The sequence below is a fragment of the Triticum urartu genome, chromosome 5A (assembly GCF_056163025.1).
Source record: "Triticum urartu cultivar PI428250 chromosome 5A, HENAU_Tu73, whole genome shotgun sequence".
Lineage (NCBI taxonomy): Eukaryota > Viridiplantae > Streptophyta > Magnoliopsida > Poales > Poaceae > Triticum > Triticum urartu.
In genome coordinates this window covers 295431315-295493029 of record NC_141877.1, presented here as the reverse complement: position 1 = coordinate 295493029, position 61715 = coordinate 295431315, and the positions used below count along the sequence as shown (strand labels likewise).

Below are 61715 nucleotides of genomic sequence, written 5' to 3'. Positions count from 1 at the left end.
CAGGTTGCACAGATGTGGAGAAGGTGCGCTTTGCCGCACACCAACTGGATGGACCCGCAGCCTCATGGTGGAAGAACTACACTGCCACTTTCCCCATGGCTAATGTCACTTGGGATCAGTTTCACCAAGCATTTCGCACTACACATGTCTCAGCAGGAGCTATGAGTATGAAGAAGCGGGAGTTTCGCAACTTACGCCAGGGAAATCGTATTGTGGGGCAGTACGTAGATGAGTTCAGCAAGTTAGCCCGCTATGCCCCAGATGATGTGGCCATAGATGCCGCGAAGCAGGAGAAGTTTATGGAAGGGCTGAACAATGAGTTGAGTATGCAGTTGATGGTGGCAACATTCACTAATTACCAGGAGTTGGTAGACAGGGCTCTTATGATTGAAGGCAAGCAGCAGCAGATGGAGAGCCGCAAAAGGAAGTATGGACAAGGGAAGTACAATTCTGGAGCTCGGCAGAAGCCTCGCTTTACCCCCAAACTCGGGAGGACATACCATCATAATCATGGAGGCCATACTCACAATGGAGGAAGTTCGCATAACCATAGTGGTCCTAAGAATGGAAATGGGAATGGAGGAAACAACAACCAGAACCGTTCCAACCCAACAACACCCGCCAAGAAAGACCTAAGTCATGTCACTTGTTACAAGTGCGGGAAGACTGGCCACTATGCCAATGATTGCTCTGAGCTGAAGAATGGTAACGGAAATTTAAGTTCTGGGAAGAAGCCCAACCCTTTCACCAGAGGACAGGTGAACCACGTTGACGTGGAGGAAGTTGAAGAGCAGCCGGACACAATGATTAGTAAGTTTTTGATTAAGTCATTTACTACTATTATTCTTTTTGACACTGGTGCATCGCATTCATACATATCAAGGTGATTTGTGGATAAGTTTAAATTGCCCACCGTAGCCCTTAAGACACCTATGTTAGTAAGCTCACCAGGAGCGGAGTATATGGCAAGAAGAGGATGTTTTCGGATGTCATTGACCCATATTTACCCTCGCCTCGGGAAATACCACCAGTAGGCATGTTTTCCCCTCAGACCTAATCATTTTGGAGTCACAAGGATTGGATATAATACTGGGTATGGGTTGGCTATCGATGTATGGAGGAAATATCGATTGTGCTAGCAAGTCAATTATCCTCACCACCTAGAAGGTAAAAGGATCAAGTACGTGTCTAGGCATGCGCCAAGGAGGACCCAAGTAAATTCCCTCTCGGGAGTTGTTCAAAAGGAAGTGCATGTAGTGAAGGATTACCCGGATGTATTTCTAGAGGAATTACTGGGCATGCCACCAGATCGAGACATAGAATTTTTGATAGAGTTGTTGCCAGGCACCGGACTAATATCGAAGAGACCATATCGGATGCCCGCGAATGATCTAGAGGAAATTAAGAAGCAGATTAAGGAGTTATTTGAGAAAGGGTATATTCGACCAAGTTCATCACCATGGGGAGCCCCAGTGCTCTTAGTTGATAAGAAGGATGGATCTTTGAGAATGGTTGTTGATTATCGTGCACTGAATGAGGTGATGATCAAGAACAAGTACCCACTACCAATAATCAATGATTTGTTCGACCAGCTATAGGGAGCTAAAGTATTCTCCAAGATCGATCTTAGATCGGGATACCACCAGCTGAAGATCCGCAAATAGGATATACCGAAGACAGCTTTTACCACAAGGTATGGGCTATATGAGTACACGGTCATGTCATTTGGATTGACTAACGCCCATGCCTATTTTATGAGTATGATGAATAAGGTGTTCATGGAGTTCTTGGATAAATTTGTTGTGGTGTTCATTGATGATATATTGGTGTACTCGAAGAATGAAGAGGAACACAAGGAACACTTGCGTTTTAGTTCTCGAGAAGCTCAGGGAACATCAGCTATACGCCAAGTTCAGCAAATGTGAGTTTTGGTTGAAGAAAGTTGGATTTCTTGGACATGTTATATCAGGAGAAGGTATAGCAGTCGACCCTACCAAGGTTCAGTATGTCAATGAGTGGCTGGCACCCACCTTAGTTGGAGAGATCCGCAATTTTTTTTGGACTCGTAGGATATTATGGGAGATTCATTGAGAATTTCTCCAAGATTTCGAAGCCCATGATAGAGTTGTTAAAGAAGGACACCAAGTTCAAATGGACCGAGGAATGTGAGGCCAGTTTTCAGGAGTTGAAGAAACGTTTAGTTACAGCCCCAGCACTAATTCTTCCGGATATATGCAAGGATTTCCAAGTGTATTGCGACGCTTCTCGCCTGGGACTTGGAGGTGTACTTATGCAAGACGGAAGAGTTGTTTCATATGCCTCACGTCAGCTTCGACCTCATGAGTTAGATTATGCCACGCATGATTTGGAGTTAGCAGCCGTAGTGCATGCGCTCAAGACCTAGAGACATTTTCTGATTGGAAACCATTGTGATGTATACACATATCATAAGAGTCTGAAGTATATTTTCACACAGAAGGAGTTGAATCTCAGGCAGAGGAGATGGTTGGAGCTCATAAAGGATTATGATATGAAGTTGCATTATCATCCAGGAAACTCCAATGTTGTAGTCGACGCTTTGAGCCGCAAGAGTTATATCAATACCCTCGTAACCGGAGGATTACCGCAGGAGTTAGCTGACGATCTCAAGGAACTTCGTTTGGAGATAGTTCCGAGAGGTTTTGTTGCAGTAATGAAGGTTCACTCTACATTGTTGGGAAAGATACTAGAAGCCCAGAAGAATGATAAGGAGATTGCAGAGATAAAGGAAAGGATGAGTAAAGGAAAAGTTAAAGGTTTTCGTGAGGACGAACACGAAACCTTATGGTTTGAGGACCGTATTTATGTGCCCAATGATGCGGAAATCAGGAAGCTAATATTACAAGAAGCTCACAACTCGCCATACTCGATTCACCCCGGAAACACCAAGATGTATTTGGATTTGAAGGAATGTTTCTGGTGGACAGGTATGAAGAAGGATATTGCCGAGTATGTAGCAGTATGTGATGTATGTTAGAGAGTTAAGGTAGAACACCAGAAGCCAGCAGGGTTACTACAGCCTATGCCGATACGCGAATAGAAGTGGGACAAAATTGGCATGGACTTTATCACCGGATTACCAGGACCAGATCAGGATATGGCTCCATCTGGGTAGTAGTAGATCGCTTGACCAAAGTGGCTCACTTTATCCCTGTGAAAACCACATATACAAGCGCAAAGTTGGCCAAGATATGTATGACCAGGATCGTATGTCTGCATGGAGTTCCGAGGACCATCGTATCAGATAGAGGAACACATTTTACCTCGAAGTTTTGGAATCAGTTGCACCAGACTTTGGGTACGAGCCTAGAGTTCAGTACAGCCTTTCATCCACAGACACATGGACAGACCGAGAGAGTTAATCAGATTCCGGAGGACATGTTGAGAGCTTGTGCGCTAGACTATGGGTCTAGTTGGGATGATAATTTGCCTTACGCAGAGTTCTCATATAACAACAGTTACCAAGCTAGTTTGAAGATGGCCCCTTTTGAAGCTTTGTATGGAAGAAGGTGCAGGACTCCATTGATATGGGATGAAGTTGGAGACTGTCAGTTGTTTGGACCAGATTTAACCAGGGACTCTGAAGAAAAATTTAAGTTGATTCGTGATAGACTAAAGGTAGCTCAATCCAGGTAGAAGAGTTATGTCGATACTAAACGCAAGGAGGTAGCCTACGAAATAGGAGACAGAGCATATCTTCGTGTGTCAACACTGCAAGGAGTTAAATGATTTGGAGTCAAGGGAAAGTTAGCCCCAAAATTTGTAGGACCATACCGAGTCTTGGAACGTATCAGAGAAGTGGCCTACAAGTTGGAATTACCCGAAGGTTTGTGAGGAGTTCATGATGTGTTTCACGTTTCCCAGTTGAAGAAGTGCCATGCAGAGATGGCCGATATTCCTCTGAGAGATACAGTGCCCCTAGAGGCAATTCAGTTGGAGAGTGACCTAACCTACGAGGAGAAACCCGTCAAGATTCTCGAGTTTGCCAGCCGAGTTACACGCAGCAAGGTCATCAAGTTTTGCAAAGTTCAGTGGAGCCACAATACCGAGGAAGAAGCCACCTGGGAGCGAGAAGAAGACCTACGGAAAGACCACCCACACCTATTTTCTAGCCAACCCGAATCTTGAGGGCGAGATTCATCTTAAGGGGGTAGGTTTGTAACATCTCAATTTTCAATTTGGATGTTAATCATTAGGTCATCATGTGCATCCATGCTCTTTGCATTGTTTGATTTTATTTGAACATTTTGATCCTAAAAGACCTTAAACAACTCAAGGACCCTTTTAGAGAGTTGGAGGTTTTATAAAAATTCCATTTTGAATTTTCAAAATTGGCAAATTGGATCAAAGTGATTTTATTTGAAATTATTTTTCCAATTATTTCGAAATAAATAAATTATTGAGAGAAGATAATACAACTTCTTCAAAATAAATGAAATAATGGAAATTTAATTTTAAATAAAAATATTCATTTTGTTTGAATATTTTTATTGAGATTTATTTTATTTGGGAAAAATTGCATTTTTAGCCCAGAAAAATATTCATGTTGTCCTAAATATTAGTAGAGGACCGTGAAAAATATTATTGGGATTTTCAGGATTTTATTTTATTTTATTTTTGATTTTTTCCGTTCGGTGAAAATTATTTTTAAAAAAAATCGGGCTAGCTGGGCTTGCCGGCTCGCTCCCGCGCAGCCTTCCCCGTCGTGGCCGACCGGGACTCCACCGGAGTCCGGCACCGACACGGCCCCGGCCGGCCCCTCCTCCAAGCCGAGCCCCCCCCCCTTATAAGGAGTCGGACCCCCCCCCCCTCTCCTCACCCCGCCACCCACCGCCGCCCGCGCTGCCAAAGCCGCCGTTGCCGCGCTACCAAGCCGCCGCCGCTGCTTTACGCCGCCGCCCGTGCCGCCAAAGCCGATGTCGACGCGCTGCCATGCCGCCGCCGCTGGTTTGCGCTGCCGCCCGCGCCGCCCGCTCCACTACGCCACTCCGCTGTCGTCGCCGCCTGCCACCGCCTCTCGTCGCTACCGCCATCGCCGAAGCTAGACGCAGTCGTCCCAGTTTTTCCGTCCCAAACCGGTATAAAATCGAACCGCCGCCCGGTTTTTCTTTTGGTTTATTCGTCTAGATCGGTTTTATTTTTAGGGTTCGCTAATTAGCGAACGTTCACCCGGTTTTCTCTGTTAGCGAACGAATTCGTTCATTAGCCTCTGTTAGCGGACGTTCGTCCGATAAGATTTTTCTTTTTAGTTTTATTTTTGGCCAGGGACCTATCCATAATAACTTTTATCACAGATTAGTCCCTGATCTTCAAATCTTCACAACTTTTTGCTCGTTTGTCCAAATCCAGTGAAACCAATGCTAAAATTTTCGTCTCGATTCCCTCTTTCTAGATAATCAACTTGAACATGATTTTAAAAATTTTAAATTTGGTCTCAAGTAGATTTGTTTTCGAACTTCTTTTGATCGTAGTTTGAGTTTCGTAGCTCTGATTCGATTGTTTCTTTTTGCAAATAGAAGCTTTTCTCTTGAACCTCTTGTTCAGATCTTTTCATTTGAGTTTTATCTTTGCATCTTATGCTTCAGTGCTTATGTATGCTATTGTTTGTTCATGATAGAGTTTTCGGAGTGTGAGGCTTGCTACTACGAATCACCAGGGTTTTTAGATCGTGAGCAAGGCAAGTAACACTTTGATCATATTCCTTTACTACCCAGTTTTTATGCATTAGTCTCAACCCTCAAACATTGCATGAGTAGGATTGATAACATGTGGGTTTTTGGGAAGTAGTTGATGAGGTAGGAACCTATTGCCCTTTTATTTCAAACCATGGGTGTTACTACGTTATGCTTACACTTCTATGCTATGCTTGTAGACGTGGTTTGGTTTTGAGAGAATTCATGAAAGTTGTGAGAGTTATTTTTAACTAAGGTTTAACTTAAGGTGGCTACTTTAATACACATCTGGGTGGATTGGTTTGTGGGCACCTGGGGAATCCAGTGTTGTCGAAGGAGATCCCGAGGAACCAGTGTGATCATGCTATGGTTCGCCAACCAGGCTCAAAAGGATCATAATATTGTTCATGCAAGAAACTTCCGTGTGCAGCCACATGCCATTGTGGGCTCTGACATAGTTGAGTAAGTTGTGGGAATCCTTTCCATGATGGGCTAGCAGATGTAGGGGATTGTAGGTGTATCGACCTATCTATCGGTTAAGGAGGCCTCTTCGGAAAGGCTGTGTCTCGATCATCTGTTTCTCAAACATCATGTAGTGCGAGAAATCCAATGGAGGAGATCGAGTCTTGTGGGGAAAAGTGCGCAAACCTCTGCAGAGTGTATAAACTAATCATGGTTAGCCATGTCCCCGGTTATGGACATCTTAAGTATCTGGTACTTGAATTATTATGCTGATCTCATCACTCTACTTAATTAATTTTGTCGGGTTATTAACTTTTAATTTGGGATTGAGTTGGGGTTACCATCTCAATGTTTTCAACCAACTTTGTAGTTAAATAAAATTTATTCCTTTGTTGTAGGAAAAAACTAGCTTTATGCAAATGATAACCATAGAGCCTCCACCAGTCATATATGCATGTAGTGATAGTTGTTATTCTGCTCATTGCTCTATAGTGTTATCTTGCTAGCATATTCCATGTGCTGACCTACACACGCTGCAACGTATTATGTTGTAGAATTTTCAGACGAAGAGTAAGGTGCGCTAGGTCGTTGTCATGCACTCAGTTTTGCCGTGGATTTGGATGGACTCTACTACCTTCGAAGCTTCCGTTGTTATCTTATTTAGATGGCCTTCAGCCATATTATTGTAATAAGTTCTCTTTTGAGACATTCGATATAATAAGCATGTGATTGAACTCTGTTATAAAACCTCGAGTACTGTGTGTGTCAGCAATACCGATCCAAAGATGACACTTAAGCATAGAGACTTGACCGTCTGAGGTCGGATCGCTACATCTCCATGGTAAGCTTATGAGCTGGCTTCTTGGCTGGTTCGCACATGATCCATAAAATGAGAGGTCAGTGATGGTACAAGGAGTGTATGTCTATGGCTTGCGCGTAATGATACGTGTGACGAACGTAAGATAGCTGAACTACATGACATATCACAGTCTATTCATGCATATGCGAAGGAGTGGGATGATATACATGCGAAGGAGGTCAAACCTAGTAAACCGAAGATTCTGATGGCGTGGGAGGCACCCGAAGAGGGATGGATCAAACCATCGGCGGCGCTGGGGGTATTCCTGGGACTTCCCTGGAATACCCAAGATTCTTGTGTAAAAAAATACTACATGTATTATACGGTTATGATTTGGCCCATGACTCAATTGGAGCCCGAACTGCAATAGCGGCAGCCATGCATGAAGCGAGACACGGCCGCGCGGGCGTCTGGTTAGGCGCGCGACTCGTCTGCAGCCACTGCTCGTCTTCCTCCCCAATCCCAAATCGATCCCCTTTCCCCTCTTCAAGAACTGAAGCCTGAAGGCGGCGGCGGCACTGCTCCAGCGCCCAGGTCCGGCCGGCCCTCTCCTGCGCCGCCGTCTGTGTGAGATTTCTATTGAGCCAAGGCTTGGCATTTAGGGGCATGATGAAAGTGAAGACTCGCTAAATAAAGGAAATTTCCTTGAGCTTCTAAATTGGCTAGCAGGAAATTTTGAAGAGGTTGACATGGTTGTTCTCAAGAATGCTCCACAGAACTGCAAGATGACTCACCATGATATACAACAAGAGGTGATCAAATGTTGTGCACAAGAAACTACTAAGGCCCTGTTTGGTTTAGCTTTTATCGACGGATTTCGCTGTCGCGTTGCAGAATCTGAACCAAAGGGCGAACCCAGCAGAATCTGATTCCAGAAATCCGCTGGAAAAATCTAAACCAAAAGCGGAAGCAGCTCAGGACATGCTTTCCAAAATCTGATTCCGCTGCGGGCCAAAATCTGAAAAAGTTGTATCAGCTGGTTTGCCAAATGACCTACATCTTTTTCACATCAGATTTTCCACAGCTGTTGTTCCACGGCAAATTTTTCACAGCTGCTTTTAGAAATCCACAACCGAACCAAACAGGGCCTAAACTAGTCATTGAAGAACTTGATGGTGGTCATTTTGCAATACTTGCAGATGAGTCTAGTGATGTGTATCAGAATGAACAGTTGGTTGTTTGCTTGCGTTATGTTGATGAGAAAGGAAGGGCAGTTGTAAGATTTCTTGGTCTTGCTCATGTTGAAGATACCACCTCTTTGACACTAAAAGCTGCAATTCAGAAAATGCTTATGGACTACAATTTGACCTTTGCAATGGTTCGTGGGCAAGGATATGATGGAGCTAGTAATATGAGAGGTAATGTTAATGGCCTTAAAAACTGATTATGGATGAGTCCCCTTCTGCCTACTATGTTCATTGTTTTGCCCATCAATTACAGTTAACTCTTGTTGCTGTTGTTAAGGAGAGTGGTGATTGTACTTGGTTATTTCAGCAGCTTGCACACTTGTTAAATTCTCTTGGCATGTCTTGTAAAAAGATGAGAATGCTTCGGATAGCTCAGGCTGAAGAGCTCATTGATGCATTGGAATTGGAAGAAGTAGAAACAGGGACTGGGCTGAATCAGGAAATGGGTTTGGGAAGGCCATGTGATACACATTGGGGCTCTCACTTCAAAACTGTGAACCATGTCATCTCTATGTATGGTGCACTACGGCGAGTCCTTCGCAAGATTGGAGACAAATACCATGGTGCGGAGGCACAAGCAGCTCTATCCAGAGAGACAATATTTCGATCATTTGAGTTTGTTTTCATGGCACACTTGATGCAAGAAATATTTGGATACACAGATGAGTTGTGTAGAGCTTTGCAAAAGCAAGACGAAGATATTGTTCATGCTATTGAGCTTGTTAGCGACACAAAGTATTACTTGGAGGCTTTGAGGACCGATGTTGGATGGGATGATTTTCTCACAAAGGTCACATCTTTTTGTACAAAGCATAAGATCAAAGTTGTTGATATGGAGGGTCCTTACTTTCCCGTTGGCCGTCCTAGAAGGGGTTTATGTAATGGTGTGACCAATTACCACCGCTTCAAGGTTGATATGTTTGTGGGTGTCATTGATAGGAAAATCAATGAGCTGAATAGCAGGTTTGATGAGGTAAACACGGAGCTACTTTCTTGCATGGCAGCATTTTGTCCACTTCATCTATTTGCTGCTTATGACCAAGAGAAGTTGGTTAGGCTTGCTACAAAGTTTTATGCTTCCGATTTTACAAGTGATGAACTGGCAAGACTTTCATGGCAACTAAACATGTATGTTACTAATGTGCGTAGAGATGAAAGGTTTCAAAACCTAAAAAATCCGTGTCAGCTTTCAGTTATGCTTGTTGAGACAAACAAGCATGAACTATATCATATTGTTTACAAGCTTCTTAAGTTGGTATTGATTCTCCCAGTAGCTACTGCTAGCGTTGAAAGGGTATTCTCTTCAATGAGCTATGTGAAGAATAAGTTAAGGAACAAAATGGGTGGTGAATATTTGAACAATTGTTTGGTTATATTTGTTGAGAGAGAATTTTTCAATCAAGTGAAGGATGAAGATGTCATCAATCTTTTCCAGAAAGGCGACCGCAAAGTTATATTGTAAAAAGGATATCATCACTTTATCAATCAAAAGGTACTTATGTATTCATGTTGTTATGGTCTGATACATTGAAATATTGCCACTGCCATTATCCTAGTGTTGTTTTGTTCATATATTGCTTGTGGTCTGTTGTTTAGTTTATATACTATGTTTAGAACAAAAAAAAAGGGGTGAATACCCGGCCTTCATTTCCTGGAGCCGCCACTGATCAAACTAACTCCGACGGGTAGTGTCAAGGCATAGAGAAAAAGGAGGGGGCGACGTGCTTCATGATCATGGAGCCGCCTTCAGGGCTGCAGCATGCCACTTCTTCAGTACGTCTATAGACCCGGAGAAGTTGGAGATCCAGGCCTGCAAGAGGGCCATCCAGCTCGCTATGGAGATAAATACACAGAAGCTACTTCCGGAGAGTGATAGTTCGAGTGTGATGGACATGCTTAACAGCCCGATGAAGAACCTCTCAGCTGTAGGGCCGCTCGTGGAGGAGATTAAAGGAATGCTAAATACGGAGTAGCTTTCAGCAGTGATAGTTTCGGACGAAATTCGTGTTTACATTTTTTTTGATGGGGTGTTTACATTTATATAATAAATAAAGCAACAACATTTACCCTTAAAAAAAAGGCATGTCAGGATTATTACAGGGCGCGTGGTGGTGCGAGCAGGGCCCTACCCTTAAAACGCCATAATTGCGGCACACCATCACACCATCATGCATCTCCTCCTGCCGCCATAAAGGCACCCGGCTTGTATAGAGACAGCTATCCTAACACACTAGCAGCTAGCAGGACTGTAGAGCATCGATAGATGATAGATTTAGATCACTTTGAAGCAAGCAACGAACGACGAGGACGACGACATGGACTCCCCCTCTGCAATGATTCAGTGCCGCGATGCATCCCCCGAAAACATGGCCCGGCTCTCGCAGCCTACTATGCTAACAGTACGTATTATAATTTCCTCCTCTTTCTTTTTTCTTTGACCTACGACTAGGAGCGCTTAACTTTTTCTCCCTCAGCCGTGACATGGGACTAGCGTAGGACTCTAGGAGGGATCGCCCTGCCTCTGCCTGCATGGTGGTAGCAGCATAATTGTTGCATTCCCATTCCATTCCATTCCGTTCGGTCCATCACCTGCTGCCCCACTTCAGAACTAGTAGAATTACTACTCAAAGATCGTACCGAACCTCCTCGGAGAAAGTCGTTTGTGAACGACCGAATGCATTATGATAATATAAAATGAAAACTGAGGCACAGCAGCTGCCCATTTGGAGCCCAATGATGGCGGTCGAGCCGTGGTTTAAAAGCTCAATATCGAAGCATGATGGCTAATGATGGCGATCCACGGCATGGCACGTCCCATGGCGCATGGCGAGGAGAGGATCAGCAGCGACCATTGCCGCTGGCCGCGCGCCGGCCGGTCCCAGCCCCTGACACGGCGCGTGGGCTGGCTCTCCGGCGCGGCGCCCAGCGGGAATGGATCCGCCATCCGCGACAAAGCAACACCGGGCCTCTCAAAGCAAACGAATATTCAATATATACCAACAGTACCACGCGTACAACTAAGCCGAACTGAGTTCTGAGCAAGCATCGTAGTACCACTACGTCGAGAGAGCGGTACCAAGCAAGATCCATGGAGCCGCTGGGACGAAAGAGAAAAGGCGATGGGTGATGGCTCGAGGCTTTGGAGGGGTGCAGTACGTACTACTTGATCAGTGGATCGGTCGATGACAAAGGTCCAAATGTTGGTTGGTTCCTTCTTTTTTTACCGTGGTAGGGGAGTAGTAGTTGGAGGGAGAGGAATCAATTGATTGATGTGAGGGACCAGGCAGTGAGGGAGAAATAGCATGCAGGCGGAGGCAGAGGCAGGCAGGGGGCAGTGGTGGTGTTTATTACTGTGGTCATAGGATGGGAGTGTGCAATTCTGGTGTAAGCCAACCTGAATGCAGCTAGCTAGGGGACAGCCCAATCTTACCCCATCAATAATGTGAGTGCAGGGCGCAGGAAAAAGAAAGCATAGCCAAAAACTGCACCTAGCATCCTCTCCTCTCCTCTCCTCTCCTTCCTCGCTCGCTCACATGGACCACCGCAACCATCATCATCACCTTCTCCATTCACCTCTGTCTGTCACCATGGTCGGGACGAGGAGTAGACTAGTATATCTTTCTTCCCTCACACCACACCGACGAAGCAGGCCAGAAAGCTAAAGGCACTACTGAGTTGAGTTGACAACATTCCACTACTACTACTCCCTCCAGTAGTATATGTGCGTGGAGTTGTAGGGATAAGCTGCACTACTGCCAGTCATGCATCCACAGCACGGAACACGCAAAGCAAACCAAAGCAAAGCGAACACAATGGCGATATGCATGCAAGAAGGAAACCACCAGCAGCACCTTCTTAGTCTCGAATTATAAAAAGCACCATCATCTCTTATGACAACTATAGATAATTACTATACCTACCTTCGCCTTCAAGGAAGTTCACTTTTTTTTTGCTGAGAAAATAAGCTAAGTAAGAGAGAAAAAGGAGCGAGCTAGATGGGATGGGACTCGTTTCCCATGTATACTGACTGACTGACTGAGCCGGTGATGGACGGCGATGACGACGACGATCTCAGAGTTCCTTCCTTCCGGTTGGCTGGTTGGTTGGTTGGCTTTGAACAGAGCGGCGGCGGTGAGAAGAGAAGAGAAAGGAAAGCACCCGCCGGCCACTGCACTGCACTGGGTACAGCACAGCGGCGGCGGCCACGATCCGTCTCCTCTCACATCACCGAGCAGCTGTTGGGGTTCTCGTCGCTGAAGTAGTTGTAAGGGTCCGCGTGCGGGTGCGGCTGCATCGGCATCGGGTACGCCATGGGGTACGGCATGGGCGGCCGCCCGTACCCGTACCCCATCGGCATCGCCGGGTACCCCGCCGGAGCGCCACCACCGCCGTGGTGAGGGTGGGGGTGGGCGTGCGCGTTCAACATCGCCGCCTGCTGCTGCTGCTGCTGCTGCTGCATCATCATTTGTTGCTGCTGCTGCATCATGGCCATGTACTGCTGCTGCGCCATGGGGTTCCCGGCAGCCTGCATCATCTCGGCGGGGCCGGACGGCATGCCGCCGCCCGCGCCTCCCTGGAAGAACCCAGGTGGAGGCATGCCGCCGGCCGGCATGCCATGAGCGGCTCCGCCACCGCCCTGCGCGCCTCCCATGTGGGGGTGGTGGCCCATGGGCCCTCCCATCGGGCCCATACCACCAGGAAAGCCAGCAGCGCCCATCATGTTAGGCCTCATCATGGCCTGCTGCTGCGGCGGCATGCCGATGCCGCCCATCGGTCCACCGACACCGAGGCCGGGGCCACCGCCGCCGCCCTTCTTCCCAGGTTGGCCCGGCTGGCCCCCGCCGCCCGGGGCGCCTCCTCCTCCTCCTTTGGCGTTGTTCGCCTGGCCACCGCCTCCATTCTTGCCCCCGCCGTTGCCGTTACCGCCCCCGCCACCTTGGTTCTGCTTGCCACCTGCGTCTTTCTTGCCACCGCCACCGCCACCGCCACCGCCGTTGTTGGGGTTCCCCTTGATCTGCACGGGGATCTCGTTGCCACCCTTCTTGCCACCATTGTTGCCGCCCTTCTTGTCCCCCCCACCGGCGTTCGGTGGCATGGCCATCGGCTTCATCATCATCTTGGGGTCGTCGAAGTAGTCGTCGTCGAGGCCGTCATCGTCGAAATCATCCTCGTCGTCGAAGTCGTCGAACTCGTCGTCGAACTCGCTGCCGTCGTCCCCGAACTCATCCTCTGGTGGGAGGTTGAACTTGACGGACTTGGGGTCCTTCATCGGCGCGGCCGCTGCGAACGGCATCTTCCCGTCCATGAACTGCGGCAGCTTCATTCCCTTCATCTGCATCTGCTGTTGCAGCTGCTGAAGCTGCTGCGCCGTCGGCGGCGGCATCATCATCTTTGCGTCCTTGCTAGCACCTCCGGCGCCACCGCCGCCGCCACCACCTTTCTGGCCCTTGGCACCGCCGGCGTCCTTGGACTGGCCCTTGCCACCGGCGTCCTTGGCCTGGCCCTTGCCACCACCGTCAAGTTGGAGCTTCTGGAACTGGTTAGCCATGCCAGCCTTGGACCCCCAGAGTTCGGCTGGCTTGCCAGCCTTGGTCAGCTTCTTGATGATGGTGTCCGGATCCACCATGCCAGACACCGTCACCTTCCCCTGCTCCGGGTCTATGCTGGATTGGTACACCCCTGACGATGAATTCAACACATCTCCGTTACCGAAAATTAACCAAAAAATGCAGACATAACAAGCAAGAGCGAAACTGAAGCAATTAGATTACTATAAAGGCTTATCTTCTCACCTTCGATCTTGTGCAGGATCTTCTTGACCTTCTTCTGGCAGCCATCACAGTGGATGTTCACTTTGAGCACGCAGGTCTGGGAATTCCGGAGGAACAGAGAACACAGGGTCACCAAAATAGCAAAACAAGGAGGTTTGGAAACACAAGATAGCGGGGGACACGGGAGGAAACACAGGTGAAAAGAAAAGTGAAGTAAGGCAGAGCTGCGTGCGTGCCTAATCAATCAAAGAATGGCAGCAAAAACAAGAAGGAGCACGGAATGTCTTGAGTTGAGACGAAGCAAGAACGCACCTGTATCTTGAGGACCTCCTCCTTACTCATCCCGGACCGCCTCAAGTGCCCCGCAACTGCCCAGATCTGTCACACGGAGGCCTCAAATCAGACGAAGAACAAACAACAACAACGACAACCAGGAGGAAAACATTGCTCTCCTGAGAGAGAAGGTGCGGTATGATCAGAAGGGAGAGGGAGGAAAAAATGCCTTCTCGCTGGAGATAACTTGGTGTCCGGCAATATAATATCTCCCCACACACACTCACACGCAAAAGAGTAAGCGCAGCGGAGAGAGAGAGAGAGAGAGAGAGAGAGAGAGAGAGAGAAAAGGAACAGGGCTGTGGCTTATTAGAGTTTGTGTGTTTGCAGAAAACCAAGAGGGAGGGGGGCTTGGTCTATTAGGCCTCTGTGGTCCAGAGGAGGAAGAGGGGTTGGAGATGGCGAGAGGAGAGGAGAGGAGAGGCTTCCTCTCTCGCTAGCTAATGAGCACGGGCACCACCCTCCATCTGCTTACCCTTTTATTTCGACCTTTGGCCTTTGGCACTGGAGCGGAAGCCTTTCCCTTTGCCCTCCCCTCGGCCGATTCTGTGTGTGAAATCCTACTCCTACAAAAGACTAGCCAGGGAGAGAATTAAATACCCTTTGTCACTTGTCAGTAAGTACAGGGAGATGTTCAACATGTGAGGGTACCCGGATGTTATACTACTAGTGTACTGCTGCGCTTACCGATGCCCCTCCCCGCTTCTTTTTTTCTTTTCTCTTTTCTTTTTTGCAAAAGCGTACATGCAAGTCTTGTTCAACTCAACTGCCAATTTCATATCAGTCCCTCCCTCTCTCTGACTTCAGTTAGACTGTTTGTAGAGCCTACTAGGAGTATTTCTCTCGGGACGTGCGGATAACTGACCATCAGAGGAATATTCCGTTAAGTTTATGTACCGCTTGTATTTGTCTCTGCTTGCTTGGTCTAGGAATGCCAATGTGGGGTGACAAACTGGGTTTGAACCTCGACTACATATACAAACACGTTTCATACCCATGTTTAGTGACCTTTTAGTTGAATGCGTTATGACAGCTTGTTTATGCAAAATGCTTTTAAGACTGGTTAGGGCGAAATCCAGGTAAGACTATGTAAAGTTCGATCAACCAGAATGTTAGGATCCTCGGTTTGAGAGGACGAGTAAGCTCATTTTTATTCATGAGCAATGCTTTCCATAAGTTGAGTCAAGAGTCTGGGGTGGCACCTCCTTTGCGAAGAAGATACATTGCGTCAAAACCTTATGTTAGGATATACACGCAATCAAAACATGAGTTAGTTTATTTGTTAGCTTGGCTTAACATGTTTCGTATGCTAGGATTCTGCGTAAGAAGAACTACATGTATGATTTTGTATTGTTGCAAATGCATATCGTTAGGTTCTGAGTCACAAGAGCATGCCCTAACGCTCTCCATGCATACCGTTAGGTTTTGAGTGTTTCCCGCCAACCAAAAGATGAGTTAGCTCATTATTATCATATTTTTAACGTATAGAGACCGTGTGACGATAGCATGAGTACGACAAGAGTCACTAGATTTTCCGTTAGTTTACTTCCCGCATACTTATTAATAAATGCGAAGAATGAGTGTGTTGCGTTCGTATGGAATGTTGGACGTGTGTGCTCTATCGCACATCCGACAAATCTTCACGAAACCATCCTTATTGTATATGTCAATCGATAAAGTTAGTTAAAGACACCATTGTTCACTACGTAGTGATTCTCTTGATGCAAACATATTTCATATATATGTTTAGTGATTATTTAGTTGAATGTGTTATGTCGGCTTTCCGTAATGAGACACATTTGGGAAAATTCATGCAAGTCTATGCAACATTCGACCAACCAGAACCAGAAGATAGTTCGATCAAGTTTATCCGGTTCAACACACATTTCACGCATTATCCTAGGATCCTTGGTGTGAGAAGATGAGTTCACGAGTAATGCTTTCCCATAGGTCAAGTCAAGAGGCTGGGTTGATGCCATCTTTTCGAATAAAATATATTGTGTCAAAAATTTCAATATACACGCACCTAAAAATGAGATGGTCTGTTTTTAGCTTGATTTAACATCAGTATGTTAGAATCATATGTAATTAGTACCACATGTCCGATTGTATATTTTACGTGCATATTTCTAGGCTCTAGAGTTAGAAGAGCATGCCCTAATGGTATGCATGCATATCGTTATGTCTTGATTGTATCCCGCTAACCAAAAGATGTGCTAGCTTATTCTTATCCGGCTATAATGTATAGCTACCGAGTGAGGACAACATGAGTAGAATCACACACGAGATTTTTCATTATAGATTATTCCATGCATAGTCGTTATTCGTAAATGCTACGAGTGAGTGTATAGCGTGCGTAGAAAAAGTTAGACATGTGTTCTATGTCTGACAAATCACTACAGAATTATCCCTATTCTATATCGCAACCGAAAATTTTAGTTAAAGATGTCATTGTTCAATAGTGACCGTCCCTATGTGTTGTTGATGTACTTCCTGCTTAGAACAATATAATATACATCTGTTATGGCATGCATTGTCCACAGGACTCGACCATTTCACAGCAGATGCACATGAGCAACAGATTGCTATCAAACCCCATTCCAACCAACACCACTTTTGCACCTACACCTCATACCTCGTTGATCATCATATTCATTCATTTTACCGGGTTTTTCTGAAGCATAGAGTTGTTTTCTTCCACACATTTCCCTTCTGGATCTCTGCATCGACTTTTTCCGAGCTCGCTTGACCCCTTGTGTGACGCCCCCGATTTAATCGTACTAATCATACACGCAAACGTGTACGATCAAGATCAGGGACTCACGGGAAGATATCACAACACAACTCTACAAATAAAATAAGTCATACAAGCATCATATTACAAGCCAGGGGCCTCGAGGGCTCGAATACAAGAGCTCGATCATAGACGAGTCAGCGGAAGCAACAATATCTGAGTACCGACATAAGTTAAACAAGTTTGCCTTAAGAAGGCTAGCACAAACTGGGATACAGATCGAAAGAGGCGCAGGCCTCCTGCCTGGGATCCTCCTAACTAATCCTGGTCGTCGTCAGCGGGCATCACGTAGTAGTAGGCACCTCCGGTGTAGTAGGAGTCATCGTCGACGGTGACGTCTGGCTCCTGGACTCCAGCATCTGGTTGCGACAACCAGAATGAAAGGAAAAGGGGGAAAAGGGGGAGAAAGCAACCGTGAGTACTCATCCAAAGTACTCGCAAGCAAGGAGCTACACTACATATGCATGGGTATCAAATGGAGTAAGGGTATCATATGTGGACTGAACTGCAGAATGCCAGAATAAGAGGGGGATAACTAATCCTTTCGAAGACTACGCTTCTGGCAGCCTCCGTCTTGCAGCATGTAGAAGAGAGTAGACTGAAGACCTCCAAGTAGCATCGTATAGCATAATCCTAACCGATGATCCTCCCCTCGTCGCCCTGTGAGAGAGGGATCACCGGTTGTATCTGGCACTTGGAAGGGTGTGTTTTATTAAGTATCCGGTTCTAGTTGTCATAAGGTCAAGGTACAACTCCAAGTCGTCCTGTTACCGAAGATCACGGCTATTCGAATAGATTAACTTCCCTGCAGGGGTGCACCACATACCCCAACACGCTCGATCCCATTTGGCCGGACACACTTTCCTGGGTCATGCCCGGCCTCGGAAGATCAACACGTCGCAGCCCCACCTAGACCAACAGAGAGGTCAGCACGCCGGTCTAAACCTAAGCGCACAGGGGTCTGGGCCCATCGCCCTTAGCACACCTGCACGTTGCGAACGCGGCCGAAAGCAGACCTAGCCTAGTGGCCTTCCAGTCCAATCCGGCGCGCGCCACTCAGTCGCTGACGTCACGAAGGCTTCGGCTGATACCACGACGCCGGGATACCCATAACTACTCCCGCGTAGATGGTTAGTGCGTATAGACCAAATGGCCAGACTCAGATCAAATACCCAGATCTCGTTAAGCGTGTTAGGTATCCGCGAACGCCGACCAGGGCCAGGCCCACCTCTCTCCTAGGTGGTCGGAACCTGCCCTGCCGCTCCGCCTCAAAACTCCACTCGCGGGTGCTCCTCAAGCCGACCCGTCTTTAGTCACCACATGTATCATGTATAAAGTATAGTATATACCCGTGATCAACTCCCGAGTGATCACGGCCCGATAGTATAGCATGGCAGACGGACAAGGATGTAGGGCCACTGATGAAAATACTAGCATCCTATACTAAGCATTAGGATTGCAGGTAAAGGTAACAACAGTAGTAGCAAGGATAGGCTATGCATCAGGATAGGATTAACGGGAAGCAGTAACATGCTACACTACTCTAATGCAAGCAGTATAGAGAAGAGTAGGCGATATCTGGTGATCAAAAGGGGGGCTTGCCTGGTTGCTCTGGCAGGAGAGAGGGGTCGTCAACACCGTAGTCGTACGGGGTAGCAGCGGCGTCGGTCTCTGTGTCTAGAGGGAGAAGAGGGGGAAGAAACAATAAATATAATGCAAGCATATGCATAGTGATGCATGACAAGACAAGTTACGGCGTTAGAGGTGCCCTAACGCGGTAGTAGGTGATACCGGTGAAGGGGGATAACATCCGGGAAAGTATCCCCGGTGTTTTGCGTTTTCGGGCAGAGGACCCGAGGGGAAAAGTTGCGAGTTCGATAGGTTAGGGAGGTGTGGCGGACGAAAGGGTTGCGTACCCGGAATCGTCTCGTCGTTCTGAGCAACTTTCATGTACAAAGTTTTCCCATCTGAGCTACGGTTTATTTTATATTAATTTTTAAAGATTTAATCATTTTTAGAATTTATTTAATTATTTAACTCTAACATTATCTAGAATAGTATATGCTGATGTCATCATGACGTTAGCAGTCAATAGAGGTGTTGACTGGTCAAACTGACGTGTGGGTCCAGTGGGACCCACCTGTCATACACTGTTTTAATTAACTAACTATTAATTAGGTTAATTAGTGATTAGGTTAATCTAATTATAATTAATTAATTTAATTAATTCCTTAATTAATTTAATTATTATTGTTTATTTAATTATTTCAATTATTATTTATTTTATATATTTTTTAATTGTTTTTTTTATTCTTTTTTTTAACAAAAACGTTCTGTGGGGGACTGGGCCCCACACGTCATTGGCCCGGGGGCCTTGCGGGCGCTGGGTGCAGGCCGCGGGCGTCGGACGCGCCCGAGCGGGCGCACGCCCAGTGCAAGCGGACCCGGCAGGGGCCGGCGCAGGGGGCCGGTGGCGCCGGCGGCCTCAGCGGGCGCGCATGGCGCGAGGGGGAAACGGAGCAGGGCGCCGCGCGGGCGATGTAGCGCGAGCGAGCAGCGCCGCGGCAGAGCGAGGCGGGGCTCGGGCACGCGTGCGCGGGGGGGGGCACGCCGGGCGCGGCGAGGCCACGGCGGCACCAGCGGAGCCGCGGGGAGGACGGCAAGGGCCGGCGCGGTACGGGGAGAAGGGAGAGGGAAGAGGCCGAATCCGGTCGGAGCACGGCCAGAGGACGTGAGGGCCACGGTGAGGGCGGGGGCGGACACGAGACAGGGGAAGGAGAGGAGGGGCGCGGGCGCACGCGGTGAAAAGCGCGACGGGGCGCCGGTGACCCGGCGAGGAGAAAGGGAGAGGAGGGAGGCGCTCACAAGGGGGAGTAGGGCACGCGGCAAAGGGGGGGCGAGGAGGCCGTCGGGGACGTTACGGCGGAGCGGGTGCAGGCCGGTGGGGAGGACGGGGATGCGGTCGACGACGAAAAGGATGGCGAGGCGGCGATCCGGGCGAGCGGCTTGAGGAAGAGACGAGGAGGTGAAATCCGGCGGGGGAGGTCCGACGACAGGGTCGGGTGGCGTCGCGAGAGAGGGGGTGGTTTCGCCCCCGATCCAGATCGGATCGGGAGGGGGAGAGGAGAGACGTGGGGAATGGGGGGGGAGTGGGGCGACGGGGTGGGCTAGGGTTTCGGCGTGAGGGGGGTTAAGGGAGCGGGGTGGGCCGGCCAGTTGGGCTGGTGGCCAGTCGAGCGGCCTGGAGGCCAGCTGGGCCTCTTGGCCCAGCGGGGGGGGGGCCTTCTCTCTTTTTTTTTGTTAGTTTAGTTTTTTTTTATTTATTTATTTTCCTTTCCTGTCTTTATTTATTTTAAAATACTTAGGCAGTCTATAAAATTGTGTTTATTACACCATATTGACCTATGTAAAATATGGCATCTCCCGAACACTTTTGTTTTAAATTTTGAAAAACTTTTATTGTTTGCTTTGATTTTGAAATTTGAATTCGAATGGGATTGAATCAACGCGAGGTTTACCACAGTAAAAGTGGTGACGAGGCATCATTAGCAGAGGTTACTGTAGCTTGATTATCTGGGCGTTACACCTTGTGACGCCTGTGTGGTTAGTTTTTCGCCAGGAAACCACTGACGCAATCATTTACTTGCAAATATGTGTGGTGGCTAGCCCACACCACCTGACCAACAAGCAATGGTTGTATTGCCACGTCACTGCCACCACCACTTCTTAACTTTAGAGTATCGCCTTCACATCCCTCTTTACAGTATTCACATTATACTATAAGCCTCGGGTTGAAGAAACAAAGGGATTGACAAAAATTGTAGTATCTGAGGAGGGAAAAGCGGCATCGCCCTATAAGCCTAACATGTAATGGTTACCCTTTAGCGTTTCCATATTTAATAGGTATGAAATCATTACGACCTTTACCAAAACAGTGTCGTCCACAGATCAAAGTATTTCATGGAGTCACTTCGCCGTATTATTAAGTATTCTCCACCTCCTTGCTAGGGGTCTTGTTGTTTTTTATGGGTATGTAGTCAACATCTCAGAGGTTAATGTGTGAACTAATATCACATTTAGAAAATAAAGTCATTTGATTAACATGTTGAGGGGATGTTAACGAACCTATTAACCCTTCATAATAAAAGACTATGAACTAGACAGTTAGTCCTCTAAGGCATGTGTCCCGGGGCAATTGCAACTTAGTCAGTGTTAGCATGGTGCATACACGTGTATTTGACATCATCGACCACATGTTGTCTTTCCACGAGCACTTGATACTTCCCATGGAGTGGCTACCAAGGACCATGCAAGGGCATTGCTCGTCAAGCGGCCTCCTAGTCATGATTACATTGATTAGTGGCACCATCCCATGCATCCAAGCCAAGTGAGCACACTCCCTGTGAGTGTGTGTGAAAGCGGGAGTTAAGTTGCATAGTTATGGCTTTTGGTTACCCCCTCCCCCCGGCACTCAAAACCTGATGCTCTTTTTCTGCCGTCACCCACTCCGAACTCGAAATGACAAATGGATAGATCATGTGCCAAACGAGGGTACAATAATCCTTGCAACAAACCAAGCCCTGCCTCCTTTCTCGAGCGACAATTGGCGACCAACTCCCATCCTCAATCTCCGCCGGCAAGGGCGTCGGTCCCCTCTCCCCTCGCTTGCTGCTTCGGCGGCAAGAGGGGGGGTCTCGTTCCTTCGTTCTGGCCTAGTAGGTAGGGTTAGGGTTTGTCTGCTGTGGTGCGTCGTTGGGATGGTGGAAGCGGCGTCTGGGCGAATAAGTCTGCCTCAATTCTATTCCCACATCGGCGACAACCTTCACGGCGGCGCCTCAGAGTTGATGGCAATGTGTGCTTGTCGTCCTTCCACCGTTGCGGTCCTGACAATAATGGTGGTGGTGACATGGAATATATTTGCTTTACATTCAATTCTGGTGGGTCGCTGTGAGGCAGCCGTCGGAGGATCTGGTAGCAGGCTAACCAATCAAGGCTGGTGCGGCGGCGGTGCCGGCCTCGAGGTGGATTTTATGCCCAGGCCCCGCTGTCGTGATGACGCGCGCTCCAGCATCAACATGGGGGCATGTAGCTTTTCTAGGAGTGTGGTGACTCCGGTTTGCAGGTTCTCGTCGGTGGCGGTGCTTCATCGTCGTCGCTCAACAAGTTGTCGCAAAGTGGAGACGCTGTTCCAATCTAGCTTATCTCCGGCGGGCTGGTCCTCCTAGACCGAGGATGGTGAGTTCCTGACCTCTTTAATCCGTGCGCCCAACCAAGGGTAGACCTCGCCATGGGTAGCCCGGCCCAGACGACCCGACCCGGCCCGAAAATCCCGGGCGGGGCTGAGCTCGAGTGTGCCATCGGGCCGGGCTCGGGCCTGGAAACTGATCCCGACGGGCAGGTCGGGCCGGGCTCGGACCTACACAAAACACATTTTTAGTTGTACTCGGGTCGGGCCGACTGGGCCATGTTGGGCTTTCTCGGGATCGGGCCGGGCTCGAACCTGATTTTGTAGGCCCGATGGCCGGGCCGGGCTCGGGCCTGGGTGTTTAGCACCAGGCTTTTTTGGCCCGTCCCGACCCAAGATATGCCCAGGTATAACCAAGGGTTTCATCGGCTCCTACGGTGACTTGCCCGCATCCCGCGTTGGTGGTGTGGCTATAGGTTTCCCAGGATGCTATTTGTAATTTCTTATTTTTATGGGGTTGAGTTGTACTTGTACCACTACTTATTTTCAGTTTAATCTGAGGTCCTTCTTGACAAAAAAACAAGGGTCTAATTTTTAGGCGAGGAAGTAAATTAGAATTTTCATAGTAGAGCTTCTCATAGTTGGTCATAGCATTTTCTATGGAAAAGAGTAAATAAAAAATATTTTTTTACACTAGAGATAGTTATGTGTGGTTATCTTTACCAAATTATAAAATAAATGTAACACAACAAATATGGGCAGCCAATAATCTATATCAAAAACAGAACATTAGATTTAGGAAGTAAATTAGATATCTTCCTAGTATAGCTTCTATCTGTTGGCCACAACATTTTTTCTTTTGGGAAAAGAGTTAATAGAAATTAATGATTTATGCTATAGATAGATATATGTGGCTATGCTTAGCAAATCTTAAAACAAATGTAGCGCAATAAATTTCAGCCAACAAATCACCATGCAATATATCGAGTACTAATATTAGATTTAGGAAGTAAATTAGAATGTTCCTAGTATAGCTTCTAGCCGTTGGTCACTGCATTTTTTGGAAAAGAATTAATCAAAATTAAAGGTTTATGCTATAGATATTATATTTAGCAAGTTATAAAACAAATGTATCGCAATAATTTTTAGCAGCCAATAATCACCATGCAGTATATCGAGTACTAAACATTAGATTTAGGAAGTAAATTAAAATCTTCCTAGTATACCTTCTAGCCGTTGGTCATAGCATTTTCTTTGGAAAAGAGTAAATTGTGAGCTGGTTTACAAAATGTATGCTTCATGATGAAGTAAAACAATGTTATAGTAAGACATTTATGAATGGGTCACGTTTGGGGTTATATTTTCCAGCAAATTGTAAAAACAATTATCACAATAAGCTTCAGCAACCGATGATGATCTTGATACATACTCTTAGTTTTACGAAATAAATCAGAACACGCAGATATGACATTTCAAATAATTGGTCGTAACATTGTTTCGAAGAATCTAAATATTCGAGGGTGTGGAAAATTTAGTGCTTCGAGAGTAAGCAATATCTCCGATCATGCAAAAGTCATTTACGCACAGGATACATACGCGTGATCTTTTTGCTGATTTTTGGCAGTAAATTAAGGAGTACATTTATGAGAATTAATTTCAGTAAGAGCAAGAGATGGACGGCTGGTGTCATCGCTTCTCCCGGTCAGAAATAGGACAATCTACATGTCGTGGACGGCTTGTGCATCCCTTCAGTTTCGTCAAACTTCAGTTACTTACAAAATGGGCTGGCATCACGCACTACACTTTTGTATCTTTGTTTGTGAACGAGTACACGCCAAATTCGGACTGCATTCAATCGGTGACGCTACCATACCTCTGATCATGCAAATAATTACCCCATCATCTCTCGCTACTGATACTAGTAGATTTCAAAATCTGGCAACAAGGGTTACAGTCATATTCTTGCCGTAGATTGGCACACTGATACAACTAAGAACTGGGGAAATGCCTTATGCCTCTTGAAGGATACTGTACTAAGTACGTAGGAGTGTACTGCAAAAAAAAAAGTCAGACTGATGTATCTGGTTCGGCGAGGTGTTGGGTAAGGTGACCTGATGTCGTTCAGAAACAAAAGGTCGTGGGGTGACGCTACCACGTCTGCTTGAGGCATAGAAGAGTACAAAAGTAGTGCTAGGCATGCAGATGGAAATTTGTTGGCGTGTATGAACTGCACTGAGGCGTCGCCTGCACCGAGTCTTGTGGACCTGGCCTCTTTTTCCGTATAAAAACAAATTACTTGCAACAAATTAGCCCGTTTTATGTTTTACTGTCCTAATAGCCACTTTAGCAAAGTCACTTTATCGGCGATAGTGTCGAGGCGCCGCGGCTAATGCAGAGTCGACACAATATGGCTTCATATCTTTTCTTTTGTTTTCTGTTTTTGTAACATCAACTCAAAAATCCGCACATTCAATTTTCATGATTGGAACGCTGATTTGAGATAAACATTGCATTGGGAGAAACACTAGTTGCTCCCTACCACGACGATTGTGAATGCAGTGCACGCGACGCATGCATATATGAAGAGTGGCCCTTTGCCTATGCACGATAGTGTGACGGTCCGGCGACCTTGCCTTCGTCCCTTTTCTTGCCCATTGTCGTCGATGTCGTTGAGGTCGAATGAGTGCCATCTCAACCGTTCCCTCTCCGCCGCCACGTCCACTTGTTTCTTCTCCTAGTGGAGCCAGAAGCCATGGTCACTCTCCCCCTCAACGCCTTCCTGGTGGCCGTATACTTGAAGATTTCACTGGGCTGGACGACCGTGGCGTAGGCCTTGTAGCGCTCATCACATGCTTCCTTATCAATAATGCGAGAAAGGAGGACGTGGTGGGGGTGATATGAGCTATGCGGGCGACTCGTTGTGTATTTTCGGATTCTAATCTGGGCACTGAAGGAGGGTGAGATCCTCATTTGCCATCTAAAATGTAAAGGTGGTCCTCATCCTTCTCCTTCGCGATGAGATCGGTTTCCTCCTCTCTCACCGTGAATATCCGGCATGTCGTGCACCCTCAGGGTCGAGGAAGTTGAGCTCCTCGCCCGTTGCAGCGTCATGGTGCCGCCGGACATGCACTTGTTGGCGGGCTGGCACTTGAGTGTGGGGGGCTCCCAGTGGAGCCTGTCCCCACCACCGGCAAGCCGACCATGTCATGTGCAATCCACGCTTTCTGGAAGGGCTGACACCGGAGGAGCGGGCGAATCTGGACTGCGCCATGTAGCCGGCAATGTCCACAGATGCTCGCCGACGACAACCCCGCCCGCATCCAGCGCCACGACGGCCCCTACCCGGTATCGCGCAAAACATCGACGACTGGTACGCCTTCTGGGAAGGGCGTACCTTCGAAGATGTCATCGCCGCATGTCGCGCACAGCTCGACCTGGACGAGGCCCACCAAGTTTTTGTGTCGTGCTCCACGCCTGGAGGAGGAGGAGGTAGCGACGGGCCATCCGGGCCAATCCTTACACGTGCTCTGCGACGCGCCTCCGCGTCCCTAACCCGGAGCAGGGGATGAGTTCTGCAACGCACGGCGGTGGTCTGCGTGTGCCTAAGCCGGAGCCAGGGACAAGCTCGCGCTGTGGCCTGCTTGTGCCTAAGCCTGAGCCGGGGACGAGCTCATGCACCCCCTACTCATGTCAAAGCCGGAGCCTAGGACGAGCTCGCATGACGGCTTTCTCATTCCCAAACCGGAGCCGCCTCTGCTGGCGGTATACAAAGGGTCGGTGGCTAGCAAGGCTGGTGACCCTGAAGACTTACCGGGACTTCTCCTGGTGCTGCGCGAATTAATGAAGTGGCCACAGCGCCACCCGGATGATCGGGTTGACAAGTCAAGGTTGCATGAGGCGGTCGTCACTTCAGTGGCTGGCGTCATGATTGACCTCGTGAGCGAGGATGATGACAAATCCCTCAATGTCGGTAAGGAGGAGGAGGACGACTCCCTCGGCATCGGCAGCGGTTCCGACATCGACGATGATGATTAGTAGATTAGGACTGTGAACTAGGGTTATTTTGTTAGTAGTTATATTTCGAGTTTGAATGTTTGTAAAAACTATAAATTTTAAACGAATTTTCTGTTGTTTGAATGTCCAAATTTTATCCTTTTTCTACTTATTTCACAATGTGATTTTTTGCCCTTTCTGTTGTTATAAAAAATGTTTTCAATAAAACAACGCCAAAAGTGGCTTTTGTGAGGGAAGTTCCGCCCAAAAGAAGGGAATTTGGATCCTTGCAATTTTCACCCAAATTAGACCACATTGGAGGACTACTGCCAAATTTTCATGGATTCCAGAGTGTGATTGTTATATTTCCTTCATTTTCCGAGTTTCTAGGCATTTACTTGATGTAATTCAAATTTGAAGTGCAAGTGTGCCCTAGTTTGGTCCAAATAGTTGTAAAATATATTTTCAAGCTTCCATATTATGAGTGGAGGCTCTTGACACAAACAAAGGTGAAACCCTAACCCATAGGTTGTGAGTAGCCATCCTTGAGAGGATGTCCACATTTTGAAAAACAATATGTAGAAAATGATTAAAGTCTCAAAAATGGAAATCATTTTGGATTTATCCCTTTTGGGGACTAATTTAGGGGAAATGATAAGCAAGAAATACCAAATAAAAGAAGAAGTAAAACGTTCACAAAATGGCCCATCTTCTACGAGGATGCATGGTTTTGCACTCATATGGCCCTGCCCATGGCCACATCCATAGAACAATACATGATAGCATGACCATATTTGTCACACACATGGGTATTAACATTGAAAACAACATTACCAAAGGAGGTTCAAATATTTTTGTTATGAAAAAAATTTGTTTTCAATCAAACAGTGCCAAAAGTGGCATTTTTGTGAACAAAGTACTCCTAAAGAGAAAGGAATTTGGACCCTTGCAATTTTCACCCAAATTAGACTACATTGGAGGCCTACTGCCAATTTTTCATGGATTTCAGAGTGTGTTTGTTATATTTCCTTCATTTTCTGAGTTCTAGGCATTTACTTGATGTAATTCAAATTGAAACTCCAAGTATGCCCTAGTTTGGTCCAAATAGTTGCAAAAAATATTTTTAAGCTTCCATATTATCAGTGGAGGAACTTGACACAAACAAAGGCGAAACCCTGACCCATATGCTATGAGTAGCCATCCTTGAGAGAATGTCCCCATTTTGACAAAAACTGTAGAAAATGATTAAAGTCTAAACAATGGAAATCCTTTTTCATCTACCACTTTTTGTGGACTTGTTTAGGGGGAAATGATAAACAAGCAATACAAAATACTATAAAAAACTTCACACCCCTGGCGGTACACTAAGTCCAGGGTCATTGAATCTTGGGTCCATCCTTCACGTCCGTAAGTACATAAGAGACCAACTCTATTTCAGAGCACACGTACACATACTAGCTCAGTTGGCGCTTGCATTGTTCATACAGCGGCCAGTCTTGAGTTTGAGTACCCTTCACGACATTTTAAGCCACCTTTTTGGGCCATTTGGCGAGGCACTGCCACATGGGCTAGCAGGGGTGTCCCATGCGTTAGTAGGTGCATGATGGAGCCACCTACGACCGTGCATTCACGTACAGATGGGCCTGCAGGGGGTGTCCCACGTGTCAATAACTACGCCAAGTAATGGTTGACCTGACAACAAGCCCCTGTTTGGGCTCTTGTAAGGGTGGGCCACGCGATGGAGGGGAAAACTGAGGAATGACAAACAACATGGACGAAAGTGAGCAGAACTAATGAAGGAGGGGCTTGAAAATCGAAATCCCCATTTTTACGGTATATGGTGTTGAGTTCATTATCCCTAGTGACCTTATACACAACGGACCTCGAGTACGCCTGTACTAGGAATGGGAGGCCGAGCAGAGCCGTCGGGATGATCTGGATGCCCTGGATGAGGAGCGAGACATAGCCAAGGCACGTTCTTCTTTTTACCAACAATAGGACGGTGATACCAACGGTGTGAGTTCTAGGGAAGGCGTTCAACGTCGGGGCCTGGTCCTGCGGTGCCACCCAAATACACCTGGCCAACATAAACTATCTGCACCGTGGGACAGGTTGTTCAGCATCGACAAGGTGCTCACTGGAGGAGCATACCAAATCCGAGATGCCAAAGACAACTGCCTGGAGCCGAACCCCTGGAATGCTGCCTTGATGTGATGCTTCTACGACTAGCCAATTCACATCTTCTATTTTTATTTTGATCAGTCATTAGAACTAGTTAGGGGTTGTTATAAGCAAAGTTAGACTCAGGTATTGCATCCTTTATTAAGTTTTGTTTTCTCCTCACATTCTTGGCAGTAATGATACAACTCATAGCCACACATTATGCACGACAAATTTTGTCGGGGCTATTACAACATCTCAGCCATGATTTCCTGGATCTATCAAAGTACTGGGAGTCTCTTGTGCGACACCGTCTACTTGGCTGTCGTCGACCCTTCCAATTCTCTTTAAGCCATTATATGCATCGATTTCACCTTGTGACCTTTTGCCAAGCTGGGATCCGTGGCTCCTATGTCTACCCCTTATGTTTCAGCACGTTCACCTAAGGGTGTGACAGGAGCACCTCTAGGATTGTTGCTTCTAGGGTCACCCAAGTTAAGTACCTAGGGTGGGAGAAGCCGAAATCCAAAACACGAAGTCAGTCGGCACAAAGGGAATGGAAATTACAGCCCCTTAGAGGGGAATACATTGGACTCGATCCTACTTCGCGAGCTACGAAAGGCTTGCCTACCCTCCCCAAAAAACAAACGAGTTGAGGGCATGAAAAAGTCATAAAGACATCACCTTGGGCATGGGAACCATCGCAGGATCACCCGAGCCGATAACACTCGCTGCATTAAGCACCTAAAATATGTGTTCCCTGTTCGGCTTGCGTTTACACCGATAGGCCAGATTGCCTTGGACCAAGGAGCCTCCCACCCCAATAGAGGGGTTGAAAACTAGAGCACTCCTCATTTGCCCCTGGCTGGGGAGGTGGAAGCCGAAGGCTAGTTAAGGAAAGTATTTGAATAAACAGGTCCGAGCAACGCCGGATAGTGGCATGTATGCAAAACACATGATTAGAGGAAGGGTTGGACTATAAAAGAAGTCTTTACAGACCATCAATAAGTTTATCTAAACGGAAGTCCCTTTCCATTATCTGAGCAAAAGGCATGACCTTTTCGAAATTGAGTTCCGACTTTATTTCCTCCCCGTTAGGTCCTTCGGGACCGACCTCAGCAATATATTGAATTTCTAGTTGCAGAAAGTGTGTTTGGAGCATGGCCCATGCTTGCCGAGCACCTTCTCAACATCCTGAGATCTTTCACGCCTTGAAACCGCTCACGAGCTCCTTGGAGACGTCAGGCAAGGGTAGACTAGTCCTCGGGTAACTATTCCTTCAGCCATAAATGTCGAAAAACAACCCCCATGGTTGATCCTGTGAGTTGGTGCAACTCGCCCAACCACTTAGACCGTCCTTTAAGGACACACCATCATCTCCAATTGGCAGAGCAGGAAGAATAGCTAAAAATAAAAGATATGGGTTTAGAACACATGGCAATAAAAGACCGAGGATAAAGGCGAGACGTAAAGTCAATTACCCAAAATAAACTCGCATGCTTGATTTGTGTCCTGTCCGGTAGTAGCCACTCGAGACTTGAGCTTTTCTAGCTCCAGCCCTTGTCGATTTTCCTCCTCGGCCAGAGCCATGTTTGTACCTTTAAGTTTGTTGCACTCATTGAGGCACCTGCTGAGAACATTATGTCTGGTAGATTCCTGTGACGGGAAATAGTGTGCGTCTTTGTGAGAACTTTCCAGAGCCTTTTCCAAAGTGGCGACATGCTCCACTATGCAGGGAAGTTATGTGAGCAAATCACAACCAACCTGAAAAAACCACACAATGAGTGTTTGGGATATTATTATACCCGTAGCCACACAAGCAACTTCCTTTATAAGCTTGACTTCCTTTTCTAAAACCCCAAGTTGGGCCTTGACCAAGCCAATTCTTGAGATGATTGTTGGGCTTTTGTATGCGACTCATGCGAAAGACATAGCTAGCATAGTCAACCAAGGATGTCAATCCTTAGGTCGGCTGCTAGTGCTCAACCTAAGGCTCGGGGCTACTTGATTGTGTGTTTTAGCAGGTGTATGACCTAGAGAGGAATTTTATCAATCCTCGGGTCAAATACAAGCACTCGGCCAGAGTCCCTGGGGCTACTACACTTTGCGGTTTTTTATTTATATAAACCCGAGGAGCTTTCTAATGTCTTCCCTGGCGGAATGACACCTTGGATAGCAAGTGTAAATCCTCCCAGGTCTGCCCCGACGTGAAGCCGCCGCACACCTTGAGGGCTACCGGATCTTCCAGGACTCATTCTTCAAAAGATATTTTTTACCTCAATTTCATTGGCAATAATTGTGGCAGCATCTTTAAGCCCCATGTGTGCGACACCGATATGATTGTCCACTGACCGAAGACCTCTTGCTGCTGAGCTGAGAAAGCTTGATTGCTCAGGGAAATCTTGTTGTTCTCAATGGCGCAACATGCTCTCGAACTTGTACTGAGTGGCGGACATCATCGTGGACTCCTCCTAGGCCGCGCTTGACCACCCTCAGGAGCCACCGAGCGAGGAGGAACTGCTGGTTCTACCATTGAACCTGGCACGTGAGCCATGGGCACTTTGTCCTTAGTGACACAGCTGGATCTGCAAGATTGAAGCCATGTGGGCTCTCCAAATAAGCTACAAGGATCTTTTGGAAGAACTAGAGGGCCATACTTACCGAGTAGAAAGCTGGAGGGGGGGCTCGAGGCGCGTGCACCTCGACGTTGGCTCGACCGATAACCAGCTTGGGATTCCTTCCTGAAAGGGCTCCAGTTTGAGTCGATGCCGCCTTGGAGGCCTACCTCAGATGCTTGGTTCGACGGTCGTTTAAAGAGGAGGGAACCGAGGCACCCGCAGGCCGAGCATCACCCGTATTGGCAGCTCACTTTTTCAAGGTCAGACGCCCACCACCCATCGTGTTACCTGGGGACAAGATCATTCCTAGGTGATCAATTATGATGGAAACTTCCTCACCATTGATTCCCTCGTAGTAGAAGACGCCATCACAATAGATGACATCGATGTGAATATCCTCCGCCAGTCCGAGCTTGCAGTCACAATCTCGGATCTCTGGTTGAGGAGCCAGGGAGTCCAGCGTGGTGGTCCATTGCTTCCAATCCTATTTAGAAAAATTGAAAAGCTAATTAGGCAGTTATATACCCTGTTCTATAGAGAAATGGGTTAGTTGTAAAAACTTACTGCACGGACAGGCTTGACAATGGAAAATCCATCATGTTAACATCTTCGTGAGTATTTGACGCTCGTTGAGTTCTCCTCGGTGGGCATGAGTTGAGTCATGGACCCCATTGTATTCCCACATGGGGTGGACGTGCTGCTGTAATCACTGAATTCCTGGATAAGTGCCACCGCGAGCTTGATCACGGATGACGTCCCTTCCTGAGCTCGGGTCCTCAGACACCACTTGTACCATTATGTGGAGGTTCAGGCAAGAAGGGGGTGAGGCCCATCCGAGGAGGATCTTCAAGAGGCACGTCGGGGAGGTAGAACCACTCCTCTTGCCAGTTTTCATTTAACTCTTTCAGGGTACCAAAAAGCTAGTTGGACCCCGCTAGCCTGCAGACCTCGGCCCCACCAGACTCGAATAGCAGAAATCTCCTTGGATGCATGGAACCACACAAAAATATTTGGACCACAAATCAAAATGTGGCTAGCACCCAAGGAAGGCCTCACATAGAGTGACGTAACAAGCTATGTGGAGAATTGAGTTGGGTGACAAGTGGTGGAGCTGAATGCCATAGAAGTGCAACAGGCCCCTCAAGAAAGTATGGATTGAAAAGCCGAGGCCCCTGTGAAAGTGCAACTATCCCTGGGTGGTTTTGGTAATTCCTAACAACATATAGCTCATTGAACTAATTCTATTTCAAGATGATCATTTCAGAAAGTTCAATGATTTGCATGGCATGGATTAGGAATGTGGACCCCTCAAAATGCTAAGGACACACACTGGCTCAAGCTCAAGACTCTACATTTTCATTTTAGTGATCCAAGATCACATTGAGTCCATAGGAAAAGCCAATACTATTAAAAGGGATGAGGTGTTGCTTAATGGCTTGCTTGCTCAAAATGCTTAGTGATATTCTCAAAAAGCACTCAACCACTTTCTCACATCCACATATGTCCCAAACCAAAACTCAAACTCGGCCCCACCAAAATTATCTATCTGGCGCCACTGAGTTCACTTGACATAGCCACTGCCAGAAACCCTAGTAACTTTGGTATCACCAATAGGGATCTCGGTCTCACCGAGATGGGATAGCAAACTCCCGGTTTCCCTTTGTAACGTTTCGGTCCAACCGAGATGAGCGATCGGTCCCACCGAGTTCGCAATGCAAACTCTCTGTTTTCCTTTCCTAATGTTTCGGTCTCACCGAAATGAGCGATTCGGTCCCACCGAGTTTGCCTGATCAACTCTCTGTTTGCCTATTACAGAAATCGGTCATACCGAGTTTATGTGATCGGTCTCACCGAGATTACGTTATGCCCTAAGCCTAATGAAATCAGTCCTACCGAGTTGACATGTCGGTCCCACTGAAAATCCTAACGTTCATTTTGAACTAAATCGGTCTGACAGAGTTTCATGATTCGGTCCCACCGAGTTTGGTAAATTGTGTGTAACGGTTAGATTTTGTGTGGAGGCTATTTATGCCCCTCCATCCACTATTCATTTATGGAGAGAGCCATCAGAACGTCCCTACACTTCCAACATTCATTTTCTGAGAGAGAACCACCTACTCATGTGTTGAGGCCAAGATATTCCAATCCAACCATAAGAATCTTGATCTCTAGCCTTCCCCAAGTTGCTTTCCACTCAAATCATCTTTCCACCAAATCGAAATCCTTGGGAGAGAGTTGAGTGTTGGGGAGACTATCATTTGAAGCACAAGAGTAAGAAGTTCATCATCAAAACACCATCTATTACCTTTTGGAGAGTGGTGCCTCCTAGATTGGTTAGGTGTCACTTGGGAGCCTCCGACAAGATTGTGGAGTTGAACGAAGGAGTTTGTACGGGCAAGGAGATCGCCTACTTCGTGAAGATCTACCCTAGTGAGGCAAGTCCTTCATGGGCGATGGCCATGCTGGGATAGACAAGGTTGCTTCTTCGTGGACCCTTCGTGGGTGGAGCCCTCCGTGGACTTGTGCAGCCGTTACCCTTCGTGGGTTGAAGTCTCCATCAACGTGGATGTACGATAGCACCACATATCAGAACCATGCCAAAAATCTCCGTGTCTAAATTGCGTCTGCTCCCTCCAAACTCCTCCCTTTACCTTCATGTGCAATGTTTTACATTCCGCTGCTATACTCTTAGACTTGCATGTGTAGGTTAATTGCTTGACTTGTGCTAAGTTGCTAAAATCTTCCAAGACTTAAAATTGGGAAAGGCTAGATTTTTATTTGGTCAAGTAGTCTAATCACCCCCCCTCTAGACATACTTTCGATCCTACAAGTGGTATCAGAGCATTGGTCTCCATTTGCCTTGATTTCCATAGCTTTGGTGATCATAACCTTGGTTTCACAACCTAGGAGAGTATGGCGTCTACTGAAGGAAATTACCACCATGGATGTCCTTACTTTGATGGTACTAATTTTGCTAGTTGGAAGCATAAGATAAAAATGCATATTCTTGGACATAACCCCGTCGTTTGGACTCTTGTGTGTATTGGCTCGCAAGGTGAATTCTTTGATGGGAGAGAACCGAACCGTGAAGCTACCGCGGAAGAGTTGAAGATGCTGCAATACAATGCTCAAGCTTGCGATATCCTCTTCAACGGATTGTGCCCCGAAGAATTCAATAAAATCAGCCGTCTTGAGAAAGCAAAGGAAATTTGGGATACTTTAATTGATATGCACGAGGGTACCGACTCCGTCAACGAATCCAAATTGGATGTGCTTCAAAGTCAACTTGACAAGTTCAAAATGAAGGATGGTGAAGGTGTCGCTGAAATGTACTCTAGGCTTGCTCTCATCACAAATGATATTGCCGGCTTAGGAAGTGAAGAGATGACCGGTAGATTCATCATCAAGAAGATCCTAAGAGCCTTGGATGGAAAATATCATACCGTGTGCACATTGATCCATATGATGCCCAACTACAAAGATCTCAAACCAACGGAAGTAATTGGAAGAATTGTTGCTCATGAGATGTCACTCAAGGATAAGGAAGAGTGTCAGTGTCAAAACCGGCGGATCTCGGGTAGGGGGTCCCGAACTGTGCGTCTAAGGTCGAAGGTAACAGGAGGCAGGGGACACGATGTTTACCCAGTTTTGGGCCCTCTCTATGGAGGTAATACCCTACTTCCTGCTTGATTGATCTTGATGAATATGAGTATTACAAGAGTTGATCTACCACGAGATCGTAATGACTAAACCCTAAGAGTCTAGTCTGGCTATGATTATGAGGATTCGGCCTATCCGGACTAAGCCCTCCGGTTTATATAGATACCGGGGGGGTCTAGGGTTACACAAGGTCGGTTACAAAGGAAGGAATCTACTTATTTGATCGCCAAGCTTGCCTCCCACGCCAAGGAGAGTCCCATCCGGACACGGGTAGAGTCTTCGGTCTTTGTATCTTCACGACCCATCAGTCCGGACCATATCCAATAGGTCGGACGCCCGAGGACCCTTAGTCCAGGACTCCCTCAGTAGCCCCTGAACCAGGCTTCAATGATGAGGTGTCCGGTGCGCAGATTGTCTTCGGCATTGCAAGGCGGGTTCCTCTTCCCAAATACTCCAAAATAGTCTTCAGATGAAACAAATGTGTCCGGATCTGCAACATAAGTACCACACACAATCGTAGAGAATATAATAATCCACGAGTCCAACCCACTGACAACTTTTTGCAACATGACATCACGTCCGCCTGGTCATTATATTGAACCGTTTTTGTCTGCCGTTCCACGTTTCAAGATGCGGTTCCATTGGCACGTCTTGTCAAAGCAGAGATTGTGTCGCCCTTATTGGGGGATTCTCATCAATACGGGCGTGGGCAATCCAACCGTGCCGTTTATACAGCCCTTGGGAATAGTCGAGTTTTAAGGTGAGTGGGGAGGCGTTCAATATTTTACTGTCTTTATAAGGGGATAAGGACTCCCTTTCTTCTCCTGCACCTTCTTCCTTGGCCCTTCCATCCTTGAGCTCCAGCGCCCAAGTTCTATTCTTTCCCAAATCAAGCAAGCACTCAACCATGTCTGGATCCGGAGGTCAAGGCAAATGGATGGCCTCCTCCATCAAGGAGAAGGACATCACTGAGCTCCGGGCGGCCGGGTATCTGACGAAGGAAATCGCCCACCGTCTTCCGACCAAGGGGCAAGTCGTCCCTACACCGAAGCCCAACGAGAGGGTGGTTTTCCTCCCTCATTTCGTCTGCGGGTTAGGGTTCCCACTCCACTCTTTCGTCCGCGGACTGATGTTCTATTACGTGCTAGACTTCCATGATCTAGCCCCGAACTCCTTCCTCAACATCTCGGCATTCATTGTCGTGTGCGAGGCCTTCCTCTGCATCCAACCCCACTTCGGCCTGTGGCTCAAGGTCTTCAACGTGAAGCCGAAGGTGGTGGATGGCCAGCACACGGAGTGCAGAGGCGCCATGGTGAGCAAGATGCCCAACGCCATCTGGCCAAAAGGTACTTTCGTGGAGACTGTCAAGGAGTGGAAGAAACTGTGGTTCTATATCACAGAGCCTCGTGGCGCCACATGGGCCGTGGCTGCCGAATTCAACTCCAGAGCTCCGATGCGGCTCACTTCCTAGATTGAGAATGGCCCAAATTGGTCTTCATCAGACGAGATGATAGCGCTGCAAACACGTGTTCAAAGCATGGTAGATAAAGATATCAAGCTCGTCGACGTAATCCAGGTGATACTAGTTCGCCGGATTCTTCCGTGCCAAAGCCGAAGCCGCCCTTTATGGGAATTCAATCCGAAGAAGCACCAAGCTCTGGAAAGGCTCTTCGGAACCACTCACGAAGACGCCTGGAAGTTTCTCTTCAAAGGCAATGAGACGCCACCGGCCATAGATTCGGACCGTGGGCACGACATTACCCACTGATACGTCTCTATCGTATCTACTTTTCCAAACACTTTTGCCCTTGTTTTGGACTCTAACTTGCATGATTTGAATGGAACTAACCCGGACTGATGATGTTTTCAGCAGAATTACCATGGTGTTATTTATGTGCAGAAACAAAAGTTCTCGGAATGACCTGAAACTTCACGGAACATATTTTCGGAAATAATAAAAAAATCCTTGCAAAAGATGAAGACCAGGGGGCCCACACCCTAGCCACGAGGGTGGGGGTGCGCCCCCTACCTCGTGGGCCCCCTGGAGCTCCTCTGACCTCGACTCCAACTCTATATATTTGCTTTCGGGGAGAAAAAAATAAAGAAGAAGGATTCATCGCGTTTTACGATACGGAGCCGCCGCCAAGCCCTAAAACCTCTCGGGAGGGCTGATCTGAAGTCCGTTCGGGGCTCCGGGGAGGGGAATCCGTCGCCATCGTCATCATCAACCTTCCTCCATCACCAATTTCATGATGCTCACCGCCGTGCGTTAGTAATTCCATTGTAGGCTTGCTGGACGGTGATGGGTTGGATGAGATTTATCATGGAATCGAGTTAGTTTTGTTAGGGTTTGATCCCTTGTATCCACTATGTTCTGAGATTGATGTTGCTATGAATTTGCTATGCTTAATGCTTGTCACTAGGGCTCGAGTGTCATGATTTCAGATCTGAACCTATTATGTTTTCATCAATATATGAGAGTTCTTGATCCTATCTTGCAAGTGTATAGTCACCTATTATGTGTTATGATCCGTTAACCCCGAAGTGACAATAATCGGGATACTTACCGGTGATGACCGTAGTTTGAGGAGTTCATGTATTCACTATGTGTTAATGCTTTGGTACGGTACTCTATTAAAAGGAGGCCTTAATATCCCTTAGTTTCCTTTAGGACCCCGCTGCCACGGGAGGGTAGGACAAAAGATGTCATGCAAGTTCTTTTCCATAAGCACGTATGACTATATTCGGAATACATGCCTACATTAAATTGATGAATTGGAGCTAGTTCTGTGTCACCCTAGGTTATGACTGTTACATGAAGAACCGCATCCGGCATAATTCTCCATCACTGATCCATTGCCTACGAGCTTTCCATATATTGTTCTTAGCTTATTTACTTTTCCGTTGCTATTGCTATCATCACTACAAAATACGAAAAACACTACTTTTGCTACCCTTACCTTTTGCTACCGTTACCACTACTATCATATTACTTTGCTACTAAATACTTTGCTGCATATATTAAGTTTCCAGGTGTGGTTGAATTGACAACTCAGCTGCTAATACTTGAGAATATTCTTTTGCTTCCCTTGTGTCGAATCAATAAATTTGGGTTGAATACTTTACCCTCGAAAACTGTTGTGATCCCCTATACTTGTGGGTTATCAAGACTATTTTCTGGCGCCGTTGCCGGGGAGCATAGCTCTATTCCTTGAGTCACTTGGGATTTATATCTGCTTATCATTATGAAGAACTTGAGAGATCCAAAAACCAAGATTTATCCCTCAACTATGAGGGGAGGTAAGGAACTTCCATCTAGCTCTGCACTTGATTCACCTTCTGTTTTGAGTAAGCTTGCGACACCTAAACCTGCTTCTGCTATTCGTTCTGATATGTCGCATGTTATTGATGATGCTACTTCTGCTATGCATGATACTTATGATGAAACTACTTCTATGCTTGATACTATTGTGCCACTTGGTGAATTTCTTGATGAACAACTTGCTAGGGTTAGAGAGAGTGAAAATATTGAATCTAATAATATTGATGAAAGTGATGATGAATACTCTTCCCCTAATAAATATGAATCACCTGTTATTCCTGAGGATTATGTTTTTGAAAAAGAAGCTGCTCTAGCTATTTTAGCTTGCAAAGATAGAAACGAACTCAAGAGGTTATTAGTTAAATGGAAGCAACAATCTCTTAATGCTAGAATGAAACTTGACCCTGCTTTTGCTACTTCACCTATCTGTGTTACTGATTAGGATTATGAATTCTCTGTTGATCCTGATATTATTACTTTGGTTGAATCTGATCCTTTTCATGGCTATGAATCTGAAACTGTTGTGGCACATCTTACTAAATTAAATGATATAGCCACCCTGTTCACTAATGATGAGAAATCTCGCTACCTTTATATCCTTAAAATATTTCCATTCTCATTAAAGGGTGATGCTAGGATATGGTTTAATTCTCTGGATCCTGGTTGTGTGCGTAGTCCCCAGGATATGATTTTATTACTTATCTGCTAAATATTTCCCTGCTCATAAGAAACAAGCCGCTTTGAGGGATATATATATATATATATATAATTTTGTGCAAATTGAGGAAGAGAGTCTCCCACAAGCTTGGGGGAGGCTTCTCAAATTACTTAATGCTTTGCCTAATCATCCTCTTAAGAAAAATGAAATACTTGATATCTTTTATAATGGACTAACCGATGCTTCCAGAGATTACCTGGATAGTTGTGCTGGTACTGTTTTCAGGGAAAGAACACCGGATGAAGCTGAAATTCTATGGAATAATATGTTGACTAATGAAAATAATTGGACACTTCCTGAGCCTATTCCTAAATCAACTCCGAAGAAAAAGAGGTGTCATATTTCTCAGTCCTGAAGATATGCAAGAGGCAAAGAAATCTATGAAAGAAAAAGGTATTAAAGCCGAAGATGTTAAGAATTTACCTCCTATTGAATAAATACACGGTCTTAATTTACCGCCTGTTGAAGAAACATATGATCTTAATCCATTACCTATTGAAGAAGTACATGGTCTTGATAACCCGACACAGGTAGTAAAGGTAAATTCTCTCTATAGATATGATAAAGCTGAAATCCCATTTACTAAGTTTGCTAGCCCATGCTTAGATGAGTTTGATAAGTTTATGGCTAAGCAAGAAGATTTTAATGCTTATTCTGGTAGACAATTGAAATACAATTCAAATATGCTTGAACACTTGGGTGATTATATGGCTAATATTAAAGGTTAACTTAAACTTATTAGTAAACATGCTTCTATCATTACCACTCAAGTAGAATAAGTACTTAAGGCTCAAAATGATTTGCTCAATGAATTGAATAGTAAGAATAATGATAATGTTGTTAGAGTTATGACTAGAGGTGGTAAAATGACCCAGGAACCTTTGTATCCTGAAGGCCATCCTAAGAGAATTGAGCAAGATTCTCAGAGAAATAATATAGATGCACCTAGTCCTTCTAAAAGGAAGAAAAAGAAAAATGATAGGACTTTGCATACTTCTAGTGAACCTATTGTTGAAACATCTGAGAATCCAAATGATATTTCTATTTCTGATGCTGAAACACAATCTGGTAATGAACCTAAAACTAGTGATAATGTTAATGATAATGTTCATGATGATGTTCAACCTAGTAATGATAATGATATAGAAATTGAACCAACTGTTGATCTTGATAACCCACAATCAAAGAATCAACATTATGATAAGAAAGACTTTGTTGCTAGGAAACATGGTAAAGAAAGAGAACCATGGGTTCAGAAACCCATGCCTTTTCCTCCCAAACCATCCAAGAAAAAGGATGATGAGGATTTTGAGTGCTTTGCTGAAATGATTAGACCTACCTTTTTGCGTATGCAATTAACTGATATGCTTAAAATGAATCTTATGCTAAGTATATGAAAGAAATTGTTACAAATAAGAGAAAGATACCGAAAGCTGAAATTTCCACCATGCTTGCTCATTATACTTTTAAGGGTGGAATACCAAAGAAACTTGGAGATCCAGGAGTACCCACTATACCATGCTCCATTAAAAGAAACTATGTTAAAACTGCTTTATGTGATCTTGGAGCCGGTGTTAGTGTTATGCCTCTCTCTTTATATCGTAGATTTGATTTGAATAAGTTGACACCTACTGAAATATCTTTGCAAATGGCTGATAAATCAACTGCTATACCTGTCGGTATTTGTGAGGATATGCCTATTGTAGTTGCAAACGTTACTATTTTAACGGACTTTGTTATTCTTGATATTCTCGAGGACGATAGTATGTCTATTATTCTTGGAATACCCTTTTTGAATACTGCAGGGGCTGTTATTGATTGGACTAAAGGCAATGTCACTTTTCATGTTAATTGTAATGAGCATACGGTACACTTTCCGAGGAAACAACCTCAAGTTCATAGTATCAACTCTATTGGAAAAATTCCATGGATTATATTTGGAGGTTTTGAATTTCCTCTTCCTACTGTCAAGAAGAAATATGATATTCTTATTATTGGGGATGTGCATATCCCCGTTGAGGTAACATAGTGTTATTCGAAATTTCTCCAGTTCCATGTTATTCGGAATGAGTTTGTTAACAAGACTTGATCAACCTTGTTATTGGATTCCTTTTGATGAGCATGAGATGGATGAAACTAGAAGGCACAACTTTCTGTACCATCTTTCTACTTTCTGTTATTTATATTAAATAAAATAAAAATAAGTATTTTCCGTCTGTTATCTGAATTATCCGTGCAATATAAAAATACCCCAAAAATAAAAGTTCTCCAAATGCCCTGAAATTTAAATATGATTTTTTCTGGAATATTTGAGAATATTTGGCACTGAGAACACAGCACGGGGGGCATCCACCTGGACACGAGGGTGGAGGGTGCGCCCTACCCCCTGGGCGCGCCCCCTGCCTCGTGGGCCCACGGTGGCCCTCCTCCACTTATTCCTGTACCCACACACTTCTTCTTCCTCCCACAAACATGAATATCCAGCTCAAGCACGAGTTCTAGCTCATTTTGCTGCGATTTTCGATCTCCTTGCTCAAAGCACCTCTCACAAAACTGCTTGGGGAGGTTGTTCCTTGGTATGTGACTCCTCCATTGGTCCAATTAGTTTTTGTTCTAGTGCTTTATTCATTGCAAGTTTGTGCTACCTAGGTGACCCGTTCTTGAGCTTGCATGTCAAATTTATGTGGTTCCAAGTAGTTTTGATGCATGATATAGGCTCTAGGCACTTGTAGGAGTTGTTGCAATCAATTTTGTTGAGCTTGGCTCACTTTTATTTGAAGTTACTAAAAAATTTCAGAATTTTTTAGAGAATGATTAAGAGATTTTTGAGGGGCTCGTCGAGCCGAATCTCGAAGGAAAAGCAAAATGAAGAAGCAAAGAAGCCCAAATATAATCTGCCTCGCACCGCGGAGGTTAGGCCGTGTGAATGGCCCTCCGATGATTTCTTGAGAGCAGCCGAGATTTATGATGCTTTTTGTGAATTGGCTGAGAATGCAGGCCTCGCCGCCTTCCTCCACGACCAACGCGACTAGTATCTCTTACTCACCAATATCTTTGTGCAAAACTTTCATTTCCATTCTAGGAGCTCACCACCTACGGTGGAGTTTTATTTATATGATGAGCATAAGGAGATGTCACTTTATGATTTTTGTCGGGTTTGTCTGGTCCCTTTCGAGGGCACGACAGAGGAACCACATCGCGGCGATGTGGATGGGTTTATTGATACCATCACTGTAGGGGAAACGATGAAGGTTTCCGATGCACGAATCACTAGCATACAATTTCCTGTTTTACGCTACTTTGCAATATTTGCTAGTCGTGGCTTAATTGGTCATGGAAACTGTGGAAACCTTAGTGTTCTTGATATTATTATTTTGTTCCACAGTTTATTCAGTGATAACTCTGATAGTATGGGCGGTATTATTGCTAAACGGTTAAGTCTGAACCATACAAAGGGCCCCATCTTTGGAGGCATCTATGCTTCACGCCTAGCTGCACATTTTAACATACCTATTAGGCATTATGAGAAGGAAGAAAAATTGTTGCCTCATGTTTATTTAGATTATAAGAGTATGGTGGCACACGATTTTATTGTTAAGAATAGGGAAGGGGAGCTTAAATACAAATTGTTCTTTCATAAACATCATCCTGAGACTATTACCCTACCCGCTCCTTCCTTGTTTGATTTATCTTCAGGCCAGTACCTTGTTCCGTTAGAGGCTATTCACGCCTACCGGAACCCTACATCAGCCACATAGCCAGAGTTGGAATCACAAGTTCATCCTCCACGACAGTCTAATTACCATTGGGATCCGGAGATGATTGCCAGCTAGTGGCAATCAGAGTCTTTTGCATCGCAGTACGACCCCAACTATTACTATGGATATCCGCCAGGCCAGCCGTGGCCATAGACCAACTTAGGCCAAATGCCTAAGCTTGGGGGAGTACATATTTCCCACCGACATTACATTCATGTTTACACACTCATTGCTAGATGTCGGTGCTCATACTTTTTCATTGTATCATCCATGCTGGTTTATTTTCCTTTTTATGCTTTCTTCTTGTGTGTTTAATAACCTTAAGAAAAACCAAAAAAATTAGTTGTAGCTTTTAATTAGTTTACTTTCCATGCTTGTAGTAGTAATTAAAAAGAAAACCCAAAAAGATTTCATGTTCTTCTTTTGCTTGTTGGGAGCTTTCCGATGTAAATAGTTTTATTTCTTTTCTTTTCTTTGGGAGTCGACAGGAGAAGACCATAATTAAATTGATGAAGTGGTCTTATATGCATTATTGTTGATCTGACAAAAGAGCCCATATTGCCTTGTCCTCTCCTGTTTATTAAATGCTTGCAGATTCCAGCTTAGTTGATGCGGAGCACCCCAAGGTCATCCCCATGGACCTACCATCGTCTCATCAAGTGCCTAGTGGACCCATGACTCGATCACGTGCAAGAGCTCTTGAAACCGAGGTGACATCTCTCCTCTCACAATTCCACTGCGATGCACATGAAGCATGGCTACTACCTCATATAGATACTTTGTGCATACTCAGGTACCATGGAGAAGCTAAGGAGCAAGGACAAGAAGAAGAGGAAGATGGACGATAAGACGGAGAAGAAGGAGGGCTGAAGGAAAAGTCCCAGCCACCAGACGACCGGCTGGGACCGGACGTCCGGCGCCTGAAGCCTCAGCCGAACCCCAGCGCTAGACTAGACGACCGGTGCCCCTGCACCCGAAGCAAACGAGCGGACGTCCGGTCCGGACCGGACTACCGGCGCACCAGCACCCGAGCCAACATCAACGGAAGTCCGGAGCTACCGGACGTCCGGCACCCCCATCACAGGACGGAACCAGCGGACGACCGGAGGACACCGGACGTCCGGCAGCTCCTAAGATACCGGACGACCGGTCCCCAGCGGACATTCGGTACCTGTCTGTGCATAGTGTTCGGGCCCGAGGCCCATGTACCCCTTTACTTCACCCCCATTTGCACTTAGACTATAAATAGACCCCCCATTCCTCCTAGCTAGGGTTAGCAAATGTTTAGCTGATTTGTGAGAGAGCTTTGCTCATCCACTTGCTTACCTTCTCCTGGGAGATTCAAGCCTCCACCAAAGAAGATCCCCCAAGCGGATTCAAGACCTCCTTTCGGAGAAGATCATCAAGACCTCCTCACGGAGAAGAACCGGTTACCGTGTATCATCCCTAGTTGTCCGTGGATTTGTGTATCGTCCTATGTACTCGAGGATCTAGCCCATGTGTGACTTATTCATGTCGGTTTAGTGATTTCCTCTTGTGTTTTCCTTTCCGTTCTTCCTCGTGTTCTTCGTGATTTCCCCGGGATCCGCTCCTTTCGTGAAAGATCGGGCGATTAGGGTCTCTACCCTACATCATCTTGGTATCTAGAGCAAGGTTGATCACGATTTCGGAGCCCCCCTCTTCGTTTTCTAGCTTGATTTTGTTGTTTTTTTTCGTCCTAATCCGAAAATCTCCACAAAAATAGCCCCAAAAAATTTTCTTGTGTTTTGTGAGTTTTGATGATGTTTTGTTGGTTTTGATCCATGAATTTGTTGTGTTGCAAGTGGATCTAGCCTTCACCCCACCATCTCCACCTCGAAATCCATCCAAAATCGACGAAATCATATCAATTTTGACCCCGACCCACCGGACGACCGCAAGTTACCGGACGTCCGGCGCCGCTGGAACCACCGGACGTCCGACCATTACCGGACGACCAGAACCTCTAAACTGAGCGGAAATTAGCGGATTTCTGACCCTACCGGACGTCCGGCGACCGGACATCCGTCCATTTCCGGACGACCGCTACTCTGCAACTGATTTCGCTCAAATTTTGTTTCTGCTTCCACCACACCATCCGCTACACCACCACCGACTTCCGCAAACATTTCCAATATCCCTTCCCACACCACCACTTACCCGCTACCTACTCCGACGCTTCTGGTCGCATTTGGTTTTGAGAATTTGAGTTGCGGCACCGTATCCTTTTGTGTTTCGGCTATCTAGGTATGGTTCGACATCGACATCGCCGCCGCTCATCTTCGCCCCGGACGCGTCATCAACAACGATCACCTCGACTGTGACTTGGTATTCGTGCCACCATTTTGACACCATACTGGAAGGAAGACCGGTAACCTCATCTTGGTATCGGACATATCACTCTTGCCATTACATTGATAGCCATCATAGCCTTACTCCTTTGCATTGCTTACCCATCGAGACTAGCCATTGAGTATTGCCGGCAACGAGACTTGTGCACATTAGTGACCATACTTCCCATAGCATACATACATACATCATTGTTGCCTATATTGGTATCATCTCTTGTGTCACAAAGTTGTCATCGCATACTCACTTGCTATCTTGGTTCGTCAAGCATTGCATGAGAAAAGAGCTCAAACATCAAAGAGCCAACCAAGCTTTTAAGCAAAGAGGAAAGATAAGCAAAGAGATTTTAAGCAAGAACCATAGCATCATACAACATTAATATTGTCATACTCGATCATCTTGGATCATATCATAGCAACACCTTGCATAAAACATATTTGGGATAGAAGTCGTTGCATTTTTGGTAAGTAGGTTGTGCACAAGTTCTTGTATCCGCCTATCGTGCAATCGTGCTAGCGTCTCTCTAGTGTTGTGCAACAAGAGCATTTTTGTGTATTCCACATTTTGGCTCACCCTTGGTTGCACAACCCCAATTATCTTTTTGCGCGTGTGTTTCTGTGTACCGTATATGCTTGGTCTACTTGTTACATTGCATCTTGTGAATCTTTTCCAACATTATTGAATCTTGCTTACATTCACATTAAAAATTGTGCCACCATCCTAACCAAGCTCCACCATAAGCTTTTACTTGTGTAGGTGTGAGAAACCGACGAGAATTCGTACCAATTGGGCTATTTCCTTGTCCTACATTGGAGTGATCATCGATTCACTTTCAACTTCGGTCAAGGTACATTTGGTATTCGTTCTTCTCTTTCTACCACTCACATTTGTCTTGGAATGATGGATAGGCCAAGTACTTCTACCAACCCACTCTTCATGGAGCAAGACGACGACATGAACTCCTTCATCACCAAGAGTCATCTCTTTGGTGCACAACGTGCTTTGCATCAAGAGCAACAAGCTATGAGTGAACGCATCGACAACCTTGCCGCCGACTTGCGACTTTCCGAGCAACGTACAAGGGACTACTTCGACCACAAGCTCGACGATCACAAGCAAGAGAATGATGCAAGGATGGACGAGATTCGCGCTTTGTTGCTCAACCGCTCTTCTTCCACTTCAAGAAGGAGCCTTTCCAGTCGCCACTCCGACTTCACCCTCTCCGGCTCAAGTACACCGACATCGAACACTCTTCGTCGAGCCGCGTGCAACAAGCATCAAGCAAACCTCAATCCACTTCGAGACACCGAATCGCAAGAACATAGACGACGTCAAGCCGAAGAAGCCTTTGCGCTAGCTCGAGAACGGCAACAACAACGCCAACATGAAGAGGAAGAACGCGCGCGTCTACACCAAAATGCACAAGATGCCGAGGCTCAACGTCAAGAACAACAACTCCGTGACGCTCAAGCACTTGAGGCGCAACAAGCTCTACGTGATTTGAGTCGAGCCGTTACCGACCGAGGCCGACAAACCTGTGAACAAGAGGAAGCACTTCGCGAAGAACTTCATGAACGATGATTTCAAGCTCGCATGCATCGTCTAGTTGCTCCTCGAGCTCGACGCGCCCCTCCACAAGCTCGCCAAGACCATCAAGTTCATCAAGAGCATGATGATAATGGGAATCCTCCGCGACAAGAGCAACACGAGGTTGACAACCCTCCGCGTCAAGAGCACCACGAGTTGAACAATCATCTACAACATGGGCGTCATCATCCCTGACCCCAACACAATGAAGAGCAACGCTACGGCAAGCTCAAGTTCACTATGCCCAAGTTCAACGGAAGCAACGATCCCGAAGAATACCTTTCATGGGCATTGAAAGTTGACAAGATCTTCCGTTTGCACAATTATGAAGAAGATAAGAAGATCGCGATGGCATCCCTTGAGTTCCAAGACTATGTTCTCATTTGGTGGGAACAAATCATAGAGCGCCGCGAGGCAAGAGGTGAACTACCCATCACTACTTGGGCACAAATGAAGGATGTCATGAGAGCACGGTTCGTGCCTAACTACTACAACCGCGACCTCTTCAAGAAACTCCAACAACTCAAGCAAGGAACCAAGAGCGTTGAAGAATACTACAAGGAGATGGAGATTGCAATGATAAGAGCCAATGTGATGGAAGATGATGAGAAAACAATGGCACGATTATTGAATGGACTCAATCATCCTATCAAGAAGATCGCCGACTTTCAACCATACTCAAATCTCATCGAGCTAGTGCACCAAGCTACCAAAGCGGAACGCCAAGTGCAAGATGATTTCAAGTATACCAAGTTCTCGTCCAAGACCTATGGCTCCTCTTATCAAGCTCCCGCGACTTCGGCAACTCCTACCTCAACTAGAGAATCACCAAGTACCGGCGACAAGTCAAGTTCCAAGAAAGCTTCGTCAACTACAAGCCATCCTCCTAGGAGCAACTTCAAGCCGAGAGCTTCTTCATCATCTACCCTGACCGATGAGACCGTCAAGACGAGTTCCTTCGAGTGTTTCACTTGCGGAGGCCGAGGCCACAAGTCCTACGAGTGCACCAACAAGCGAACCATGGTCTTCAACGACGATGGCACTTATGACTCCATGAGCGAAGGCGAAATGGAAGCCCTCGAGCAAGTCGCCATGCACCTCCAAGTGAACAATAAAGAAGAACAAGTCTTTTGTGATGAAGACTCAAGTCCCGCTATTGTTGTCTCCAAAGTCTTGACCCTCCAACATCACCAAGAAGAAGACTGAGGGAGTCCTAGATTAGGGGGTCTCCGGACAGCCGGACTATATCCTTTGGCCGGACTATTGGACTATGAAGATACAAGATTGAAGACTTTGTCTCGTGTCCGGATGGGACTCTACTTGGCGTGGAAGGCAAGCTAGGCAATACGGATATGGATATCTCCTCCTTTGTAACCGACCTTGTGTAACCCTAACCCTCTCCAGTGTCTATATAAACCGGAGGGTTTTAGTCCGTAGGACAACAACTACAACATACAATCATACCATAGGCTAGCTTCTAGGGTTTAGCCTCTCTGATCTCATGGTAGATCTACTCTTGTACTACCCATATCATCAATATTAATCAAGCAGGACGTAGGGTTTTACCTCCATCAAGAGGGCCCGAACCTGGGTAAAACATCGTGTTCCCTGCCTCCTGTTACCATCCGCCTTAGACGCACAGTTCGAGACCCCCTACCCGAGATCCGCCGGTTTTGACACCAACATTGGTGCTTTCATTGAGAGTTCCTCTGTGTCGTTGCCGTTAGGCTTGATGGCTCCTACTATCATCGATAGTGATGCAGTCCAGGGTGAGACTTTCCTCCCTGGGCAGATCTTCGTCTTCGGCGGCTTTGCACTGCGGGCCAATTCTCTTGGCCATCTGAGCAGATTGAAAGTTACGCCCCTGGCCACCAGGTCAGGTTTGGAAGCTTAAACTACACGGCCGATATCCGTGGAGACTTGATCTTCGACGGATTCGAGCCTCTGCCTTGTGCGTCACGTGGTCACGATGAGTACGATTTAGCTCTACCATCAGACAGTGTTCAAGAGATCGCACCGGCAGCCACTCTGACCCTCAATTCGGAGCCAGTTGCGCTTTCCGCGGACGGGTGGATGGACCCCGCCACGGAGGCCTTACCCTCAGCGGCGATCAAGCCGAACATCGACCTTACCTTGCACGAGAGCCGTGTTGATAAATTGTCGGATCCTTCTCCAGCCACGGACTCCGAACCGCCTGCGCCCATTCCTATCGAATCTGATTGGGCGCCGATCATGGAGTTTACCTCCGTGGATATTTTTCAGCACTCGCGCTTTGGCGACATACTGAACTCGTTAAGGTCTCTCTCCTTGTCAGGAGGATCCTGGCCGAACTATGTCCGGCAGGACTGGGATGCGGACGACGAATAAATTCGAGGCCCACCCACCACCCACTTAGTAGCCAGTGTCGATGACTTAACCGACATGCTCGACTTCGACTCCGAAGACATCGACGGTATGGAGGACGATGCGGGAGGCGAAGAGGAACCACCGCCCACAGGGCACTGGACAACCACCTCATCATAAGGTATATACATGGTGGATACACCCAAAGAAGGCAATGGTGACGAGATAGCGGAGGATGACCCCTCCAAGAAGCAACCCAAGCGCCGACGTCAGCGGCGCCGCTCTAAGTCCCGCCATAGCAAAAGTGGTGATAACGGCACAGGAGATAATAACACTCCGGATAGTGCCGAAGACAACAACAATCCCCTCCAGCAAGATTTAGAGCTGGAGGATGGAGGAGCCAGCCCTCCTGAGAGAGCGGCAGACGGAGAGGAGGGGGATGATAATTACATGCCCCCCTCCGAAGACGAGGCTAGCCTCGGCGACGATGAATTCTCCGTACCAGAGGATCCCGTCGAACAAGAGCGCTTCAAGCGCCGGCTTATGGCCACGGCAAATAGCCTGAGGAAAAAGCAGCAGCAGCTTCAAGCTGATCAAGATCTGCTAGCTGACAGATGGACTGAAGTCCTCGCGGCCGAGGAATATAAACTCGAGCGCCCCTCCAAGAGTTACCCAAAATGCAGGTTGCTACCCCGATTGGAGGAAGAAGCGTATGATGCGGCTGATCGGCCACCTCGTGGCCGCCATAGAGAGGCATTCCAGCCAAAAACTCAGCCTGCACTCCGACGCCATTCAAATAAAAAGGCATGGGGAGATACGCCAGACCTGTGAGACATATTAGAGGACAAAGCAAAGCATGCAAGATCGATCTACGGATCATGAGGGCGCGCCACTATGCGAGACGATAAACGTCACGCCAGATACAGTAAAAGTAAATCCGGCCGGGCCGAACACAGCGGGCAAGACCCATTCGAGCTGCGTCGCAATATAGCCCAATACAGAGGCGCCGCACACCCCTTATGCTTCACAGACGAAGTAATGGATCATCAAATCCCAGAAGGTTTCAAACCTGTAAATATTGAATCATACGACAACACAACAGATCCCGCAGTATGGATCGAGGATTTCCTCCTCCACATCCACATGGCCCACGGTGACGACTTACACGCCATCAAATACCTCCCACTAAAGCTCAAGGGACCAGCGCGGCATTGGCTTAACAGCTTGCCAGCCGAGTCCATCAGCTATTGGGAAGATCTGGAAGCCGCATTCCTCGACAACTTTCAGGGCACTTATGTGCGGCCACCAGATGCCGATGACTTGAGCCACATAATTCAGCAGCCAGAAGAATCGGCCAGGAAATTCTGGACTCGGTTCCTAACAAAGAAAAATCAAATTATCGACTGTCCGGATGCAGAGGCCCTAGCGGCTTTCAAACACAACATCCGCGACGAATGGCTAGCCCGGCACCTTGGTCAGGAAAAGCCGAAATCTATGGCAGCCCTCACGACACTCATGACCCGCTTTTCTGCGGGAGAAGACAGCTGGCTGGCTCGTAGTAATAACATATCAAAGAACCATGGTACTTCGGATACCAAGGACGGCAATAGCAGGTCATGTCGCAACAAACATAAGCGCCGCATTAATAGCGATAATCATGAGGATACGGCAGTCAATGCCGGATTCAAAGGCTCTAAACCCGGTCAGCGGAAAAAGCCATTCAAACAAAGTATGCCGGGACCGTCCAGCTTGGACCGTATACTCGATCGCTCGTGTCAAATACACGGCACCCCAGAAAAGCCATCCAATCACACCAACAGGGATTGTTGGGTGTTCAAGCAGGCCGGCAAGTTAATTGCCGAAAACAAGGACAAGGGACCACATAGCGATGACGAGGAGGAGCCCCGGCAGCCACACACCGGAGGACAGAAGAGGTTTCCCCCACAAGTGCGGATGGTGAACATGATATACGCAACCCACATCCCCAAGAAGGAGCGGAAGCGTGCGCTCAGGGACGTATATGCGTTGGATCCAGTCACCCCAAAATTCAACCCGTGGTCCTCCTATCCGATCACTTTCGATCGCAGGGACCACCCCACTAGTATCCGTCATGGCGGATTCGCCGCACTGGTTCTGGACCCAATCATTGATGGATTTCACCTCACTCGAGTCCTTATGGATGGCGGCAGCAGCCTGAACTTGCTTTATCAGGACACAGTGCGCAAAATGGGTATAGACCCCTCAAGGATCAAACCCACCAAACGACCTTTAAGGGCGTCATTCCAGGCGTAGAGGCCCATTGTACAGGCTCAATCACACTAGAAGTGGTCTTCGGATCCCCGGATAACTTCCGAAGCGAAGAGTTAATCTTCGATGTAGTCCCGTTCCGCAGTGGTTACCATGCACTGCTCGGGCGAACCGCATTTGCGAGATTCAATGCGGTACCACATTATGCATATCTCAAGCTCAAAATGCCAGGACCTCACCGGGTTATTACAGTTAATGGAAACACAGAGCGCTCTCTCCGAACAGAGGAGCACACTGCGGCCCTCGCAGCAGAAGCGCAAAACAGCCTCTCAAGGCAATCCACCAGTTCGGCATTTCAAGACCCGGACACCTTCAAGCGCGCTCGGAGCAATCGGCAAATAGACCACCTGGCGCGATCTGAGCTCGCGTAGCAATGCGGCCCCCACCCCAGTCCCAGCCAAACGGTGAAACTCGTGCCATGCGTACATAATTACGCATTAAAAATACCATGGGCACAGGTGGGGAGGGGGCACAATTGCGGCATGCCCCGAGACGCGGCTTAAACCGCACTAGGGGCTTCTCGTTTGGTTATTTTTCTCTTTTTCAGGACCTTAATCTCTGGAAACCCTGTCCTGCAGCACTATTGCCGAACACATGATGCAGCAACCAAGGAGGCAGAAAGCTACGTCACACCACGGAATTCCCAGGTGGATTACAATAACGAGCGAAATATTTGATTTAATACTATTCCTCAACTTGCCCTTGGAAGGGACATAGTCCCACTCTTTGCTTATCGCACTATCTGTATCATTCTGCTTTAACGCACCTTTTTGAATAAACAATGCATAACATCACGACTATTATTGCATTCTTGTTATATATACATATGTGCGTTTATTAACGACGCTTGGCAACCGTACACTTCGGTACGGCCAATACATCAGGGGATTACGTACCCCACAATATGGTGTGAAAAGTCCGAACACTTTCACAAGTGCGGCACCCCGAACTTATAGCATTATATGCATCAGCTCTGAATCATGTCTTTGGTCAAATGTTGGGTTTGCCCGGCTCCTATGTTTTGGTACCTTACGTTCCGCTCTATCGGCTAAGGTAGCGCTAGGAGAACTACTGCGATTGTGCCCCGGTTCTGCCGGGCTGAGCACCTCAGTAGAGAAAGCTAAAACTGACTGTCATGATAAGGCGACAGGCTGGTCACTGTTCGGCGAGGTTTTCAAGTCCCTAAAGACTTATGTCGCTTAGGGCGAGGGGCCGGCCCTGTCCGGCTTAAAGGCGTGTATCGCGCCCCGAATTCGGCCTTCCGAATACCAGGGTCTTCGCCGAAATTTAAAATTATAGAATTCTATGGCTAAGTGAGAGTGATAAAGCATTATTAGTCCAGTTGCCTTGTTCGTTGTGCTGAGCACCTCCCTCGAAGGACCCAAACATGGGAATAAGAGTGCTCAGGTTTATCCCGAACACCCCAGCACTCGTGGCATGGGGGCAGAAGCCGAGGACTAGCCATCTCTCATATTGGATAAACGTCCAAACAGAAGGTAATATTTTAAATTCACACAAGCGTTGCATAGCGCATATGAAACAAGTTTTCATCATACAGGATCACACGAGCAAGTTTACTCAAATATTACATCCTTGGAACATTCATCCGCTACAAGACGGGCACCCTTCAGGACACCCTCATAATAAATTTCGGGGGTGCGATGCTCTTTGCCCTGCGGCGGCCCTTCCTTGATCAGCTTCATGGCGTCTAGCTTGGCCCACTGCACCTTCACATGGGCGAAAGCCTGCGTTCACCTTTGATGCAGACGGACCGCTTGACGACCTCTAGCCGTGGGCAGGCATCCACAAGCCGCCTCACCAGGCCAAAGTAGCTGTTCGGAAGGGCGTCGCCAGGCCACAGCCGGACTATAAGGCCCTTCATGGCCTGTTCGGCCGCCTTGTGCAGCTCAACCAGCTGCTTTAGCTGGTCGCTCAGAGGCATCGGGTGTTCGGTCCCAGTATACTAAGACCAGAACAGCTTCTCTGTTGAGCTTCCCTCCTCGGCCTGGTAAAACTGTGCGGCATCCGACACGCTGTGGGGCAAATCTGCGCATGCTCCTGGAGAGCTCTGAATTCGGGTAAGTAATCGGTAATTTACTTTTACATGCTTGCTCTGCATATAGAATGCCTTACCCGCCGCTATCTTCTTCATTGTGTCGATCTCCTGGAGGGCCTTTTGGGCTTCTGCCTTGGCACTTTTCGCGCTCTCGAGGGCCGTGGCAAGCTCAAACTCTCGCGTCTTCGAGTCAAGCTCCAATGCCTCGTGCTTCGTCACGAGAGCCTGGAGCTCTTGCTGCACCTCCCCCACCCGAGCCTCTTGCTTTTCTCGCTCGGTGCGCTCCTTGGCTGCTTTATCTTCGGCCTTGGTTAGCGCTTGCTTCAGGGTCGCCACCTCGGTCGTGGCCCCTGGCAAATATACGATGATCCTGTCGTTTTGCAATCACGTCTTCTTTTATATATACATATCTATAGACAGGGTATTACTTACCCTTGTTCTCCTCGAGCTACCTCTTGGCAAGGCCGAGCTCTTTCTTGGACCCCTCGAGGTCCTGCTTCAGTACGGCGACCTCCGTAGTCAGTGTGGCAGACGCCAGCAGCGAGGACTGCATACACATATTGACATACTTATATTAGACTCCTGCGATATTATTTGATCCTCTGTTCGGCTTTTCTTTGTGAACACCGAACAAAGCATCGGGGGCTATTGTCTATGCGGTAATATTTTTACTACATTCTAAAACACTTACCTCAAAGCCTGTTAGAAGGCTGGCACAAGCTTCAATCAATCCGCTCTTGGCGGACCGAACCTTCCGGACCACCGCACTCATAATAGTACAGTGCTCCTCGTCGATGGAAGCGCTGCGAAGCGCTTCCAACAGATTGTCCGGTGCCTCTGGATGGACAGAGGTCACCAGCAAAGGCATCTTGCCCCTCTTAGAAGGAGGTTGCCTGCCCGAGCCTGGAACCACTAGAGGTTCCAGCGCGGTGTTCGGCCGAGGGCCGAACTTGGAGCTCACAGGGGCCCCGTCCCCTCGGCTCCCGGAGTCCGGAAGGTCGCCTTGAGGCACCTCCGGGACTGTCTCCCCTCGACCCGGTGCCTCTTGAGACAGCACCTCGGCATCGTCAGCAGGATGAGGGGAGGTGGCGGTCGGGACTGGATCACTATCCATGTCCGACGAGCCCATGGAGCCGTCCGATGATACATCGATACTGGCTCGTGGCGGCCTGCATAATTATGATCGGCATTAGGGAAAGCAGTGCGACAAAGGAATGCTATGAGTTACTCTGGTATCCAAATACTTACGATCTCCCCAGGGGCTTGGCCCTGGGCAACCACTCGTCTTCGCCTTCGTCGGCGGCGGTGGAATTGTCCGGAAGGAGAGTCCTTCCCTTCTTGGACCCTTCGGCCCCCCCAGTTGGGGCGGCCTTCCTTTTCTTATCTCCCCCAGCTGGAGGGGGAGCATCTTCTTCTTCTTCCTCGTCTTCGGGGGAGGAGTGCGCCGTAGAGTCATCGGACGGTGAGTCCGACGACGCCTGGCGTCGGGAACTCTTTCGGGTTCCCTTGGCCTTCTTGGTCTTCTCCGACACCGTATAAGGAGCCGGAGTCAGCATCTTCGCCAGAAGAGCGTCCACTGGGCCTTCGGGCAAAGGAGCCAGACAGTCGATCTGTCTGGCCGTCTCCTGCCAGTCCTGTCAAAGGTACGGGAGTTTAGATCCCGCATGGAGTCAATCTATAAAAAATAAGTATCATGTGAAAGGTAAAGCAGCTTACCACAGTGGCTTGGCGCTTCGTGCTGAATCCGCGATCCTCAGTAATGGGAGGAGGGACCTCGGCGCTTTTGAACAGCACCCTCCAGGCATCTTCGTGAGTTGTGTCGAAGAGCCTGTTCAGAGTTCGGTGATGCGCCGGGTCGAACTCCCACAAGTTGAAGTCCCGTTGTTGGCACGGGAGGATCCGGCGGTGGAGCATGACCTGGACTACGTTGACAAGTTTGTGCTTCTTGTTCACCATGTTTTGAATACATGTTTGGAGTCCGGTCAGCTCTTCCGAACTACCCCAGGACAGGCCCTTCTGTTTCCAGGAGATGAGCCGCATGGGGATGCCAGATCGGAACTCGGGGGCCGCTAGAATGCAGGGTCACGCGGCTCGGTGATGTAGAACTACCCCGATTGCCACCCCTTTATGGTTTCCACAAAGGAGCCCTCGATCCATGTAACGTTGGGCATCTTGCCCACCATGGCTTGACATTGAAGGTCTTCAACCATAAGCCGAAGTGGGGCTTGATGCGGAGGAAGGCCTCGCACACGACGATAAACGCCGAGATATTGAGGATGAAATTCGGGGCCAGATCATGGAAATCCAGGTCGTAGTAGAACATGAGCCCCCGGACGAATGGGTGGAGAGGGAATCCCAGTCCGCGGAGGAAATGGGTAAGGAACACTACCCTCTCATGGGGCCCGGGGGTGGGGATGAGCTGCCCCTCATCTAGGAGCCGGTGCGCGATGTCGTCGGGCAGGTATCCGGCTCTCCTCAGCTTCTTGATGTCTCCCTCCGTGACGGAGGAGACCATCCACCTGCCTCCCGCTCTGGACATGGTTGGAGAAGGTTGAGGTGGGAAGTGCGGACTTGGGCGCTAGAGCTCGAGTGTGCGAAAATGGATGAGCAAAGGAGGAAGAAGGCGTGGATGAAAAGGTGAATCCTTATCCCTTTATATGGGTAGACGAAATTGTGCGCCCCCACTAGCCTGGTAAAACTCGCTTATCCCCAAGCGCCGTAATCGATGGTGCGGTTGGGTTAGCCACGCCCGTATTGATGAGAATCCCATAATAAGGGGACACGATCTCTGCTTTGACAAGACGTGTCAAAAAACTGCCTCGCGTTATGTGCGGGGCTAGTTAAAGGAAACGGTTCGAATAGTCACCGGGCCATGACATAACGTCATGCTGCCAAAACAAGTCAGCAAATTAGATTTGCGAAAATATTATTCTCTCTACGGTGGTATGTGGAACTTATTTTGCAGGGTCGGACACTATCCTTGTATTCAAATTCTTCCGTGGTGTATTCGGAGGAGGAACCCGCCTTGCAATGCCGAAGACAATACTGCGCACCGGACTCATCGTCATTGAAGTCTGGCTCAGGGGCTACTGAGGGAGTCCTGGATTATGGGTCTCCGGACAGCCGGACTATATCCTTTGGCCGGACTGTTGGACTATGAAGATACAAGATTGAAGACTTTGTCTCGTGTCCGGATGGGACTCTACTTGGCGTGGAAGGCAAGCTAGGCAATACGGATATGGATATCTCCTCCTTTGTAACTGACCTTGTGTAACCCTAACCCTCTCCGGTGTCTATATAAACCGGAGGGTTTTAGTCCGTAGGACAACAACTACAACATACAATCATACCATAGGCTAGCTTCTAGGGTTTAGCCTCTCTGATCTCGTGGTAGATCTACTCTTGTACTACCCATATCATCAATATTAATCAAGTAGGACGTAGGGTTTTACCTCCATCAAGAGGGCCCGAACCTAGGTAAAACATCGTGTTCCCTGCCTCCTGTTACCATCCGCCTTAGACGCACAGTTCGGGACCCCCTACCCGAGATCCGCCGGTTTTGACGCCGACAAAGACCAAAGATGGAACATATTCCACACCAAGGCCAACATCAATGGACGATCCATCAAGGTCATCACCGATGGAGGAAGTTGTCATAATCTCGCAAGTGAAGAACTTTGCTCCAAGCTCCAATTGCCAAAGACGAAGCATCCACATCCATACAAAGTGCAATGGCTTAGCAACTCCGGCACTATCCAAGTCGAGCACCGGTACAAGTCTCCTTCAAGATCGGCGCCTACGAAGACACCTTGGAGTGTGACATCGTTCCAATGACCGTTTGTCACCTTCTCCTTGGACGGCCATGGAAATTTGATAGAGGAGTCGTACACAACAGCCTAACGAACCACTACATCTTCAAGATGAAGGGCAAGGAGTACGTCCTCCGTCCAATGTCGCCAAGTCAAGTGATCGCCGACAAGCACGCCACCCATCGTGGAGATCATAGTGAGAGAGCGAGCCACCAAAAAGAGAGTGAGCGCCATAAGCCAAAATCGAGTGCCTCCATGATGAGCGAAAACAAGAACCTAGTTCTATTTGCCACCAAACGTGAGATGAGAGAAGTGTGTGAGAACCCATCTAGCGTCCTACACTACGTCCTCGTGTGCAAGGACAATGCACCACAAACTCACACTTCTTACACTCTTCCTCTACTGTTGTCTTCTCTTTTGCAGGAATTCTAAGATGTTTTCCCCAATGAGCTACCTCCGGGACTACCTCCACTACGAGGCATTGAGCACCACATCGACATCATCCCCGGAGCACCGCTTCCGAACAACGCTCCCTACCGTGTCAAGTTCTTGAGTTACTTTTGGAAGACCTTATGTGCCAAGCTCGGAATCAAGTTACTCTTCTCCATGGTGTACCACCCTCAAACCGACGGCCAAACAGAGGTGACGAACCGTACACTCTCCACTCTACTACGAGTCTTAATCAAGAAGAACATCAAGGAGTGGGAGGAGTGCTTACCCATCGCCGAGTACGCCTACAACCACGCAAGACATTCAACTACCGGCAAGTCCCCCTTCGAGGTTGTCTACGGCTTCAACCCGTTGTCCCCATTGGACATCCTACCTCTACCACTCCACGAGCGCACAAACATGGACGCGAGTGACCGAGCCAACCACCTCAAGAATATGCATGAATATACAAGGCACACCATTGAGCTCCAAGTACAACGACTCGCGACCAAGCTCAACGTCAACAAGAATCACATGATATTCAACATTGGAGATCTTGTGTGGCTACACCTTCGCAAGGAACGCTTCCCCAACGAACGCAAGTCCAAGCTACTACCATGAGCCGATGGACCATTCAAGGTGCTTGCCTGCTACAAGAACAACGCATACAAGATCGACATCCCATGTGACAAGTACTCCGTGAGCGACATCTTCAACGTCAAAGATCTCTCCCCGTACCATGGTGATGAGCATTTTGATCCGAGGTCGGATCTTCCCCAAGGGAGGGGAGATGATGCGGAGCACCCGAAGGTCATCCCCATGGACCTACCATCATCTCATCAAGTGCCTAGTGGACCCATGACTCGATCACATGCAAGAGCTCTTGAAACCGAGGTGACATCTCTCCTCTCACAATTCCACTTCGATGCACATGAAGCATGACTACTACCTCATATAGATACTTTGTGCATACTCAGGTACCATGGAGAAGCTAAGGAGAAAGGACAAGAAGAAGAGGAAGATGGACGAGAAGACAAAGAAGAAGGAAGGATGAAGGAAAAGTCCCAGCCACCGGACGACCGGCCGGGACCGGACGTCCGACGCCTGAAGCCTCAGCCGAATCCCAGCGAGCGGACGTCCGGTCTAGACCGGACGACTGGTGCCCCTGCACCCGAAGCAAACGAGCGGACGTCCGGTCCGGACCGGACGACCGGCGCACCAGCACCCGAGCCAACATCAGCGGAAGTCCGGAGCTACCGGACGTCCGGCACCCCCATCGCAGAATGGAACCGGCGGACGACCGAAGGACACCGGACGTCTGGCAGCTCCTGAGACACCGGACGACCGGTCCCCAGCGGACGTCCGGTACCTGTCTGCGCACAGTGTTCGGGCCTGAGGCCCATGTACCCCTTTACTTCGCCCCCATTTGCACTTAGACTATAAATATACCCCCATTCCTCCTAGCTAGGGTTAGCAAATGGTTAGCTCAGATTTGTGAGAGAGCTTTGCTCATCCACTTGGTTACCTTCTCCTCGGAGATTCGAGCCTCCACCGGAGAAGATCCCCCAAGCCGATTCGAGACCTCCTTTCGGAGAAGATCATCAAGACCCCCTCTTGGGCGGCCCCATCAAGACCTCCTCACGGAGAAGAACCGGTTACCGTGTATCATCCCTAGTTGTCCGTGGATTCATGTATCGTCCTATGTACTCGAGGATCTAGCCCATGTGTGAATTTTCGTGTCGGTTTAGTGATTTCCTCTTGTGTTTTCCTTTCCGTTCGTCCTCGTGTTCTTCGTGATTTCCCCGGGATCCGCTCCTTTCATGAAAGATCGGGTGATTAGGGTCTCTACCCTACATCATTAGTCCAATGCACGTGCACTCTTATTATTATCCACATCATTCGGTCGTGCAAGTGAAAGGCAATAATGATGATTATGTGATGGATGACTGAGATGAGAAAAGCTGGTATGAACTCGACCTCTCTTGTTTTTGTAAATATGATTAGTTCATCGTTCCTGATTCAGCCTATTATGAATAAACATGTTTGCAATGACAACTAGAGATCATAGTTTCTTGTGCCATGCGTGATTAGCCATGAGCTTATAATGGTTTACCTTGCGTGCCAACATGCTATTAAAATGGTTGTGATGTGGTATGATAGGGTGGTATCCTCCTCTGAATGATTTAAGTGACTTGACTTGGCGCATGTTCACGCATGTAGTTGAAACAAAATCAACATAGCCTTCACGATATTTATGTTCATGGTGGATTATATCCTACTCGTGCTTGCATTCGATGTTGATTAATTTTAATGCATGTTCATGACTGTTGTCGCTCTCTAGCTGGTCGCTTCCTAGTCTTTTGCTAGCCTTCACCTGTACTAAGCAGAAATACTGTTTGTGCATCCAACTCCATAAACCCCAAAGTTGTTCCATATGAGTCCACCATACCTACCTATATACGGTATCTACTGCCATTCCAAGTAAATTTGTATGTGCCAAACTCTAAACCTTCAAATAAATATCATGTTTTGTATGCTCGAATAGCTCATGTATCAACTAGGGTTGTCCGTATCTTCCTTGCTAGGCGGGTTATTCTCAAGAGGAGTGGACTCCGCTCCTCACTCACGAGAAAATGGCTGGTCACCGGGATGCCCAGTCCCATGCTTTATGCAAACTAAATCAAAATAATTGCAAACAAAACTCCCCCTGGGACTCTTGTTAGTTGGAGGCACTCGTTGTTTCAAGCAAGCCATGGATTGATGCTTGTTGGTGGAGGGGGAGTATAAACTTTACCATTCTGTTTGGGAACCGCCTATAATGTGTGTAGCATGGAAGATATCGCCATCTCTTGGTTGTCATGTTGACAATGAAAGTACACCGCTCAAAATATTATTCATCTCTATTTCAAAACCGAGCTCTGGCACCTCTACAAATCCCCGCTTCCCTCTGCGAAGGGCCTATCTATTTACTTTTATGTTGAGTCATCATCCTCTTATTAAAAAGCACCAATTGGAGAGCACCGCTGTCATTTGCATTCATTACTGTTAGTTTACATTGAGTATGACTTGACTGGATCTCTTTTACCATGAATTACAATGTCTAGTCATTCATTGATCTTTAAAGGTGCTCTGCATTTATGTTTTGCGGTCTCAGAAAGGGCTAGCGAGATAACATCTTGTTATATCATATTATGATTGTTTTGAGAAAGTGTTGTCATCCGAGATTTATTATTATTGCTTGCTAGTTGATTATGCCATTGATATGAGTAAACATGAGACCTATGCGTTATTGTGAATATGGCTACTTCATAATCTTTGCTGAAAACTTGAATGCTGGCTTGACATAGTTACAACAACAAGAGCAAACAGAGTTTGTAAAAGTTTTTCTTTATCACTTTCAGTTTGTCAACTGAATTGCTTGAGGACAAGCAAAGGTTTAAGCTTGGGGGAGTTGATACGTCTCCGTCGTATCTACTTTTCCAAACACTTTTGCCCTTGTTTTGGACTCTAACTTGCATGATTTGAATGGAACTAACCCGGACTGACGCTGTTTTCAGCAGAATTACCATGGTGTTATTTATGTGTAGAAACAAAAGTACTCGGAATGACCTGAAACTTCACGGAACATCTTTTCGGAAATAATAAAAAAATCCTTGCAAAAGATGAAGACCAGGGGGCCCACACCCTAGCCACCAGGGTGGGGGGCGCGCCTGCCCCCCTAGGGCGCGCCCCTACCTCGTGGGCCCCCTGGAGCTCCTCCGACCTCGACTCCAACTCTATATATTTGCTTTCGGGGAGAAAAAATAAAGAAGAAGTATTCATCACGTTTTACGACACGGAGCCGCCGCCAAGCCCTAAAACCTCTCGGGAGGGCTAATCTGGAGTCCGTTCGGGGCTCCGGAGAGGGGAATCCGTCGCCATCGTCATCATCAACCTTCCTCCATCACCAATTTCATGATGCTCACCGCCGTGCGTGAGTAATTCCATCGTAGGCTTGCTAGATGGTGATGGGTTGGATGAGATTTATCATGTAATCGAGTTAGTTTTGTTAGGGTTTGATCCCTAGTATCCACTATGTTCTGAGATTGATGTTGCTATGACTTTGCTATGCTTAATGCTTGTCACTAGGGCCCGAGTGTCATGATTTCAGATCTGAACCTATTATGTTTTCATCAATATATGAGAGTTCTTGATCCTATCTTGTAAGTCTATAGTCACCTATTATGTGTTATGATTAGTTAACCCCGAAGTGACAATAATCGGGATACTTACCGGTGATGAACGTA

At 47.3% G+C, this 61715-nt stretch overlaps 2 protein-coding genes across 3 annotated transcripts; one reads left to right on the top strand and one right to left on the bottom strand.

The window, feature by feature from the left end:
• The first annotated feature begins 8541 nt into the window (after nucleotides 1-8541).
• LOC147971113 (uncharacterized) lies at nucleotides 8542-9681 on the top strand. Its single transcript, XM_087522738.1, has one exon. It carries the CDS (start codon nucleotides 8557-8559, stop codon nucleotides 9679-9681), a length of 1125 nt encoding a protein of 374 aa, XP_087378864.1. The 5' UTR covers nucleotides 8542-8556.
• A 2359-nt stretch (nucleotides 9682-12040) lies between these two features.
• On the bottom strand, nucleotides 12041-14929 carry LOC125508362 (uncharacterized). Of its 2 annotated transcripts, none has more exons than XM_048673058.2 (4): nucleotides 14799-14929; nucleotides 14303-14368; nucleotides 14012-14087; nucleotides 12041-13898 (listed from the first exon to the last, which is right to left on the bottom strand). In XM_048673058.2, exons 2-4 carry the CDS (start codon nucleotides 14330-14332, stop codon nucleotides 12439-12441), a joined length of 1566 nt encoding a protein of 521 aa, XP_048529015.1. In that variant the 5' UTR covers nucleotides 14333-14368; nucleotides 14799-14929; the 3' UTR covers nucleotides 12041-12438. The 2 variants fall into 2 exon arrangements, with proteins under 2 accessions (XP_048529015.1, XP_048529014.1); XM_048673057.2 differs by lacking the exon at nucleotides 14799-14929 and adding an exon at nucleotides 14493-14792.
• Between the last annotated feature and the right edge of the window lie 46786 nt (nucleotides 14930-61715).

Excerpts from the sequence above, each read along its gene's own strand:
- LOC147971113 (XM_087522738.1), top strand. The coding sequence starts at position 8,557 with ATGTCTTGTAAAAAGATGAGAATGCTTCGGATAGCTCAGGCTGAAGAG.
- LOC125508362 (XM_048673058.2), bottom strand. The coding sequence starts at position 14,332 with ATGAGTAAGGAGGAGGTCCTCAAGATACAG. Across the intron at positions 14,088-14,302 it reads AGGAGGTCCTCAAGATACAG|ACCTGCGTGCTCAAAGTGAA; the intron begins GTGCGTTCTTGC and ends CGGAATTCCCAG. Across the intron at positions 13,899-14,011 it reads GATCCTGCACAAGATCGAAG|GGGTGTACCAATCCAGCATA; the intron begins GTGAGAAGATAA and ends ATTCATCGTCAG.